We start from the raw sequence: 68183 nt of genomic DNA on the forward strand, positions 1-68183 counted from the left end.
CTCTACACCTCATCTCTTTCCTCAAACATTTTTAATAAGTGATTCAACTTAATCTGTGAAGCAACCCAGAAATATTTGAAACAAAAATATCACTTCAAGGCAATTATGTTTCCTACAAAATAATTAATCCATCAACACTCTTTTAGAATTAATTATAGTTACAAAGCCTTAAATATAGTTAAGAAAATGACGCTAAAATTTACTTATATTAAGTACCAAAAGATGTAACCAAACTTAATTCCTTATAGTCTTCAAGGTTGAACAAAGTCATCACCGACTTTCCATGTTAAACTCATTAGAAATTGCCGGTGTAATCACTGATGGATTAGTCGAGGATCACTTCAGAAATTCTTGAAATCATTGTGTGAGGCGGAGCGTGATGCTGTGTGGCCAACTGCCTGACGAGCGTCACAAGTATTACGGAATAGTCTTCCTAATTAACCTGGCCACACTCACCCGAAATATAACGTGGGGACTTTTTTATCAACCTGTAGGTAAATATACATCACTGAGTGGTCCTGATAACATCTTGATGAAGCTTAAATTAACCGGGTGTATTGGCAGTAGTCACATGGTGGGCTATACTATATATACCGGCACGGTCCTGACCCTCACATAACAGGGCCTCGCCTCGCCCTCCTCAGCCAGTGTCAGGTAACACAATCGCCAAACTGTTACTTATATCAGAGTCTCGTGACAGGTCTATGGTTATATAAAGTGTTGTATAGCTAACAGAGACCATGAGGAGAGGAGAGGATGGACATGAATAAAGAAACAGTTATCAGATCTCAGAGGAAGATCACCATCACTAATGTCAATAATGATGACGGAACTGACGCCGAGAAAGATGTTTATTTGTGACTAAACTGAAGATCTGTCTCTCTATCTCCAGGTCGTCAAACTCGTTTTATCTCAGGTTAATCAGTGTCAGCTTTTGAAGTTTAACTCCGCAGTTTTTCTTACTTGTAAAATTTCTTTTTCTGCGAGGGATAATTTGTGTTTTATGTAAGGAAGATGTTTTTCGGGTATAACTTTACGTCAAAAGATGTTACTTTTGCCGCCATTCCACATGAGTGAGTCCCCCACGACACAAATAAACACTGACTCAAAGTTATTTTTCTACGTTTTTTTATAAAATGTAAGATGCTATTAAAATAAATGCTCTTAATACTAGAGTAAACATCTCACCGCCCCGCCCTGAACACACGCCTTAATACTTTATCGATATAGACCTTAGTACTTGTAGAGGAGGAGAGCTGGTGACAGTGGAGACCCTGACTGTGAGGCAGAAGGGTGGCATGGTAATCACTCTCCCCTCCCCCTCCCCCCAACACCCATTCCCTAGTCGTAGTGGCGCACCTGTACTCCCCTCACTGCCCGTCACATACCTGGGGTCAAACATCACAAAGAGATACGTTATGCCCCTTGTCAGCTTGACACACCAGCCGCCAACACCTTACTGGCAGCGGCGGCGACACTCGACACATCTCTCTAAATATTACACTCTTAACGAAAATCATATTTATTTTGTCCTTAACATCCTCAGCGAATTGTTATTGACTAAGACGGAGACAATGGCGGGAATCTTGATGGAATTTGTGTTCAGTTAATGACGTCACGATACTAAATGAAGTAATACTTGGAGATATTTATCATACATAATACTCGGCAGGAAGGTTAAGAATGTGTTAAACCAACGGAATGAAACATTATCTTTTTCCAGACACACTGAGGTAATCCACAACACATCTTCACACATTTGAGCCATACACCATCCAGGAACCAGACATTTCCTTGTCCTCCCACATAGCAGATCTCTTCATTATTATACACAACATAGACAAAAATTAGGATATTATACACTAGGATATACGTGTTTAGTAACTCACCTCCATATATCATTCTCAGCCTTTACCAGCGAGACTCGAACCACTGTCCTTAACGAGGGAGGAGAGAACACTACCGCAGTATTACTATAGATCGATTAATTGAGCACCTGTGGCTCCCGTGGTGGTGCTCCCTCCTCTCACTCTATGAGCCGTTGCTTGTACTGGAGGTTAAGTATAACACATGTGGTAAAGGCGAGGCGATCTGTTGTCTGTTTAAATTTACACTTCCCAGAGCAAATATATCCAATTCTCCTTTCCCTAATTATTTTCTGTCACTCACATTTCTCCCATTTTCTACCCAACTTTCCCCTGCCCCTCTCTTCTTTCCCCTAGCCAAGCCATGATCCTCTTACCCCACCCACCCCCACACACATATTACTCAGTAAGATACACAGTTAAAAAAATCAGATAAGCAGACAGCGATGCTTACTCAGTGATAACACGAGATAAGAGACACCCATCACCCATCTGAGTGAGAGAGGCAACACTCCCAGTGTATTATAACCAATGAAGATCAGTATCAGTGTTGATTTTAACCCAAAAGATAACTTTTTTTTTACACAGATCGTTGAGAAATGTTTACCTAGCCGAGTTCTATCATAGAAGTGTATTAAATTTTGGCTTTTAATTCATTGTTGATGAAAACTGCTCAGGACATCTTATATCTCCTATAATACAAAATAAATACACGTGTCCCATAAAAGAAATAAACAGTTTCATTAAAAAATACAATAAAATCAATTTCTGACTCAAATTATTAATGATTTTACGACAAAAACATATTCATATACCTAAGTGTTTTTCCTATGACATTAAAAAGTATGAAGTCTTGATTCTGTTAGGATTATTTCTGCTTTAAAGTTAGTGATCAACTTCGCCTACACAAATGATGGGAAATATGTTGCGGTAAGATGAACGTCCAGTAGTGTTGTGATTTTGTAATGTTAAATATTAAGTTCAATTGAAAGGAAATTAATAAAGATAGGATTATAAATTTCATGTTCAAAGATAAGTCAGTCTGTGTACTTCCATGTGAGAGAAAACCAGACGAAGAAAACGTGATATTGATGTACAGAAAACGAGAGTCCATGTAGTCAGGGAAAACGCGAGCAGGTGTAGTTACAGAAAACGTGAATTTAAAAGTATAAAGAACACGAACTGACGTAGTTCAAAGAGAAAATGGGACACTGAGAATGTACCAGAAGAGCGAGAGAAAACGGGTGTGGTACTTGGCAAGCTGCTCCCTGACCACGCTTGTAATTCTGACTAAAATAACCGCCTGTGTTATGTAGCATCGGGGTGCCAAAGCTACCTGAAACTTTAAACCTCGAGGCACTATATCTGGGTGTACTTAGTTTGCCTCTCATGATTTACTTATCTTTATACGAATAAAATGTCGCCAGATCTTTTATTATCAGTTAAAATATGTTTTTATAATTGTCCATCCATCGCCAGACGAGACAAGTTTAATAATACCAGTTACTTTTATTAACCTCAGGGCGTCTCGAGTCTTATTTCCTCCATGTCATATAAAGAGGAAGCCGACTTGTGTTTAGCTGTCGAAAAAGATACATAAAAGACAAAGAAAACTGTTTACAGTATCTGTGTAAAATATATGTATTGTTTTCTTATTAGAGCGTTCAATAAGAGCAGACTCCCCTTCGTCAGAGTTTCCTGAAGCGGGTGAGGGCGTGACACATTTACCCGAGCACAGACCACTGGGTACATATACCACACACGAGTCATGTAACTATGTTTAGCTCTACTGGCACACACACACCTCTCTACCACATCTCTACCACACCCCAACCATCACTACCACACCCCAACCACCACTACCACACCCCAACCACCATTACCACACCCCTACCACCACTACCACACCCCTAACACCACTACCACACCCCAACCACCATTACCACACCCCTACCACCACTACCACCCTAACACCACTACCTACACCTACACACACCCCTACCACCAATACCACACCACTACCACCATACCACACCCTACCACCATACCACACCCTAACACCACTACCACACCCCAACCACCATTACCACACCCTACCACCACTACCACACCCTAACACCACTACCACACCCCTAACACCACTACCACACCCCTACCACCAATACCACACCCCTACCACCAATACCACACCCACCACCAATACCACACCCCTACTACCACTACCACACCTCTCACACCTCTCTACCACACCTCTCCACCACACCCCAACCACCACTACCACACCCCAACCATCACCACCACACCCCAACCATCACTACCACACCCACCACTACAGCCCTAGCACCACTACCACACCCCTAACACCACTACCACACCCTACCACCAATACCACATCCCTACTACCACCTCTCCACCCCAACCAACATTACCACACCCCAACTACCACAGCCCTAGCACTACCACACCCCTAACACCACTACCACACCCCCACCAATACCACACCCCTACCACCAATACCACCTCCTACCACCACCACCACACCCCTACACTACCACCTCTCTACCACCTCTACCACACCTCCACCACACCCAACCACCACTACCACACCATCACCACCACACCCAACCATCACTACCACACCCCATCCACCACTACCACAGCCCTAGCACCACTACCACACCCTAACACCACTACACACCTGCTCTACCACACCTACCACCACCCACTACCACACCACCACACCCACACCACCCCCACCACACCCTCTACCACCCACACCACCCCACCACCACTACCACACCTCTACCACCACTACCACACCTCTACCACCACACCACACTTCTCTACCCACACCTGTACCACACCTGTACCACTACCACACATTTCTACCACACCTCTCTACCACACCTCTACCACCAGTACCACACCCCTACCACACCGCTACCACTACTACCACACCCCTACCACCATTACCACACCCCTACCACCACTACCACACCCCTTCCACCACTACCACAGTTCTCTACCACACCCCTACCACACCTCTACCACTACTACCACATCTCTCTACCACACCTTTACCACACCTGTCTACCACGCTTATACCACCTCTACCACACCTCTCTACTTTTCCTTTACCACCACTACTGCACCTCTACCACACCTCTACCACCGTTACCAATACTACCAACATCTCTACAACCACTACCAACATCTCCACCACCACTATAAACATCTCTACCATAACTTCTACACCTCTACCACACCTCTACCACCACTATAAACATCTCTACCACTTCTAACACATCGCTACCACCGCTACCACACCACTACCACAACTCTACCACACGATTACCCCAATGCTACACCACTACCACAGCTACCACAACACTACCACTACCACTACATTATTACCGCCACCACACCACAACTACACCTCTGCCACAAGAACACTCCCACAATATCACACTAGAATCACCACCACACCATTTCACATCTACCTCCACCACACCTTCACACCGTTACCACACTACCTTGACAACGTGACATTACCACACTATTATACCACTACAACCAACACACTATTCACCATCATCACGTCACCACCACATCATCAACACACCACCACCACATCACCACCACATCACCACCACAACACCACCACCACGTCACCACGACCATACCACCACCACATCACCACCATCACGTCACCACAACCACATCAACAGATCACCACCACTACCACTACTACCACCACCACCACCACCACCACCATTACTACCACTACTACCACCAACCACAGCAACAACAGATCACCACCACTACCATTACCACCACCAACACCCCCACCACAACACCAGATCACCACCACTACAACAGATCACCACCACTACCACCACCAACACCACAACAACAACAGATCACCACCACTACCACCACCAACACACCACCACTACTACAACCACCAACACCACCACACCAACACCACAACAACAGATCACCACCACTACCACCACCACCCACCACCACCACTACTACCACCACCAACACCACCACCAACACCACAACAACAGATCACCACCACTACCACCACACCACCAACACCACCACCACCACCACTACTACCACCACCAACACCACCACCAACCACACAACAACAGATCACCACCACTACCACCACCAACACCACCACCACCACTACTACCACCACCAACACCACCACCAACACCACAACAACAGATCACCACCACTACAATCTCTATCAAGTCAGTCTGTACATTAGGGTCAGTTACCCCACCTAGTGAGTTAATTTATTTTAGATAACTGGACCATGTGACTAGACTCCCACACACATCACACTTCCTCATAATATTTATCTTTGTCTTATACGTTGTCGTTTGTGTTAAGACCTCGCAACAATACATCCTGATTAGGTTTGGTTAGGTTAAGTCAAATATCCACATTTTCGAGAGGAATGTTGTTAGCACGGCGAAAGGTGTAGAAGCTTGTACAAGATGAGAAGGAAAATGGCGGTTCATTCTGAATCAGACGATTAATATGAGGGATTAAATGGAGCTTTGATGTGAAACTCTCGGTCACATGTAAAAAATAAGCCGCATTCATTTAAACCCATAGCCATCATATCGGTAATACTAGACTGGTCAGCTGTTCTTCCGGTACAGCGATAAAAGAGTCGTTCAGGGGAGTGGGTGGGAGGCGATGTTGTTGTGAACATGCCCTTCACATTGTCCACTGTCTGCGTGAGTCAGCGCGGCTGGCAGCGGTGCCCTGAGCAGTTTTGGTGCAGACAAGACGGAGTTGGTGTCTGCCGCCCCTCCAACCTGCCCCACTTAAAGACGTGGCGCTAGTTTCGTTGTGGGCTGGTGGGCGGTGCTGGTGCGCGTGTGAGACCGCGGCTGCTGTGGTGGTAGCAGCATCTTGGAGACACAGTGAGGGTTGCAGCCGGCTCTGAACCCCGCGTCTCTCTTCCAGCTCTGACACTACTCCTTCCTCGACTCGATGGATAATTACCGGAGCACCAAAGTCAACCGCTACTGGAAGCGACCCAAACCCAAGGTGTACGACTGTAACGTGCGAGATGCAGAGCGTTTTTACCAAGATTCTTACAAACGTTATCTATCAGAAAAAGAGGAAGCAGCTGCCAGAGCTGCGAGGGCAAGGTCTATAGACACGGATAAGGTCGAGTTCTACCCTCATTTACGAGCAGGTCCTATCAGGCGTGAGGCTTCAGGCAGGTCTTCCGCTAGTCACAGTGAACTTCCTCCCCTTCCTCCCTCCCTGTCTGAAGGCCTAAGGTCCCGCCTTGATTCCGAGCGTTCTGCAACGGAAACCAGTTTTACCAATCGTATTGATGGTCTTCCTTCATATGATCCTTCACAGGATTCTCTGAACCTCGATGAACGACTGAACCGGCTCAAAAAACTGAGGGAAGAACTCGGTCTGCCTTCTGAGGCATCATCTGTTGCTTCCTCATTAAGAAGCGAGTCTGCTTCTCGCTCCGCTGCTGGTGGCCCCACCGACTTTGAGAGCTCCTACAAATCCGACCGAACCACTCGTTCACTTGCTAAAGCCGCTCCCGAAGAAACATCGACCTATAACTTCAAATCCGAGAAGTCCTCTCGGATGAATGGCACCGGCGGCTTAGGCGAAGATTATAAATTTAAGTCTGAGCGCAGCACTGGTGATTATAAGTTTAAATCAGACAGCACCACCGGCGACTACAAGTTGCCGACTAGGTCGGTGGACTTTGAACTCCCCAAAATAGAACGAAAGCCGCTGAATCTTTCCCCCAAATTAGATCGAAAGAAGAATGACTATTCTTTCTCCTCCTCATCAGAGAAGAAAGCGGATCGATTTTCTAGCCTGTCATCATCAACTGCCGCTTCCTCATCGGCCACTACAGCAGGTCGCAGCAGCCGCAAGGCTAAAGACAACCTGGAAATCGACGATGACGACACCTCCGTGGTAGATATGATGAAGAAGCTGCCTTCTTCTCAGGACATCCTCGAACGTATCAGCAAAATGGATCTGGATGACTGACTGGAGGACATAATTGACACCAAACTTTGATTGGTACAACGAGAGACAACATGAAGGTGAAGTAGTGAATTCTGCCAAGAAGAAAAGCTATCATGTTTGAGTCATAACACAACTTTTTCCGTTGAAATTAATGTTTGAGGTGAGGAAGTTTTCTCTCATGGTAAAAAGCTTCCGTGTTAGAGCTATATCAGTACATCACCATGAATCAAACCCCTACCGATATCTTGACCCAACCAATGAGCTCACCACTTGAGCATAACTACTCAACATCGACGAATATTTCGCCTCGTAGATGACAGTTACCGCGTCCTGTGAAGACCAACTACCATGATTGTGTCAACCAAAAAAATAAAAAAGTGAAGAGTGTGTCGTAAGTCACTAGTGTAACAGTGTAAATTGGAAGCTCGCAATGATTTTTCATTAAAGAAACGAAATCAATCTCCACCAAAGTTTGTCGCCAATTATGAATAGTGAAATAAACAGAGGAACTGATAAGTGTCCAGCCCTTCCCGTGTGGCCCCCGTCCTGTTCACTTTTTTCATATTACAGCTTAATATCTTTTTGTCTATTCAAAACAATGATAACTTTTCCTTGCAGTGATTAGCGAAAAAATCATTTGTAGTCCCCCTTTTACTCGTAAGATTCGTATCTAGCATTTGCACTACTTTTGTATTCACGATGAACTGTACATATTAAGTGACGCGTTGATTAAGGAAAACTGTGAACTCCTCCCATGGTTTGTGCTGGCGGCGTGACGCGTCCCCTACAATACACCTGCTCCCCTTTTCTTCGCCCCCCCTCCCCTACAGTCCCTCCCCTCTCTCCCTGGGGCGGTGGTGGTGTTGTTGCTTCATTGCTGCAACTCCAAGTTGACCGCAGACGTGTGTCTCTTACAGCTTCTCGTAACCATGGCTTCTCGCAACGTGTGTATGGTGGGCATGCACTTTGACCGCCCCGGTGCCCCCAGGGTGTACTCTCGCAACGCCAGTGTTTGGTCCGAGTATGAGATCGCCAGAAAGGAAAAATTCAACATCTCTACAGAAAGGAGGATCACTGTTGGAGAAGTTGAAGTAAAGTACATCCCTGAGAAGCCTCTGTCCGAGCGGCTGGCGGGTCTCTCCTCACTCCACATCTCCAAAGTCCGACGGATTATCTAAATGGCCACGTCCGCGTCCCTTACCCTCCCCGCCCGCTCGTCGGTGACACACGTCCAGTAGGTTAAGGTGTTGATATTGTTCTCTGTCCCTCTCGCATGATGACCCACGATCACACACACACACACACCATAAGGTTGTGTACATTTAAAGGTTCTAACAAGCTTGAAATACCTACACAAACGCTAAAGTCAATATCGATTTAACTGTTCCACATTGTCTAGTACACCTCGGCTGCTACTCTGAAGTGCCATTTGTTCTCACAATTAAGTATCTGCAGTATATGTACTTCTAGATAAGTTTTATGTCTATATGATAGTTTTGTGTATGTAATTAATAGTAAGAGAGAGAGAGAGAGAGAGAGAGAGAGAGAGAGTAAACACGTGTAGCCGGAGGGGTTGGCAGGGCGCCCCAGATCGCCGGCTCTCGGGGTTTATTTCGGTAAGTGTCAAACATCGCCCAATATGGTTCCTGGTTGGCCTAGCTCCTCGCTTCTCCCTGTCGTTTGAACCATGCCCACGCCTCTGTCATGCCCACGCCCCTGTCATGCCTTCTGTCTACCTTCGACCTGTCTACACCCATGTCCATTCTTGTCTGCCTCCAAACCAGTATACAGTTACACTTAACTTTCTGTCTCATGTCACCTGTCTCACCTTATGTATCTATCATGTCACCTGTATCCCCCTCTATGTCATGACACCTGTATCACTATCTATGTCATGACACTTACACCACCCTCTCTGTCATGATACCTACCTCGCCTTCTATATGTGTCATGTTACATGTTTCCTCATCTGTCTGTGTCATGTCATCTACTTCACCTGCACCTGGTAGTATCCCCCCCACACATCTGTTTTATCCCCTACACATACACACACCACTACACCTACACTTCTCTTGAGGCAACACTACCTTCTTGTATTACCTCTACACCTCTTAATGAGTCGACGAATTCTCTATATCTGACTCCCTTTATTGTTTCCTCACACCTGCGTTTGTCTCTTCACATCTGTAATATGTTTCCTCAACACCCATTTATGTCTCCACACAGTTACGTACTTCTCCTACACCTGTTCGTCTCCTACTCCTGTATTCTACCTGACTAGTGTTCTCCATGACTTGTGTTCTCCAAGACTTGTGTTCTCCAAGACTTGTGTTCTCCCTGACTTGTTTTCTCCAAGACTTGTGTTCTCCATGACTTGTGTTCTCCCTGACTTGTGTTCTCCATGACTTGTGTTCTCCATGACTTGTGTTCTCCAAGACTTGTGTTCTCCTGGCTGTAGTTTTCCTGTCAGACTCTCTAAATTCGGGAGCGTTGACCCATCTGGCAGCTGGCTAATACCGAGACCCATTATTAACGTTGACCAGCTGTGCCATCTGCTTCCTTGACCAACCTCTACGTGTTCCTCTACGACACTTCAGGAGAGACACTTAACACAAGACACTTCAGGAGAAACACTTAAACGACACTTCAGGAGAGACACTTAAACGACACTTCAGGAGAGACACTTAAACGACACTTCAGGAGAGACACTTAACACAAGACACTTCAGGAGAGACACTTAAACGACACTTCTGGGGAGACACTTAACACAAGACACTTCAGGAGAGACACTTAAACGACACTTCAGGAGAGACACTTAACAAACGACACTTTAGGAGAGACACTTAAACGACACTTCAGGAGAGACACTTAAACAACACTTCAGGAGAGACACTTAAACACGACACTTCAGGAGAGACACTTAACACGACACTTCAGGAGAGACACTTAAACGACACTTCAGACACTTCACGACACTTCAGGAGAGACACTTAAACGACACTTCAGGAGAGACACTTAACAAACGACACTTCAGGAGAGACACTTAAACGACACTTCAGGAGAGACACTTAAACGACACTTCAGGAGACACTTAACACACGACACTTCAGGAGAGACACTTAACACACGACACTTCAGGAGAGACACTTAACAAACGACACTTCAGAGAGACACTTAAACGACACTGGGGGAGACACTTAAGAAACTTCAGGAGAGACACTTAACACGACACTTTGACACTCAGACACTTCAGGAGAGACACTTAAACGACACTTCAGGAGAGACACTTAGGAGAGACACTTAACGACACTTCAGGAGAGACACTTAAACGACACTTCAGGAGAGACACTTAACACAAGACACTTCAGGAGAGACACTTAAACGACACTTCAGGAGAGACACTTAAACGACACTTCAGGAGAGACACTTAACACACGACACTTCAGGAGAGACACTTAAACGACACTTCAGGAGAGACACTTAACACACGACACTTCAGGAGAGACACTTAAACGACACTTCAGGAGAGACACTTAAACGACACATAATTCTGATTAATTTACATCATCAGAGGAACATATTAAGAGTATCAATATTTTCGTGAACAATATGACTTTAACATTACCATTAGCACCTTGCACACCTTTACCTGAGGATTTTATTAAGAGGTCCACTTGAGGTCCATTTGAGGTTCACTTAAGGTCCACTTGAGGTTCACTTGAAATCCATTGAGGTTCACTTGAAATCCACTTGAGGTCCATTTGAGGTTAACTTGAGGTCCACTTGAGGTTCACTTGAAATCCACTTGAGGTTCACTTGAAATCCACTTGAGGTTCACTTGAAATCCACTTGAGGTTCACTTGAAATCCATTTGAGGTCCACTTGAGGTCCATTTGAGGTCCATTTGAGGTTCACTTGAAATCCATTTGAGGTCCACTTGAGGTTCACTTGAATCCATTTAAGGTCCACTTGAGGTCCATTTGAGGTTAACTTGAGGTCCACTTGAGGTTCACTTGAATCCATTTAAGGTCCACTTGAGGTCCATTTGAGGTTAACTTGAGGTCCACTTGAGGTTCACTTGTGGTCCACTTCCAACTCATTTCCTCTATTTACTGAACATTAGCCTTTCATCTTCATCCTTAACTCTCTGTGAAGTATATCGCTATCATATTTTTTCATTCATTCAAAAGATAAAAACATTAATTTCGTTTGTTTCTCATTTGTTTTGAATTAATTTAAAGATTTTTGTTTTGCTTCTTTACGCCTTCAGATACTCATTTGTTTTTTGTTGGTTTGTTTTCTTCAGGGAACGTAACTACATCCTGCTGTGTGTTTACATCTGTTGTCGTAACATACTCTCGGCGTGGGCATGACAGAGGCGTGGGTATGACAGAGGCGTGGGTATGACAGAGGCGTGGGCATGACAGAGGCGTGGGCATGACAGAGGCGTGGGTATGACAGAGGCGTGGGTATGACAGAGGCGTGGGTATGACAGAGGTGTGGGGATGACAGAGGCGTGGGTATTATAGAGGTGTGGGCATGACAGAGGCGTGGGCATGACAGAGGCGTGAGCATGACAGAAGTGTGGGCATGACAGAGGTGTGGGCATGACAGAGGTGTGGGCATGACAGAGGTGTGGGTATTATAGAGGTGTGGGCATGACAGAGGCGTGAGCATGACAGAAGTGTGGGCAGGACAGAGGCGTGGGTCACTACAACACACGTAAGGAGTTCATATTTTGGTGGTTGATGAAACACTTACTGGTAATGTCAGCAAAGTATTTAGAATTTGACATAATTGTTTTATGCATACACGCATACATACATGCATGCATCATTTGTTTAATATCCTGACTACAATGTACAAGGTCCATCAGACATACTAACCAGATTTATTAAGCCATCATCACACGTCCATCATCCAGCCATTAATTCATCACAAAAATAATTTTCTTGGGAGTTTTATTAATTTTAAGATGATGATTAATTTTCTTTAGACTTAAGGTTATCATGTAAGAATATAAGCCTTTTTAATATTTAGGTTCATGGTCCTGAGTCAGTCTTACCCAAAGTCTGTTGCATATTGTTTTTATGTAATTATTTTATTGGTAGTTAATAATCATACAGGTATCAGTTTACATGAATAGCTGTTTATCTTAATGAGTAGAATCAAGTTTCAATTTGATATACAGTATTTACATGTATTTAGAGAACATCATATCATCAATTAACTTTATCTTGATTTACTGATAACGATAACTGTTTAAGAACCTCTCGTGGCAGTTCACCCTCTCTTCCTCTTACAGCCGCCAGCATGGATGAAAAGAAGAAGTGGAAGAGGAAGCTGCCTTATCGCATCTATGACTACAACTACAGGGTCGGCGAGAGCTACTACAACCCGCAAACCGACTACATCGAGAACCGTGAACTGCTGCGGTCCAAACAACAGCCTCCCGAAGCCGCCTCCTACGCTGAACGCTTCGCCAACAAGCCTTTTTATGGTAAGACTCGAGGCCTCCCTTATGAAACCAACGAGTCAGCCTTGTCTCAGCCCTTAGTGAACCGTCGCGCTTCAAGTGGTGGTCGGTCCTCCAGAGGGAGCGAACCTGATGACATCCCGCAGCCATCGAGGTCAGGACGCAACCGAGACCGAAAGCTGTCGTTCAGTTTTGACGAACCAGAACCCGAACCTCGCAGGCGATTCTCGCTAGTTGACGATCTAGACTTCAAAATACCAGTTAGGAGATACATCGACTCGGATTTTGGGTTCAAGACCTCCGTTGGTAAAGATGCAGTTAGTGGTGACGACTTCGGGATCAACCCTGCAGCAAAAAAGGGCCTCATGGATGATATCAAAAAACTTGAGAAAAAATTCCAGAAGGCTGACCTTATTGAGAGAGGAACAGGCTCACGAGCCAAGAAGTGGGAGGAAGTGGTGTACAACGAGGCCCTGGACGCCCCGGGCAAAAGGACTGTCAAACAGGATCAAGCGTCGTACACGATCCCTGGCACAGGTTCGACGGTCCGAAAGAGTTCTTACCAAGAGACCAGCAAGTTCGAATCTTCCAAACCTCCGAGAGCTCCCCCGAGGCCATCTCGTCTCCTAAGCTTAGAAGATGATGCTGACTTTAAGCTGCCGCCGAGGCCGAGACGTCGCAATGTCAGTCTTAGCGACGATGACTTCAGTTTCTCCTCCTCACGCTCCATTAAGAGCATCGTTGACGATGAAGACAAGAAGTTCCGCTCAGCCAAGAAAATGTTCGACCAGAGGAAGGCGCAGGAGTCAGAAGAGCTGACCGACAACATCAACAAAATGATCAAGAAGATGAGGAAACACAGCATCGGAGACGGTGACGCTTATAAGTACAGCAGGACTCTCCGCTCCTCCTCCCTTGACCCCTATGAGAGCGAGCCCAGGGTGAAGTCTCGATCGCACCAGTTCACGTACGGTTTCTCCAAGTAAAGCATCTCACTTTCTTCTCTCTTGAAACTTTTAGATAAATTGTTCTTATACTCCATCAGATCAACTTTTTCTTGTTATAATGCGTATGGCATCTACACTGATACTTCTCCTTTATATACTATTAGGCCCCTAATGTAACGAAAAATATATAGATATATATTTATATATTTAAGATTCATCTGAAGGTTGTTGAGCAGTTAACGCTTGTGTCACATCTTAATCTAAGACAGACTCAGTAATGCAGGTGTAAAAGACATATGTCTATGAGAGACCATACTTTATCTTCATGAGATAGTGGTTAATCATCCTGTGGACAATAGAGCTTGTAAATAGTAAGCTGCTGTATGATACAAGATAGTCTCATATTCTAGCTTCCTATTGGCGGGTTTTATTTGGTTTTCATTTTGCTCGTCTTGACGCGCTTAGGCAGCTTCCGGTGACGTCATCAGTGACGAGGAGATGTATTGGATCATAGCCCCTGTAAAATTATTGAAATTGTCCAATTATATCTAACTTTGCTGTGATGTCATCGACAATCTAATTGGACTAACACTCTATGGCTTGTATTCGTCTATGTTTAGATTTTTTTGTCAGTTTTGTCTCTATATTCCCTTGATGCTGATTGGTCACTCCACGTGACACCAAAATCACTTGGTAACCCAAAATTCTCCTATTGTGAAGCCATCCACTCTGAGATTATTGCTCTTGTTAACTAATTGTATATTTTAAAATATAAATAAAAGTACAACAATAAAGTATTGTTTTTTCTTCTTCCTCTCTAACACATATAACTGAGAGTGGGAATAACTTACTACTTCCTTAAGCAATAATAAACCAAAGACTGTATAAGGGAATTAACCTACACAGACACATCAAAAGAAGAAAACAAGTGAGCATCAAATGCTTTTCTCTGTATATGATAAGATCTATTGAGTCTGCTGGCGCTGAGTACATGAAGAACTGACATGAGTCTTCATATCTAAGATTGAGTACAAATCACTTTTGTGTTGGGCTATAGATATAAACCACACCTACAGGAACACATCTTCCTCTACTCTTTATGTGGCTTGTGTAACATGTTGAACAGGATACTTGAGTTTAGAAAGCAATAACCAGGATAAACAGACCAATGTTAACACTGAAAATATGGGGAAACATAGATAAATCCTTAGAAATTTTTTATATCTGCCAATATAATTTTGTTTTTCATAACTTAAGAATGAAACCAACGTAAACACAAAATGAAGGGATCAGTGTGGTGAGGGATGCTGGACCTCGGTGTGGCAGCGACATCTTGTGGCAGTTAAGGTAAGGGTCGATGTGACTACTGACGAAGATGGAATGTCTACGTGGTCATATGTTGTTGTTCCTTCTCCCGGAGGTAAACTGGCCCTCCAGACATTCTTGGTGGAGGTCCCACGGCTTCTCGCTGATGGGTTATAACCCTCAAGAGTCTGGCGGTATAGTTTTCCTAACTCAGTACTTGAAGCTGTGACTGTTGTAGAAACTGAACACGTAAAAGTCCTCCATATTTGGTGCGACATTATGAGTGACAATTCCTGCTATGGGTGAGTGTTGAGTGAACACCTTGGCACCAGAAGGAACCAGTAGTTAGCCATAAGACAGCGACACAAGACTCTATAATTAATGTCTAAAAATCTCATGAAAAAGGAGTAGTTTGATGATCGTCTCTTCACTCAGGAAACTGGTCCCACCGGCCAAAACCCTCTCAACAGTTCTCTCCGCACCAGGTGAAGGTCGAGCTCCCTCCCAAAAGTCAGATGCAGGTAACGGTGTCCACAAGACGGCTGAGAGAGAGAGTATTCACCACGACTCAGACAGCAAACACAAATACACGTTATAAACCTCACAAATTCTGCTGCTTTATTTTGGCTACTAACAGCACAGCACATCCCAGCGACTGACAGCACAGCACATCCCAGCGACTGACAGCACATCCCAGTCTTATACAGTACTGTATAATGTGCTGGTGGCTTGTTGATACGGGAAAAGTTGTGTAAGTGGTAATACAGAATACTTTATTCACATGCATAATAAAGATCTTATGGAAACACAAAAAATCATGGCATATCCCTACTACATTTTATGGCCTACCCAACATTTAATAGTCATCAAGAGAGAGAGAGAGAGAGAGAGAGAGAGAGATTCTATTGGTGTTTGGAGAAGCTGACGTTGTTCCCCCTTTGTGGTCCAGTTCGTGTACATCACCACGACCCCGTAGGATGATTCACATCCCTCAGGTAAGGCATCGTAAACATTGCTGTCCTGACGTCATAAGAACCACCTGTCTGAAATCTCTCTCTCTCTCTCTCTCTCTCTCTCTCTCTCCCGATAGTGTTTAGTGCTATAATTAGCCATTTATCAGTGTATATATTAACACATACACATATAAACCTATGCTTGTATGCCTGTATGTATAGATGCATATATATATGTGTATAGGTGAGGACAAGTTTGTGTATATGTATGATGACAAGTTTGTATATATATATATATATATATATATATATATATATATATATATATATATATATATATATATATATATATATATATATATATATATGCTGATAGGAAAGAAGAAAACACGAAGTTCAAGCGCTTTCAAATTCACATCTTCAGGGGTGAGTACAGTCTGTACTCACCCTGAAGATAATATATATATATATATATATATATATATATATATATATATATATATATATATATATATATATATATATATATATATATATATATATATATATATATTTGTGTGTGTGTAACATGTCTGTGTGTGTGTAGTGGTGTTATCCACGCTCATAAGCCTTGAACAAAGTAATCTGAGCAACTGTGAACAACATCAAGGTGAGAGAAGGTCATCACTGTATTACCCAGGACTTAACAGGTGACCATATTAACCCCTTGACTACGATGACTTAACCTTGAGTACGATTATTTAACCCCTTGAGTACGATGACATCCCTTTGAGTAAGATGACCTAACCCTTTGAGTACGATGACCTAACCCCTTGAGTACAATGACTTAACCCCTTGAGAACAATGACATCCCCTTGAGTAAGATGACTTAACCCTTTGAGTACGATGACCTAACCCCTCGAATACGATGACTTAACCCTTTGAGAACAATGACTTGAGTAAAACGGCTTCATACTTTCGGGAATAAGTTGTCATTTTCAGAGAGCTAAGTTATCGTATTCAAGTGGTTAGACGAGTCACCTGAGAGAGAGCTTTGCATAGGCGTTAGTTTATGCAGCTGTTCGCTTGGTATTATGAGAATATGATGATAAGTGTGGTGCTGGTAGTTTGGAGTTGTTGTTTTTGCTGGTATGGTGCTGGTATGGTGGCAGTATGTTGGTTAGTCTGCCAATGTTGTCACGGTAGTCTATTTGTGTTATGGTGGTAGTTTACTGGCATTGTGCTGGAATGGCGGTGGTGTGACACTGTTGATGGTGTAACGCCGGTGGTAGTGTGACGTTGGCGGGCTAGTGGTAGTGTGACGCTGCAGTGACGCTGGTGGTGGGGTGACGTTGGTGGGTTGGTGATAGTGTGACGCTGCTGTGACGCTGGCGGGCTGGTGGCGAGAATAATATAAACAACATTTTGAAAATTACCACGATAGACAAAAAGGAAAATTTAGCCTTTAAACAAACTACAACATTTCAAGTCAAGTTTTCATTGGCTGTTGCTGACTCTTATGTGTGATAAAATAATAATATTTTAACCCTTAAGAAAATCTGAGTAATTTCCTCCTTGTGAGAACGCGGTAAGAAACTTATGTTTTGCCTCAAATGTTGCCATATAAGTCAGTTTGTGAGCGATAGTTCAGCCACTCGGTGAGGCTCGCCAGGACGTTGAGTCATCGGGTGCTTTCGCCAGGTATGTGGGCCCAGATGTTTATTTTATCCCGTGACTTGTTCACAGCCTGCCAACATCAACACTTCCTCTGGCAGCACCTGGTATGTCCCTTTATGTTTATTGCCTCCACTTCTTAATGCTCCTGTAATTAACTACTTCGGTGTTGCGGCTCTGTTATGACTAAATGTTGCTGGATCAAACACCGTCTCGTCTCCTTAGCGGTGTTAAGGTGAGGTTAAGAGGTTCGCTAAACGTTACGTGAGATTCAGTAGTTTAGATAAGAGCAGCTGGTGATCCTCTTTACGACTAAGGGAGATAAACACATTGTGCACACTACTTATGGTGCACGAGTAGAGACCCAGAGTTTAACAAATAAATTAAAACACCGAGAAGTTGTGTTTGTCCTCACGATCTTGATATATCAGGATGGTGTCAGTTTTTTTTTTTTTTTATTGGGCACCCCCCTACATCCTTGTGTAAGGTGAAGCGCAGAAGCGTTTACAGCGCTCAACAGGGAAGCATGCTTAGTTCATGCTTGCCTTTATGTCTCACGAGTTAAGGGCGTAGAAGCCTGAAGAGTCAGTGGTTTATGTCATCAAGTTATTGGAAGCTCCAACAACTCCCTGAATACGAATTCGCGACTTACAACAGGTACCTACTTTACTGCTAGGTGAGCAGGGACATCTCGCTTGCGAGGCAAGAACGGTACCGCTTCTACCACTGGTCCCCCATGGTGTTAGTTCTTCTTGACATACCTTGATCATAACTCAGGTCACGGCTAGAGGTCACCACAGGCTACCACACTGTATCGTCAAGAATTATGATCCGAATATATAAATAACATAAAGATGAGCTTTACGGTGATGAGACTACAGTACTAATAGCTGCTATAGTTTGTCGGCTCTCTGTGTAAACTTGATTTTCTATTTAGCTTACAATTTAGTCTACCCTTCCATGTCAGTTTTCTCTGTTAAATCATTGCCATTCCCTGTACTGTACATACGACTAGGTCATTATTATCACTGCTACTTGTAAAGGTAATGAGAATTCAGCTTATCGGTAACTCTTATAAACTGGTTATTGGATCAGTTGTTCTAAAGAAATTTAAATTCCAGTAAAATTAGTATTAATCTACTTCACAACTCATTGACGCACTGGATGTGTAAAAATAATAATAATTAACGGTTTATTGGAAAAGCTCTGCAGCCCCAAAGCTGAAAATACACATGGAACATAAATGACTTGTTACATACATTGACATTGGTGATTTAACAAAAGCCTTCATTAGATAAAGGTAAAGGAACATACAGTGAACATACAGATTAATGTTTACAATGGAGGTCACTGTGTGTGTGTGTGTGTGTGTGTGTGTGTGTGTGTGTGTGTGTGTGTGTGTGAGATTGAAAACATCCAAAATACACATGAATGATTGTTTAACTATTCAGTGGTGGACACAAGACTGAAATATAAGCCGAGTTAACGTCTTTAGTGTCTGGCCAATACTGATACAAGTGAGAGTAACAGTAAATAGAAACACCAAAGGAAAGAGAACGAAAAAAATATTAACGAGCTTGTTTGGGCCGGGGTTTGATATCAAACGACCTCACTTGTTAACACTTGCCTGAACGAGTGTAGAGTAGTCGCTGGTACCTTTGATGAAGCTGGGTGAGATAATAGGTAGTCTCACGGCGTGTCACCTTTGATACAGTCGTTGAGTTGAGTCGTTGAGTCGTCCAAGCCCACCTGGGTTACACTTGTAATTATCTTAGCTTGTAAGTATACACAAGTGTACACAGGTTCTATCATCTTAATTTGTGGTTCCTTGGTTTAATGTAAACACACTTGGTGATTTTCTAGTTATATTGGATGCTCTGGTAGTTACAGAATTGTTTATTGACAGACTACTGAGCATTAGCTATTAGCTTGTAACTAGCTGGTAGAATTAGAGAGAGATACAGCCTTGGGAGCTATGCTCACACACGTCTCTTTGGTACGGTGTCTGGCTGTGAACTGGTGAACTGTGTGAAACTGTGAACTAGGCGAACCTCTCTCTGTCTGCTTGTAAGGGGGTATGTAATCTATACGTTAACACAGAGATAAGAGGCTACACTCCACAGGCCTACTCTCACGGAGGCCTGGGGACATATATTTATGGGTTGTAACCTGAATCTGTGTGAAACTACAAATGTTTATGTGTGCTGTCCACCCTAGGAGGTGTGACAGAGCAAATGCTTATGTAGCTTTATGCTCAATAGTCTGGGTGATAGAATGTATATAATGAATATATGTCCTTAGCCCATATTTATATAATACTGATTGATAGGGGCTAGAACAAGCCAATGAAAGTGAATATGGGTGAAAATGAAAGGAATGACTGAAAAAATATACTGGCAGACAAGCACGAATTGGAAACAGCTGAGGCAGAATGAGAGTAGTTTAAGATTGTGGTTCAAGGAGGTTACTTAGGACTGAGGTGTGGGTGTGTGGGGGTGTGGGAGGGGGGGGGTGAAAACAAGGGGTTAGAAAATAAAATAAAACAGTCCAAACAAATGAGTGATGGGTGGAGAGACTGGCTGGCTTAAAGAGGCGAGCATTGCTGGGTATAGCACATGATCATCAACTGTAAGGAAGACGAGATGACAGCCGGGGGAAGACAGTGCTCTTTATGCAAGGGTAAATAATGGTGAATGGTATTAAAAACGAAGAAATGAGAGAGAGAGCGAGAGCGTGTGAGTTGTTTTGGAAGACGTGAGTAAAGTGAGAAATTCGAGAGAGAAAATGAGGGGTAGTGGTGGAGTGGTTACGTGCTGCTTTGTCCTGGTTTCGCGTCCTGGCCCGGTACAGTCGTGAGAAGGGCATTATCCTGCAGTGTGACCTTACCAAACGTCACAAGTTTCCTCCGGGTGCTGCTGATGAGAAAGACGGAAAGAATTAAGTTAAAAATACGAAAAAATATATAAATGAATATGTAAGAAAGACCGTAAGCAAGCCTGAGGCCGGTAAGAAGATGTGGAAGTGAAGAGAACAGGATATAAGGAAAAAATAGATAATAGGGATTGGTAAAGTGAACTTAAGAAGGTAGATGGTAGCACCAGAGAGAGAGAGAAAGAGAGAGGGGAAAACCAGGAAGATATTGGATGGGTGGAATGAAGGAGATACTAGATAGGAGAGGGACACACACACACACACACACACACACACACACACACACACACGTCTCATAAATTGGTAAAGAAGGACGTTGAAGGTCAAAGAACCAGAGTGATCTATATCTAAAAATACATCAACAACTTGATCTATAAGTGATGAATAATGATAAAAAGCATCACTGTGTATATTTCAAGTTAATTTACATATTATTTTCATCAAAGTAAGTAATCCAACTTTTATTTTACATTAATAAACAAAAGAAAACATTTTACGTATATAAAAGAGTTAGGAATGAACACAATTTCAGTCTCTTTAATATGAATCATTAGAAAGAACGTAAAATGGGTAACTACGCTAACTGAGCCCAGCATTTTATACCGTAAATAAACACGCACAAATGTATAGTAGGTATATCCTATCATTTGAAATATTATCTTTCCCTCACTTAATCCTCTGTAAAAGGCTTACTACTTCTGGTTTTATCGACTCAGAAAATATGAAGGAAATAGGTCAAGGCGTTTATTCTCACCACTGATACTGTGACCCGGATGACCTAGCACACCGTGTTTTATGAACTTGACCTAAGCTGTCACGTCTAGATGGGATGCTTATAAAAAAAAAGGTCATCTGAAAGTTTAAGCTGTCTAGGAAAGCGTTAGGTAGTTTTGGCGCTAATAAATACACATATAAAATGCTATTTAAATTGACAATTAAATGAAATATCGACCATACAGCGATACCTGTAAAAAGTTTGTTCAGAGATAGTAACTTTGATCCCAGACGAAAAGACTAGAAAACCACTGGCGATGTCATGGTCACGTTGACTGCTGATCTATTTAACTAATGATTCTTATTAAACTCTACGCCCGCAAAACATGAGTGAGTTAGCGACCCCTGAGAAGACGTGTTTTTTCCCCATACACTCTACACTTGCGTTCCCTCCCAGAGTCCCGCCTTTGTGAAGACAGTTATCAATGCGTTGTTATTCCACTTTCTCCTGGGAAGCTCAATCTTGAATTAGTCTGTGTAAATTAACTCAAGTAATTCGCCAGACCTTTGTCAACTGAGGGTCATCTTTGAATGAGTAACAGTTAGTTTGTTTGTAATTATTGTCATTGCGTGAGTAGCGATCACTGGCAACTCAGGGGTATATATACCCCAAGACCAGCCAAGGAAAGCTTTCCTTGACGCTGCTTCCATGTTTCTCCAGATCCCATTGTGATTCTTGCCACCATTCAACAACGGCCTCGGATGTAGTAGATGACCAACAGGGATCATATACGAAACGATTGCACCGATGCGGCCTGATTAATGTGCCCCACCGCTTCGTTGGGCCAGACCCCAGACTCGCCATGTGTCTGGCTACCCCACATTAACAACGGTCGTGAGCCCTAGTGTTCTACCCTGGGTTGCTCCTTGGAAGTGTATGTCCACAGAGAGGGTTGTAACATGTATGTTAGGGATAATTAGATGGAAATAATTAGCCCATGTTGGGTAGTGGACCCCTGTATATGCTAGTTTAATTATTAACGAGTATGTTGAGTAAGTACTGAATCTGCAATAAGCCCAGGAGTTGAGCCTGGTAGTTATATGACTAATACAATATCTTTCGCCATTGATTGCATATTAATAAACTTGTTTTAGAGTACTTTAGGTGTATTCCTTTCTCCCACAGTATTTTACCTTTATTTCCATCCAAGTGACTTGATACCAGAATTACCATACCCATGTGCCTAGACCCTCGACCATGCTACCAAAAAGAAGGACCATGCTACCAAAAGAATGTCCATGCTACCAAAAGAATGTCCCTGCTACCAAAAGGATGGGTGACGGAACTGAGTAAGAGTGAGACTAAGAGAAGTAAGTGAGATGAGGGTGGTGTAGATACCGAGGGAACACGCGCCCTCACATTGGTGTGCAGCTGAGATGTAATTTATATGGTATCAAGGTCAGGAGGAATAAATGTGATACTGTGGGTAATTTTTGTGTTTAAGGGTGCATATGTAGTAACCATTTCTCCGTGCATTTACCTAATCATGTCACTGTAACTAATGAATATTTCAGACTGCTAATAATCTTGTAATGTAATTTTTCCCAGTGCACAGTATAGTTGTAATTCTGTGCAAATTTTTTTGAGGTTACAGAGATGTTGAAAACAGTTCACGGCAAATACTTTACTTGGAGTTTGGTTAGAACATTGGCCTCGAGAAAATTAGAAATCTGTTTTAAAGTAAAGTGTACAGTAAAATGTGAATACTTATAATATTCAAGTACTATATTGAAAAGTGTCTGAAAAACAGAGGTTAGCTACCTAATTTTTTTTGCAGTCTTTTGCGAAAATCTCATAAAAGTGTTGGTTGTATGCCAAGGTAAATTTTTTTTTGGGTGCCTTTCTGCACTGGTCCCATAGCAATTGTTGTGATCACTCGAGTTAATACTTTGTTATTTACAGACAATGAGGGACATTGAACATGTGCCGTGTTAAGAGTGTTGTGGACAGTGTTGATTTCTGAGTGTACCGGAAGGCCGTAATTATATTAAGGTTATGTAACTGAGTGTTATTTGTGATTGACATATTATGGAGGTAGTTGTTTAATTTCAATTGGAAGTGTTTTAGTTATAAGTTGATGTCAATTTTGACAAGTGAATTTATTTGTATAACATGTGTGGTGTTAGGTTCCCGAGTATATTGTATTGTTTGTATTGTTTCTACTAGTATGATTTTTAGTGCATAGAGCATTAGTTCTAGCAGTGTAGACTTACAGGCATTGTCATTAAGTGTGTTTTATGTTTATTTGAGATCTAATACATGTATAATTTCAGCAATTGCTTTGATGAGTTGAGGACTCTATGGTGATATGGACATCTGTAAAAGAACGCAATCTTTGAAAATTGATTGGTGAAAGTACATGTAAGAACCTCCCATTTGTGAGTACAACAGAGTAAATTGTGAAGTGATAACAATGTTGAAATCATTGAAATTGAAAAGACAGTGAATATTTGTTGAGTACCGAGGGGACAGTCTCGTAAAGTATTACAGTATTACCACTTTATTTTTGTGAGTGACTCGGTAATGGAAATGTCTGATTCTTTTTTTTAAGTTTGATTTGTTAGAGTACAGTGTAATTCCGGAAGAGTTAATACAGTGTTGCACCCTACAGAGATTGACAATAACAAGTACAACTGCCTTTGAGTGTGCACAATAAGTTTGTCTCGAAAAGTGACAACAGAGTACAGTGATGTTTTTCCTGTGTATTCATCAGTGAAGCAGTAAAGTACAAGTTCACATTTCAGTATTATCACTACGGGTAATGAGTAATAAGTTGAGTAGTAATTTGTGCAATAATTTTGAGCCAGTATTTCAAGTGTTTTCATGTATTAGGACAGTTAGGCAGTAATCCATTTGTTTTTGAAAATGTGCACTGTGCCCGTGTTGTGTAGTACAGTGAGTAGTTGTGACCTCCAGGTATGATGGCCGTCACAAGAGAACAATTCAGGGCAGTCAGCTCAGAACCTGTATCCAGTAAGTTGATGTGTAGACTTGAGAAATATGGAGGTGGAGACATGTTCATTCTCAGGAATGACACCCAGATTTCACCACCAGTTGCTTCATCAGGTGCATGGCCTGATGGACAAGGAAGTGTAGAAAAAAAGAGTGTGGAATGCCTCTCTTGCTAGTTATGTGAGAGACGAGCATCAGTGTTACCGAGATTTCTTTAAAGGGTTGTAGACTTTGACTGGAATGCATTGATTGTTGACGTGCATGGTGAAGAGTGATGTTTTGCATACTTGTGTTGCAATTGAGAAGTACAACTGGTAAGTGAGTACGTTGTTTGCCATGTGAGTTGTGGAATGTTTGAGAGTGTGTAGGTGTTTGTGATTTTTTTTTTCCTATTTTGATTTTTTTTCGATGGGGATTGTCAAGTGCAGTAGACACAGAGATTGGAAGATGGATTGGCAGTTATGCAATCATCTGATGGGTGTCTTTTACTAGTTGAGTAAAGATACCAGTTGAGAGTTCTCAAGTTTTGCCGGTAAAGCCCTAGCTAGGCTTATTGTGTATGTGTATAGGAGTAATGTTCGTGACTTTTAGGTGGAGCCAGGCCTCGACAATGGCGCTGATTTCACTACATGGCAATGCCATAAGTACAGATAGTTTTAGGTTTGGCTGTACTCCCATAAGGACCGTTAGGAGGTGCATGTATTCTAAGGAATCTCCGCTCGTTCGGGATCCTTCGAAGGTTGCTGCCTTTCGCGAGTAGGACATGGCTCTTTAGTTTAAAGCTAAGCATGTCATTCCTTCGACTTGATGGGATCTGTTCATCTACGTCCTAGCTTGAGAAGTCTAAGTTAAATCTCAGTGGTGTCGCGTAAGCATTTGATCAGTCTCCTCTTTGAACTGTGATATGAGAAACTGTATCTTCAGAGTTTGTATTGTGTAACAAATTTTTTATGTTTTTGTATGTAACCCCATTTTTATGTTTTTTATTTATTGCATTATTCTCCTATGTATGTTTAATTACCTGTATTTTGTTTCCCTATGCCATGTTGTCTATGATAATAGATTGGGTTTTTTTAGCTACCGTTTATCCCATGAATGTAACCATTGTTTATTTTTATTTTGTATGCTTTTGTACCAGATACCTGTAATAGTCCTGATGTGTTTTACGAGTGTATGTAGTGTGAAACCGTGACGAAAGGTAACAGTTGTTTAAAGAATCTGTGTAATTATATGTTTAGCGAACGTTACCGCTTAATAAGAATCTCGGGAAACGGGAGAGCTTTGTCATGGTCACGTTGACTGCTGGTCTATTTAACTAATGATTCTTATTAAACTCTACGCCCGCAAAACATGAGTGAGTTAGCGACCCCTGAGAAGACGTGTTTTTTCCCCATACACTCTACACTTGCGTTCCCTCCCAGAGTCCCGCCTTTGTGAAGACAGTTATCAATGCGTTGTTATTCCACTTTCTCCTGGGAAGCTCAATCTTGAATTAGTCTGTGTAAATTAACTCAAGTAATTCGCCAGACCTTTGTCAACTGAGGGTCATCTTTGAATGAGTAACAGTTAGTGTGTTTGTAATTATTGTCATTGCATGAGTAGCGATCACTGGCAACTCAGGGGTATATATACCCCAAGACGAGCCAAGGAAAGCGTTCCTTGACGCTGCTTCCATGTTTCTCCAGATCCCATTGTGATTCTTGCCACCATTCAACAACGGCCTCGGATGTAGTAGATGACCAACAGGGATCATATACGAAACGATTGCACCGATGTGGCCTGATTAATGTGCCCCACCGCTTCGTTGGGCCAGACCCCAGACTCGCCATGTGTCTGGCTACCCCACATTAACAACGGTCGTGAGCCCTAGTGTTCTACCCTGGGTTGCTCCTTGGAAGTGTATGTCCACAGAGAGGGTTGTAACATGTATGTTAGGGATAATTAGATGGAAATAATTATCCCATGTTGGGTAGTGGACCCCTGTATATGCTAGTTTAATTATTAACGAGTATGTTGAGTAAGTACTGAATCTGCAATAAGCCCAGGAGTTGAGCCTGGTAGTTATATGACTAATACAATATCTTTCCCCATTGATTGCATATTAATAAACTTGTTTTAGAGTACTTTAGGTGTATTCCTTTCTCCCACAGTATTTTACCTTTATTTCCATTCAAGTGACTTGATACCAGAATTACCATACCCATGTGCCTAGACCCTCGACCATGCTACCAAAAAGAAGGACCATGCTACCAAAAGAATGTCCATGCTACCAAAAGAATGTCCCTGCTACCAAAAGGATGGGTGACGGAACTGAGTAAGAGTGAGACTAAGAGAAGTAAGTAAGATGAGGGTGGTGTAGATACCGAGGGAACACGCGCCCTCACAGCGAGAGTAACACACACACACACACACAGGTCTCAGAGAAAAAAAATCGACAGATCAGCACATTTAGCAGCCATGACAAAAAATACATACACACACACTCTCACTCTCTCTCTCTCTCTCTCTCTCTCTCTCTCTCTCTCTTCGCACATAAAAAATATGGGGTTTGTTCGCTTTTTCCCTCCCCTCCCTCCCTTCCTTCCTGTATAAAACATCACTCCCTCACCTAAACGATCGAATTTTTCCACATCTCCCTCACCCTCAACACTCCCACCATTTTCTACAACTGTCTCTGTGTAATGATACGATCGTCATCCTGCAGGTGGCATTAGAAGACGTCTCAACTCTTGGGTCGTCTGTCTTCAGTTTTGCAGTCACGCCTCCTTTTACTTTTTACTTTTTTAATTTTATCCTTTTCGCCACTGATCGGCTTGTTAGCCGCTTGGGCGATCGGTCACGTCTCTTTTCATTTATCTTCTTCACCAAAAGATCGGCCCGCTAGCCGCCCTGGCGATCGGCCACGTCTCTGTCACGCACGGTTGGCAAATGCTGGGCATGCACCGGCTCCTGAATGTACCTGAACCCGCTCCAGTATTGGTCAAGTCTTGTCTTGAAAGAGCTCACACTCGGTGCCGTCAAAACACTCTCTGGTAGATTGTTCCAAGAGTTTACAACCCTCACTCCGAAAAAGTTTGCCCTCACGGTTTTCTGGACTTGCGGCTTCTTCAATCTTGATCTGTGACCCCTTGTGGGGCGAGCGTCCGCCAGCTCCAAGTAAGGACACCCAACTGAGTAGTGCCCCCTGAGATGCTAATACACCTCAAATAGGTCACCCCTTGCCCGTCTGTAGTATAAGCTAGGCAAGTTCAGGCGCTCCAATCTCTCAGGGTAGCTGAGGTGCCGAAGTGCAGGCACCAGTCTGGTGGCCATCGTTTGAACATTTTCAACCAACTGACAGTCCCTAGCATATCTCGGGGACCAGATGGGGTGACAGTGCTCCAGATGGGGAAGCACTTCACTCCTGAAGATCGTTACGAGGGACGGACCGTCTAGATATCTGAATGACCTTCTTGTAAGACCCAATAATTTATTTGCCTGATTTACCTTCTTCTCACAATGGCCCGAGAACTTCAGCTCATTGTCAACATACATACCTAGGTCCTTCTCACACACAGTCTCAACTAGTGCAATTTCTTCATCCCGTTGGGACATATGATACGCCTCCTTACCGTTGGTACGCCCCAGGTACATCCTCTTACACTTCGTGACATTGAATCTCAGCAGCCATTTCTTCGACCATTCCTGGAGCCCACAGAGGTCCTTCTGCAGCTCTTCACAGTCCGCTTGGTTCTAATTTCCCGAAATAACTTGGCGTCATTGGCAAACATTTGTATGGAGGAGTGTACAACGTCAGGCATGTCATTTATGAAACAAACAAATAACAGCAGGCCCAATACACTGCCCTGTGGTACCCCACTTGTTACAGGTACAGATGACGATTTCGTGCCATTAATCACCACACACTGCTTGCGGTCATGTAGAAAGTCTTCTATCCACGCTAGGACATTTCCCCGAATTCCGTACCCTTCCAGTTTGATTTTCAGCCTTTCGTGGGGTACACTGTCGAAAGCCTTGGTAAAATCTAGGTAAATATTGTCGATATTACCACCCCGTTCCAGAATATGGGTCCAAATATCCAATACCTTGAGCAATTGTGTTAAGCAAGAGCGCCCCGGCATAAAACCGTGTTGGCAATATTTTACAAGGTTGTTTCGTATTAGATGTTCCATTGCGGCATCTCTGATAATACTCTCAAGTACTTTACATATTATGCTGGTCAGGCTCACCGGTCTATAGTTGTTCGTGGAGTGACGATCGCCCTTCTTGAAGATAGGACCCACATAAGCCACTTTCCATTCACTGGGGACCATTTGTTCATCCAGGCATTTACAAAACAGGATCTTCAGGGGCTCTGCAAGATCGTTGCTCAACTCTCTTAGCACTCTAGGATGCACCATGTCAGGGCCGGGACTCTTATGGACCTTTAGCCTGGACAGTTTATTTCTAATACCCTCTTCTGTGAACACAATGTGGGTCAGTGCTGTGTCGAACCGTCTGTCCTCAAACGCAGGAAGGTTAGTTGCATCCTCTCTTGTGAACACTGAGGAAAAGAAGCTGTGCAATGCCTCAGCTTTATCCTGGTCAGAATCTGCGTAACTACCATCCACCAGCCTCAGGTCTGATATTCCTACTCGCGTTTTCAATTTCGACTTTGCATAGCCTCCATTTTCTATGATGCTGCAGCTGCCAAGACACTTGCAATATTTACCCAGGAAGAACAAGGTCTTCGCTGAAAAGGCGCCTGATATTTCCTGAGGGTAAGCAAAAAATTGATCACGTATTTATAGTTGTTACCTAAGCTCTACCGTCTAACGTAACTTGGGTTTTATTAAAGACACGTTCAGTTGGAGGTGTTGAGGTTTTGCCAAGTTGACATGCTGTAGATTTTTTCTCCTGCAGCTGTAGTAAGTAATGCAATGTTGCTTCCTACATGAAAAAAACGCACATGATATTTCTACCTTACCTCAGTTATGCAGAGGAGGATAATTCTGATTGTAATTAGCAAGATTTCCCTTTTATTTCGTCAATAAACCGGCTGGGTGTTAGTGTGACCTTGTTCGTCCTTACAAACACAAGGGAAATATTTAGCTAGAAATGGTATTTAGTTTTTAGGCTGATTGAGTTGTTGTTTGAGAATATGAACACATATCATCCCCCTGTTTGTCACTGATCCAGACGAACTGTTTAACTGATAATTTTAATGATTGATTACTGTCAGTTAGAACTAATTTCCTGGCAACTTGAAGTAAATTTCCTGATTATCGGCTGTGGAAGGTGGTGGTGAATGGTGGTGGTGAGAACGTGTCTCTTGACTCTTCTCCTAATAATGTTGTCAGGAATTACTTGACAATCACCACCCATCGTCTTTTGTTTTTTTTAGTTCAGTGATAATCTCTGAATTTATTTATATAATTATCTAAGTTTAAATGTTTTTATTTTACTCTAACACTTATATTTACATTTGTTTTATTATTACAATTTTTTTAGCCCCTCAATGGCTGAGAAGTGAGAGGAAGAAAAAGGCCTCAATAAGGGATTACAGGATATTGTTAGTTGTTAAGTATGGTGGCGGGCGGTCCTCTGAGACGATGTGTTACCTTGAGTCACTTTGAACCAGCTCGGTGTTGTGTCACGCGTCGGGGGAAGATCAGGGCGGCTGTTACTTCCCCCACTCATTTGTTGTTTATATTCATTGTAAATATATGCGTCCATAACTAGATTACAATCACTCACTCACTCACTCACACAGATAAATGACTCACAGTGGTACAGTTGTAACAATGACTCGTACATACAGTATTTTATTTTAGGTTAGTCTCATACATTTCCAACAGCGTCTCACCCGCGCCGCGCCACATAGTCACCGGAAATACTGGAGATGAACCCAAACTGCGTAGCCTAGAATTTTGCCCAGCTTTCACCTGATCCTCTAACATACTGACCTCCTAGCAAAGAAAAAAATAAACCACAAGTAATGCTAACAAATACTCGTTCCAACTGGCATCCTCTCACCTCCTCACTCCTGTCTCTCACCATCTACGTCTCTTCGTTGGTTGCTACCTGGGTCACGCCACCATGTTAAATTTACTCTTTATATTTTCATAACTTTCCTCTAATGGATCACCTGAGGATTAGCCCCGTTAGCTTATTTCACCTTAGGATTAAACACCTTGACATGACCTGGGGAGATGTGCTTACGTTAGCTTAAATTAGCCTTAAGGTTAGTTTGGGTTGGGTTAGGGTAGGTTAGAGGATTCTTAAGATTAGATTATGTTAGGTTAGCGTTAGGATGGTTAATATAAAGGTTAATCAAGGTGGGGGCTGTTCTTCAGGTGATTCCCTCCAGGATATTAATAACTCACTGCAGTGCGTCCGACGTTGATGTATGGTGTCTACACTGGAGGGCGCGGGTAATGCAACGTATGAAGAACTGTTTTTAGATGCTCATTTATCTAAGTCAAGTTGATAAATAAACAGCATACGCGTGCATGATTGGTTCATTAATTATAGGTAGGCGGGGCCGTCGGCATGGAAGTTAACAAGGAAGCTTCATTTTTATAAAGTATTTCACTAAATCTAAAACCTTCATCTCGGAGTCTTGTAAGTAAAACTGAGATACAATTAAACCTCTTCCTCGTCGCTAGGTAGTGAGAGAACACATTTCTGACACCGTGGGAAATGTCCGCCAAGTGTGTGTCGACGTTTAAGCTGGATCAGAGGTTAGATGTGTCCTCAACAGTTTGGGTAAATATATATCATACTGCCTTTGAGCATTATGGCGTAGGCTACCTTGGACACTTGGGGAAAATGATGAAAAGAGCTCAAGTATTTTTTCCCCTGCGGTGGGTCTCTCAGGTGGTGGGTCTCAAAGTGGTGGGTCTCTCAGGTGGTGGGTCTCAAAGTGGTGGGTCTCTCTGGTGGTGGGTCTCTAAGTGGTGGGTTTCTCAGATGGTGGGTCTCTCAGATGGTGGGTCTCTCAGATGGTGGGTCTCTCAGGTGATGGGTCTCTCAGGTGGTGGGTCCCTCAGGTGGTGGGTCCATCGGGTGGTGGGTCCCTCAGGTGGTGGGTCCCTCAGGTGGTGGGCCCCTCAGGTGATGGCCCCTCAGATGATGGGTCCCTCAGGTGGTGGGTCCCTCAGATGATGGTCCCTCAGGTGGTGGGTCCCTCGGTGGTGGGTCCCTCAGATGATGGGTCCCTCAGGTGGTGGGTCCCTCAGATGATGGGTCCCTCAGGTGGTGGAGTCCCTCATGGTGGGTCCTCGGGTGGTGGGTCCCTCAGATGATGGGTCTCTCAGGTGGTGGGCCCCTCAGGTGATGGGCCCCTCAGGTGATGGGCACCTCAGATGATGGGTCCCTCAGGTGATGGGTCCCTCAGGTGGTGGGTCCCTCGGGTGGTGGGTCCCTCAGGTGGTGGGTCCCTCAGGTGGTGGGTCCCTCAGGTGGTGGGTCCTTCAGGTTGTGGGAGTCTGAGGTGATGGTTACAGCAGGTGACCACAACACTCCGCTCCTTGTTATCAGCCAAGTGACTGTCGTTCACATCATCTGTAAGCATTAAGTGGGATCAGTGGTCATAGTCCTCGTCTCTACACATCTGGCTCCACACACCTGAACATATACCTGAGCACACACCTGTGACTATACACATGGTAAAATGGTTGGTGTTAAAAGAAAAATGACCACAAGCTCCACCGCTAAGACAACTAGATTTTAAGTCGACACGAATAAGCCAAAGCAAACATAAACAATACTACCCCTGGATTTTTACCCAGGATGAATAAGCATCATCTTTTCCCAGGATGAAAACAATATTAGTCTAATTATTTAACAGGCTGAAAAAAAACAATTTGTTTCCCAAAACAAACAGTAACATACACAAACTATTTCCTCTCATTGTTTTGGTAAATGGGTCTCTCATTATGTACTGTATACTGTGTGACGGCTCATTCAGGTACATTCCCCATTACCTACTTTACTGTGCTTCTTCTTTAAAACTTTTCCAAACATTAATACTAATACATATATATATATATATATATATATATATATATATATATATATATATATATATATATATATATATATATATATATATTTAGTCATGTGTGGATTATATTAACCATAGTATTTACTCAGCAGCTCCGTAAAGTGAGGAACAGTGATCAGTGGAGGGGAGTGAGAAAGTCAAGATAGCGCTGTGGAAACACTACGTACATAAATCCCCAGTAGGAAATTAGGAGTACAAAGCCATAGTTCAGTCTAAAGCACAAATAGTCAGTTCTTTAGTAAATAAGTTTTCCATTGCGTAAGTTTTTTTTTAAAGTTCAATTCCCTCATGATTTTTTCTTTAAGGCCAACAAGCTAAGACTTATTAAACTGTCGTAAAGCTAACGTAACGTGACCTAACCTAACCTAACCTATACCTGACTTAGCTTGTACTTAATAGCTACACTTGTTCCCGGAAATTCACCAGTAATGTTACTGCTTATTCTGTAGCAATAAGTAGATGGAGGGCTCAGTGCCAGTCAGAGAGTATTTGTGGCTTACCTTCTTCAGAGCCCTTGCACGCACACACACATACACACACACACACACACACACACACACAATAAGGATCTCCTAGGCAGTAGCACCCAGTAAACTTTGGACGCAGAGTAATGGTACAGCTGAGGGCGGGGAAGGTGTGGTGGTGGTGGGGAGGTGTGGTGGTGGTGGTGGTGGTGGTGGGGGAGGTGTGGTGGTGGTGGGGAGGTGTTGGTGTTGGTGGGGAGGTGTTGGTGTTGGCGGTGGTCACCACTTCAGTTAATCGAGCGACCTTACTCACGATAATGAGGGACCTGTTCTAGCTTCCAAATAGTAATAATAATAAATCTCTTATCGGTTATGGGTTTTAAACGTTTCAGAGACTAACTGATCCACAACATGATGATAAACGACCCGTTCCGTCACCACAAGACGTAAACAAAACAATACACGACGCACAGTGTAGAAAAGTAGCATTTGTTTTATCCTTAATTGGAGTTAAGTGTTTGTGCTAAATAAAAGATTGTTTATATAAGTTGACAATAATTAGCGTTGTTCTGGCATGTGTGTAAGGGTAATGAGTTAACTGAAACATTTATCATTCCTTAAGTATACCGAAGCCCTTGTGTACGGAGACGAGGTACTTAATATACAGCCTCTTCTCGCTCTGTGGAGGCATATTAGCTCACCCATACATCATGCTCACTCTCTCGTAACACCTCTCACTATCTCTCACCTGAAGCTCCACACCTCGTGAGACAAGCGAATAATGGAGAACATGTTCGGGTCTCTCCTGATGAATGTCGTGTCATATGTGTTAATAACACTTTGGAGGATAAAAGCAAATATTCCCGCCTGGACAAGGTTTCCGGCAAGGCAGCAGAGGGAGGAGGAGAGGTTGGTTGGCGGCCCCTCCTCCAGGAATAGCCTCAGGGTGACTCAGCCTCAGGTTCTTCTCTGGTGTGGTTGTAACTGCCTCTGACCACCTCTGTCGCTCCTCCTCTAGTGTCATCTCTCACATTTATTGTTTTTTGTTTTTTATCCTTCTTCACCCCGCCTTGAGGTGAGGTTGGCAGTAAAGCTAATGTTAGCAGCTGCATGACGGGCGAGGCTGTATGGCACCCGGGCGAGGTCAGGTGTTGTGAAGAGATAGTGTAGTTGTTGTTACATAGGAGTTGTTGTTGTGAGAATGGTGATGGTTGTGATCTGGACATGTTTTATAAGACAAACAGTAAGAGGAAGTAAGGACACTTAGTGAGAGGCAGCTGAAACATATATTGAGAGGCAGCTGAAACACATAACTAGAGGCAGCTGAAACACATAACTAGAGGCAGCTGAAACATATAACTAGAGGCAGCTGAAACACATAACTAGAGGCAGCTGAAACACATAACTAGAGGCAGCTGAAACACATAACTAGAGGCAGCTGAAACATATAACTAGAGGCAGCTGAAACATATAACTAGAGGCAGCTGAAACATATAACTAGAGGCAGCTGAAACACATAGAAGCAGCTGAAACATATAACTAGAGGCAGCTGAAACACATCACTAATTAACACAACACCCAGTAAGGCGTTACAAACATAACACCATGACGGAGTAACACGTCCGTCCAGCTGCGTTGATGAGCAGCCAGGCGCCTTCTTACCTGACCCGCACATTCCTCCCTCCCTTGACTGACTCACCCGGGGTACCGCAGTACACAGGTGACAGTGTGGCAAAGTGCGTCACTAATATCCATATCTTCGTTGTGACGCGCTTTCTTCCCAGCTCTACTGGCTCTGTACACACGTGCCTGACCTAACCTGACATGCTACACTGACGATAAAAAGTGTTAACAAGTCTGTACATATACTGACTGTTGTTTTGGTATTTTTAGTGAAATACATTAAAACAAATAATCAAAGCTCATCTCCATAATTACACTTAATTTCTTCCTCGTGTCAATTGTATCCATAATAACGTAAGAAGTATAAACTGAACACCTTGCAATATATATGGTTGAAATGTTTATCGATACATTTACGATAAATTGAAGAAATAATATAATAGTTGATACGTTAACGAAGTATGCAAAGGCAACTGGCTCAATGGTCTGCCAAGTGTTACTGTTTAAGGTACTTTACGTCGACACCAATACTGAGAAAATGACTAAAATGACCAACTACGTCTCGTATAGTTTAAGTGCTGATGCTTCACATACTTCTTACCTAATACAAGTTGACCACGTGTATATGTTACCAACCTCCTGCTGCCGTCCCCCCCTCCACCACCAGGGACCACTCCTCCACCATTAAGAACCCCTTCTCCACCATCAAAACCCCCTCCACCACCAGGGACCCCTCCTCCACCACCAGGGACCATCCTCCACCACCAGGGATCCCTTCTCCACCACCAAGGACCACTCCTCCACCATCAAAACCCCCCTCTACCACCAGGAACCACTCCTCCACCATCAAGAACCCCTTCTCCACCATCAAAACCCCCCTCCACCACCAGGGACCCCTCCTCCACCATCAGGGACCCCTTCTCCACCACCATCAGGGCCCCTCCACCAATGGGGTCCCTGGTGAGCCTCTCTCACCCATGGACCATATGAGAAGAGTAGTTGTTGTTATTATGGGAGGAGGGAAGAATTGTTTATTTACAATATCACAACATTTATGGACCGTGAACATTAGTGTCACAATGTTTATTAACTGAGATGGCTGCTGCCTTCTCCACCTGTTCACAACCTCATCACACTTACAATATCTCTTCTTATATCTAGTGACTTTCTCACTGTTTCTTTCAGATAATTGTTTAACGTATTCTTGGTTTTCACGGACTGTGTTATATAAAATTATATGGGTTAAAATTGCGTTTACGTTGTGTCCTCAATATTTCTTAAGAAGAACAGAAAAACGTCTCATTCCGTGCAACTTGTTATTATAGGTTACGTAGTATGTGCCTCTCTCTAAACGCATAAGCCAATTACTCATAATGTATTTACACGTAATTTTCTGCTATCCATAACTCACACATTCCTGTGACATCTTATACGCACGACGCACATTTAGCTCGCTCTTCGTGTGTCTATGAGACGGGGCTAAACATACACAGGTAACACTCACTGCTGTGGATTCTGGGGCCACAACGGAGAAGTGAGTGTGGTGGCCAGCCCAGCTATCACACCTGAGTTTGTAATTAATCTCATTACACTCCGGTCAACGTCCCTGACCTTATCCGCTTTATCCCCGGTACTGCTCTGTCAGTCCAAGGAGCTCCCGTTACCCGTGACATATAAATAGGAGGAAGATTATTAGGAAAAATGTAGCAGGTTATGGCAGGGAAGGGTGGATCGCGTGGCGCTCTCCCTGTGGACCACCCGAGGCCAAGAGAGATTCACCAGTTGGGTGCCAGACCTCCGTCCGCTAACACTCTCACACACGCACACGGCAAGAACCCGAGGTGAGCGAAATACTTATTCCACCATGAAGTAAAGACTGTGAACGGTCCTGGACTTTTGTAAATGATAAATAATTATTGTCAGGATTCTTATTGTGGACGACGGTGAGGACCCCAGCTGCCACACCCCAGGAGGGAAGCGACTCACCCCCGTAGTTGTCGCCGGTTTTGACGTTCTTAACTAACAGTGAGAGACGTGTAGGGTGTCGGTATATCCAGCCATACCAGGTGTTTATTTAAATTATTTTAAGTATGAATTATGTAAAAAAAATATCTACGATATATACTGTACAGTACAGGCGGTGTGTTTGAGTGACCCAGACGCCGACACCTGCTGTTCTACTTCTATTCTTGTAAAACTAACTAACAACTCTCTCAGTGAAAGTTATCTAAGATCTAATTTATATTAAGTTATTATGTGTTAGGTGACAGTGATTCATTTATATATATATATATATATATATATATATATATATATATATATATATATATATATATATATATATATATATATATATATATATATATATATAGTGTATACACAAGACAACAATAGTGACAGAGTGACAACAATGACTACACAAGGTAGTGACAACGTGACCACACATGTGGTGAAACGGTCAACTGTAATAAAGCAGTAGAGAGCCCTGGTGTTGAGTGATATAATGGATAGTAACACAGTTACAGGTGACGGTTGAGTGACAACACATATCGTGACGTAGTGACCAGTGGTGACGGTGACAGGTGGTGACATGTGCTGAGAGTGACAGGCGGAGACAGTGACAGGTGGTGACATGTGGGGAGAGTAACAGGTGGTGACTTGCGGTGAGAGTGACAGGTGGTGACGGTGATAGGTGTTGACATGTGCTGAGAGTGACAGGTGGTGGTACAGTGACAGGTGTTGACATGTGCTGAGAGTGACAGGTGGTGGTACAGTGACAGGTGGTGACATGTGGTGAGAGTGACAGGCGGTGATACAGTGACAGGTGGTGGTACAGAGACAGGTGTTGACATGTGGAGAGAGTAACAGGTGGTGGTACAGAGACAGGTGTTGACATGTGAAGAGAGTAACAGGTGGTGGTACAGAGACAGGTGGTGACATGTGGTGAGAGGACAGGTGGTGGTACAGGACAGGTGGTGACATGTGGTGAGAGGACAGGTGGTGGCACAGTGACAGGTCAGACATGTGGTGAGAGGATTGGTGGTACAGTGACAGGTGTTGACATGTGGTGAGAGTGACAGGTGGTGGTACAGTGACAGGTGTTGACATGTGATGAGAGTAACAGGTGGTGGTACAGTGACAGGTGGTGACATGTGGTAGAGTGACAGGTGGTGACATGTGGAGAGTAACAGGTGGTGGTACAGTGACAGGTGGTGACATGTGGTGAGAGTGACAGGTGGTGGTACAGTGACAGGTGTTGACATGTGGTGAGAGGACAGGTGGTGACATGTGGAGAGAGTAACAGGTGGTGGTACAGTGACAGGTGGTGACATGTGGTGAGAGTGACAGGTGGTGGTACAGTGACAGGTGGTGACATGTGGTGAGAGTGACAGGTGGTGGTACAGTGACAGGTGGTGACATGTGGTGAGAGTGACAGGTGGTGGTACAGTGACAGGTGGTGACATATGGTGAGAGTGACAGGTGGTGGTACAGTGACAGGTGGTGACATGTGGTGAGGAGTGACAGGTGGTGGTACAGTGACAGGTGGTGACATGTGCTGAGAGTGACAGGTGGTGGTACAGTGACAGGTGTTGACATGTGAAGAGAGTAACAGGTGGTGGTACAGTGACAGTGGTGACATGTGGTGAGAGTGACAGGTGGTGACATGTGGAGAGTAACAGGTGGTGGCACAGTGACAGGTGGTGACATGTGGTGAGTGACAGGCGGTGATGCAGTGACGCGGTGGTACAGTGACAGGACATGTGAAGAAGTAACAGGTGGTGGTACAGTGACAGGTGGTGACATGTGGTGAGAGTGACAGGTGGTGGTACAGTGACAGGTGGTGACATGTGGTGAGAGTGACAGGTGGTGGTACAGTGACAGGTGGTGACATGTGGTGAGAGTGACAGGTGGTGGTACAGTGACAGGTGGTGACATGTGGTGAGAGTGACAGGTGGTGGTACAGTGACAAGCGTTGGAACAATGACAACATTATTGATAAAAGTGACAGAGGCTAAGTAATGAAGCAAGTGGTGGTCTAGTGACAATATGGACTGTAACAGTAACAGGTGGTGACAGTAACAGGTGGTGACAGTAACAGGTGGTAACAGTAACAGATGGTGACAGTAACAGATGGTGACAGTAACAGGTGGTGACAGTAACAGGTGGTGACAGTAACAGGTGGTGGCAGTAACAGATGGTAGTACAGCAACAGGTGGTGACTGTAACAGGTGGTAGTACAGCAACAGGTGGTGACAGTAACAGGTGGTAGTACAATAACAGGTGGTGACAGTAACAGGTGGTAGTACAATAACAGGTGGTGACAGTAACAGGTGGTAGTACAATAACAGGTGGTGACATTAACAGATGGTAGTACAGCAACAGATGGTGACAGTAACAGATGGTAGTACAGCAACAGGTGGTGACAGTAACAGATGGTAGTACAGCAACAGGTGGGGACAGTAACAGATGGTAGTACAGCAACAGGTGATGACAGTAACAGGTGGTAGTACAGCAACAGGTGATGACAGTAACAGATGGTAGTACAGCAACAGGTGATGACAGTAACAGGTGGTAGTACAGCAACAGATGGTGACAGTAACAGATGGTAGTACAGCAACAGATGGTGACAGTAACAGATGGTAGTACAGCAACAGGTGGGGACAGTAACAGATGGTAGTACAGCAACAGGTGATGACAGTAACAGGTGGTAGTACAGCAACAGGTGATGACAGTAACAGATGGTAGTACAGCAACAGATGGTGACAGTAACAGATGGTAGTACAGCAACAGATGGTGACAGTAACAGATGGTAGTACAGCAACAGGTGGGGACAGTAACAGATGGTAGTACAGCAACAGGTGATGACAGTAACAGGTGGTAGTACAGCAACAGGTGATGACAGTAACAGATGGTAGTACAGCAACAGGTGATGACAGTAACAGATGGTAGTACAGCAACAGGTGGGGACAGTGGTAGTACAGCAACAGGTGGGGGGACAGTAACAGGTGGTAGTACAGCAACAGGTGGGGACAGTAACAGGTGGTAGTACAGCAACAGGTGGTGACAGTAACAGGTGGTAGTACAGCAACAGGTGGTGACAGTAACAGGTGGTGACAGTAACAGGTGATGACAGTAACAGATGGTAGTACAATAACAGGTGGTGACAGTAACAGGTGGTAGTACAGCAACAGGTGGTGACAGTAACAGATGGTAGTACAGCAACAGGTGGTGACAGTAACAGGTGATGACAGTAACAGGTGGTGACAGTAACAGGTGGTAGTACAGCAACAGGTGGTGACAGTAACAGATGGTAGTACAGCAACAGGTGATGACAGTAACAGGTGGTGACAGTAACAGATGGTAGTAGAGCAACAGGTGGTGATAACAGGTGGTAGTACAGCAACAGGTGATGACAGTAACAGGTGGTAGTACAGCAACAGGTGGTGACAGCAACAGGTGATGACAGTAACAGGTGGTGACAGCAACAGGTGATGACAGTAACAGATGGTAGTACAGCAACAGGTGGTGACAGTAACAGATGGTAGTACAGTAACAGGTGGTGACAGTAACAGGTGGTGACAGCAACAGGTGGTGACAGTAACAGATGGTAGTACAGCAACAGGTGGTGACAGTAACAGGTGGTGACAGCAACAGGTGATGACAGTAACAGGTGGTAGTACAGCAACAGGTGGGGACAGTAACAGGTGGTAGTACAGCAACAGGTGATGACAGTAACAGGTGGTAGTACAGCAACAGGTGATGACAGTAACAGGTGGTAGTACAGCAACAGGTGATGACAGTAACAGGTGGTAGTACAGCAACAGGTGGTGACAGTAACAGATGGTAGTACAGCAACAGGTGGTGAGTGACAACACAGATAATAACAAACAACAACACCAAAGAGAACTACTACCAACATTGTCTAGCATCACCACAAGAGCTTCATCACTTACTGTGTCTCTGTTGACGTGTGGTGATGATGATAACGATGATAACGATGATGTGTGTGTGTCTGTGTGTGATGATGATGATAACGATGATGTGTGTGTGTCTGTGTGTGTAAGGAGTCACAGTGTTTACAGAGGGTGTCAAGGAACTGGCAGCGACATCCAGTAGCCTAAGGTTGACTGTCTTGCCTTATATGACCCGCTATTTAAATGGTGCCCGGAAGGGTCAGTGGCTGTCTTAGTACTCCTCACGACCATGTAACTATAGTTTTCACTGAAGTGACTTTGTAATTCCAGAAATAACTAGTTTTCTCAAACAGTGTTGTTGTTGAAACTAGTTTTAACATAAATGTTTAGGTAAAGCTTGGTTTAATACTATGTTCGTCTTGGATTTCCCGTTTTCCCAAGTATCCATAGGTGTAACTAGCTTTGCCTAGTTAAGATCATAAGAAGAACATAAGAAAATAAGGAGTCTGCAATAGGCCGGTAGGCCTGTGCATGGCAGCTCCTGTCGAGAGTTCTACCACTCTCTATCATCCATGAATTTATTAACCTCCTTTAAAAACTTTCCATCTTTCCACCACTTACTAAAAAGTTACTAATCTTGTTCCACTCGTCCACCACCCTATTTGTGAACCAGTTTCTTCCTATCTCCCTCCTAAACCTAAACTTATCCAACTTAAATCCTTTGCTACGAGTCCTATCATGCTCGGATATTATAAGAAATTTATCTATATCTCCTTTATTGATTCCTTTCACCCACTTAAATTCTTCTATCATATCTCCCCGCACTCTTCGTCTTTCTAGGGAATGCAAGTTTAGTTTCTTTAACCTATCTTGATATGGAAGGTTTCTAAGTCCCGGAATCATTTTCGTCATTCTTCGTTGCACCGACTCCAGTGAATTGATATCCATTCTATAATAGGGGCACCAGAACAGAACAGCGTAATCGAAGTGCGGCCTCACTTGCGCAAGATATAGTTGCATTAAGACCTCTGCACTCTTATTACTTACACTTCTAGATATAAAACCTAATACTCCGTTTGCCATATTTCGAACATTAACGCACTGTTTTCTAGGCCGTAGGTCCGGGCTTACAAGTACCCCTAAGTCTCTTTCATCAAGTCGACTTCTCTAGGTTGATGTAGTTAAGGCTGTATACATTATAAGTATTTGTTCTTGCAATATTAAGTACGCTGCACTTGCTGGTGTTGAATTTCATTTGCCATTTTGCTGACCACTCCTGCAGTTTATTTAAATCCTCCAAGTTGATACAGCCTTTGTGGCTTCTATTTTTAACTAGTTAAAACCGGTTTTCACTTATTTTGGGATTGAACTGTAATAAAAAAAAAAAAAAATATATATATATATATATATATATATATATATATATATATATATATATATATATATATATATATATATATATATATATATATATATATATATATATATATATATATATATATATATATATATATATATATATATATATATATATATATATATATATATATATATATATATATATATATATATATATATATATATATATATATATATGCAAGTAAATCACTGTAGGTGCGCGTAGTAGGTATCTAAAAGAAAGAAGTTCCCAAGCGCTGTAATTACACGAAAGCAACATTATATATATATATATATATATATATATATATATATATATATATATATATATATATATATATATATATATATATATATATATATATATATATATATATATATATATATATATATATATGGGAAGGTCTTCTTGTAGTTGTTTCAGTATTCTTTATCTTACTACAAAAACACCATTTAAAAAATTTTCTGTGCAGTACTTACCAAACATCATCATTAACTCTAACACGCTGGATAGCTTCAAACATAGGTTGGATGGATATATGAGCAATAGGGGTTGGGTGTAAACGGTACTGCCCAGTATGGGCCAATAGGCCCGCTGCAGTTTCCTCCATTCTTATGTTCTTATGTTGTACTTCTCACACTCATATAGTCTGAGTCAGGGTGTTCAATACACAATCGTTCCCTCACTGTCTCCCTGCTAACACTATTACCCGCAGATATTGAAATAGCTGCTTAAATAAATGATTACGTTGATACACTCATGATACCGGCGTAGGTGGTAAATTAAAGGGAGAGAAAGTAGTAATAATAAGACCAAAGTATGTGTTGGAGATGAACCTGTAAACTGAAGCATTCTTCCTCACTCGGTCACTGCAGCAAGCTACCTTCTAAAGGCCGTCCGCCAACTTTTATTGTTGTCACCCACCACCTCCACCCCTACACCACCTCCCACCACCACCTCCACCCCTACACTACCACCCACAACCTCCACCCTTACACCACCACCTCCACCCCTACACTACCACCCACAACCTCCACCCTTACACCACCACCTCCACCCCTACACACCACCACCCACCACCACCTCCACCTTACATCACCACCTCCACCCCTACACCACCTCCACCCCTATACCACCACCCACCACCACCTCCACCCCTACACCACCACCACCTACACCACCACCCACCACCACCTCCACCCCTACACCACCACCTCCATGCCTACACCACCACCCCCACCCCTACACCACCACCTCCATCCCTACACCACCACCCAACTTCCCCAACACCAGTCGTCTCATCTTGTTAGCTCTGCTTGTGAGATAACTAAAGAGGACACGAGCTACAAGTGTTCCATATTGCCTGCCAACCCTGTGTCCTTGTCTCCACCACCTGCAGTCTCCCCTCATACCCAGTTGTTTTTTTATGGCACCTTCCCTCACATGATGATGGTCCATGAAGTCAGTGTCACCGGCGCCACCTGGTGTATCCTCCACAACCTTGGTCCCCCAGAATTATATCGCCAGCTGTTCTCCTCCCTCTCCACACGACCCCCTCTATCTCTATCCTTCTTTTTATTTCTGTCTTATTTGTTCTTTTCTTTTTTCAGTACCTTGTTAGTTCCTTCTATTTCAGTAACGCCTTCATCAGTATTCAGTACTTCATTACGTCATTCCGGTCTTGTGTTAGTTCATCTGTTAGTCAGTTCATCCAGTCTCTTTTATAACCTGTTAGTCAGTTTCTCCCAGACACGAGCAACCACACTGAGAAAAGGATCTCTTCACAGAACCACTGGACAAAAACACTTATATAAGAACGACAGCCTCTCACCGCCGCTGCCACGTCCCTCTCTGCTTATCAGGATCGCGAGTCGTAACTAATTTGTCACAACCTTTGTTACCCAGGGCCGGATTCAGGAGTGGGCAAAGTGGGCAGCTACCCAGGGGCCTCCACAATCTGGGGGCCTCCACATATTACAATATTTTATTAATTTGTTTATTCATTTGAATTATATTTATTTTCATTCTTTAAAATTCATGTTTATCTATTCCATCACTTAAAACTATGTTCAGCAAGAAGCGTGATAGAAATTAGGATAGCTACTCCTTGAAATTCATATATACCTGGTTTTCCTATGAACTGTATATTTTTAATGAATGCTATTGTTTGAGTTGCTAATAATATATTTAGAATTCCACAAACATGTATTGATTAAAAATGAACTACATGGAATAACGAAATTGAGATTAAAAAAAATATATATTTTTTTCATTATCACTTCCATTACGAATGCCATCAGGGTGCTGTGTTTGTTGACAGTCGGTCGGAGGGAGTTGGGTCGTGTAGCATCTGCACATCGGTTGTCATGTGTCTGTCGATTAAATGAGGGGGGGGGGGACCTCCACAAAGAGGCTACCCAGGGCCTCCACAGGTCTAAATCCGGCACTGTTGTTACCTGCAGTACGTTCCTATATTCTTCCCTGGTGTATATAACCACACCTCAGGGCCCCCACTTACCGGAAGTGTGTCGGCTAAACACGGCCTAATAAGCAATGTTTACTGCCGGTTTCAATAATGGTTCCGCTCCGGGTCTGCCAGCCAGTGCCCACCAGCACCCTCTATGTTTAGCCTCGCGACAACTACACGTTCTCACACCTACTGTACTTCAGCTTCTGCTTCTTGTACTCCCTTTACTCTTTGCTCAAGCTGTTGTATTTTTGTTGGTGTATTAGTTTCACTTTTTTTTTTAAACAAATAACTATATTTGTTTGTTTTTATAACCACAGCTTAATAGAAATTAATTCGCATAAGGCAAACAAAAATATGGTCCATTTAAGACATCGTTGTGTGCCAATAAGTAGTGGAAGTTATAAATAAATTAAAAGAACATAATTTTTGTGGTTGTTACAAGACGTCGTGAGAACCCATCAAGCTAACGCTCCCGACTTGGTGGATTCTCACATCATTTTTCTCACGAGTGAACGTTCTTTCTGTTAGTCATTAGCTAAGATCTGTTGACAGTAACCCGTGCAGGGGTCAGAGACCAGCAAGTTTATTTTCTTCATGTTGAAAGTGATGGTGATGTGGGTAGGGTGTGGTGCTGGTTTGGGTGGGATGTGGCGGTATAGGTGATGTCGTGGTGTGGTGTGGGTGGGATGTGGCGGTATAGGTGTTGTCGTGGTGTGGTGTGGGTGGGATGTTCCTCTCACTGCGTCAGCACACCACACATTCGAATTTCCATATCCCACGACAAGAGAAACTCTTCCTGCACATATTTCTACCCCTCCCACGTGACTTCCCCATGTGACCTCCTCGGGTCAAGTACAAGGAATGCTCACACCGCTGTGAACACTTCTGCGCTTCACCTTACACAAGGATGTAGGGGGATGCCCAATAAATAATAAAAAAAAATAAAATAAAAAGAAAGACCTCCGCCCTTAACTCATGAGACATAAAGGCAAGCATGCCTTCCTGTTGGGCGCTGTAAAAGCTTCTGCGCTTCACCTTACACAAGGATGTAGGCGGGTGCCCAATAAATAATAATAAAAAAAAGATCTCCGTCAATATAAGTTCTAATCTTCAACTTAAAAGGAAAGATTCAGCTGAATATAAGCAGGATCTTGGCACAGTGAGAATGTGTGCCACTGTTGTCACTTTCATCTTCTCTTGCAACATTCTTGACAAAAACCAAATCCTGAAGCCTTGCACAAGTATGTGATCAAGGCCTCACGAGATAATTACTTCATCCATCAACGTTTATTTCAACTCGTTATTATTCTAGTAACAATAATGTTAACAGCTGGTTATTGCCGTATAAGAACTATCCGAGATGTGGCATGTAGACTCAAGTGTGTAAACGCCCTCTAGCGGGAAAGGTAAAATTAAAGAAGAGACAAGAGAACATAAAATATATAATGTGATAACGTCAGTCATTGATGTGAGCTTCAATGAATTCCATTATACCAGTCCAATAATTTGAGTTTTGTCCCCTGGCTACTACCCAGTCCATTAGATCTCAATTAACTCCATTATTTTTTGTGGGGAGCTGCTGCACTATGTGTGTGTCATACAGTGCATCACTAAACTCATTCTAAAGAGATTACATGCCCAGAAAAAATTACTTTCATGTTTTTATCTAATCCAAACACGACTCGACTCGAGGAATATTGAGACATACGATGATTCACACATATTTACATTCGGTTCTTTAGCTTCCAATCCGTGTACTAAATCCGGCCGTGAACTCTTGAAGGACAAACTTGTAGTATGGACCAACAATATTGTGTGAGAAGAACAATTAAACCCATAATTTTAAAAGGTAAGAAAAGATCAGAGTCCTGCTATAATTTACATGTTCCAGTACAGTAGTTGGCGACATAAAAAGGACACTTTACATCCTACTGAAATACTGTTGGTTTGTTCTGTGTGGTGAGTAGAGACAGGGACACTAGTAGCGCCTCTCTCCGTCACACAAACAACTGTAACTCTTCTCACGACCACTGAACATTCCGTCAGTCTCCACCGCCGGCTGAGTGAGTCGATGTGATTCACTTAGATCGATCATAAACCGGTTCACCTGCAGTTCATTTGGTGTAAAGGTAAAGTACTTCAATTTGGGGTTTTATATATAAAGTGGTTTTTTTATTATGGTTTCTCTAATTCAAACACAACTTGATCAAGTGGCGTGACAGCTACCTGGTCTTAGATTACAGTAGAGAAGTTATAGTTTTTCGGGTTTGTTTTGTTTATCAATACTGGAAATTCTCTCTCTCTCTCTCTCTCTCTCTCTCTCTCTCTCTCTCTCTCTCTCTCTCTCTCTCTCTCTCTCTCTCTGGCATCTTGTGTGGCTCTACAGGTCGGCGGCAGGAGTGAGAGGTGTAGGTGTAGCCGCAGGTGGTACTTGGCACAGCGTCTCACCATGATGAGCTATAAAAAGTCAGGTTGCCGTGAGGCGAAGCGATGTGTTACCCTCCCTCACCTCCCTCACCCCCTCCCTCCTTTACCACCTCCCTCACTTCCCTCACCCTTCCTCCTCCCTCACCACTTCCCTCCCTCCCTCACCACCTCTCACCCTGTTCTTTAAGTCCAGTAGCCATTAGTTGTGTCATTCTTACCCCCAAAGTTTTGACCGTGAGCTGTGACCTTGTTCTTTGACCTACAGTTTATTCATCTCTATCAATTGTACGTTTTTCTTAACTTAATTACTAGCTGCCCTGCCAAGTTGTATCTGTATTTCGGGTTCCCCATCCTTCTTTGGTGTAACTAGTTTGGCCTAGGTCATACTAGGTGTACCACACAGCCAATGTGGCTTCTGGTTTTGACTAGTTTAAACTAAACTGTTTCTGACTCGTGTGTGTGTATGTGTGTGTGTGTCTGTTGGGCTCAGAAAGCGAAAAGCGACCACAAAGTGTTGTGGTTGTTTGTAAAATAACCACAAGCGAGATTTTGCTCTAGTTTAGGTTAGGTTAGGTTAAGTTAGGTTAGGTTAGGTTAGGTTAGGTTAGGTTAGGTTAGGTTAGGTTGGTTTGGATTGCGTTAGTTTTAAACCCAAGCGCAAAATTTCGCTTTCTGGTTATTTTGAAAACAACCACAACGCGTAGTGGTCGTTTTTCGATTTCTGAGCCCAACACACACACACACACATTATATATATATATATATATATATATATATATATATATATATATATATATATATATATATATATATATATATATATATATATATATATATATATATATATATATACACGAGAGAGTGTGAATATTAATACTTATTAAAGGAGAAGATACCGAGTACAATTAACACAGCTTTCGGTGTGCTAAATATACTAAGAAAGATTCCTTTTACTAAATCTGGCATCATGACTTAAAACTTCCTAGTTTCTCAGTGTTGGGTGTCCGCCAGTGGCACCAGATGACGTCACATGTATATTTTCCATGACCCTACACTGTCAACAGTCTGGCAGTGTCGAAATGTTTCTCCCAATAAACTAAACTTTCTCACATTCCCGAGATCAGAATTCTCAAATGATCAAACAATATCGTCACAACCTACTGTACGAGTAATGTGGATCTGCTGAAGCTATTTGTGATGAATCTCGATTATCACACGACTAACAAACAATGAAGAGCAGAAGCTGGTCATAAGCTGCGTTGTGGTCCAGAGGAGCATTATGGAGGCTGTGTGGTGAGTTGACCGGGGGCACAGTATTAAGAAACATCTCAGTGGTTCAGTAACTCAGCAAAGACATTCATTTAGCTGTTTAAAGAAAGTTGAGAATTCGTGCCCCTGAACACCTTCACCTGTCGGCACTCTCCTGGAGGACACCCGGCATATTCATCACCTGCCTAGCCACCTGATGCTGCCCGAGGAATTTAACACTGTAGCTGTGCCAGAAGATGATGGCAGAGTGCAGCTGAGCCAGTAGGTGAAGTGTGTCACAGGCGACCACACCCACCCACCCGCCCACTCGTCTTTATATAGCTTCTTGCTGCCACGACACAAAAGGTTTTATGTTGGCGAGGTGACAGATGACACGTCCCCGCAGGTGTACCACGTAACCTTAATATTATTACACTGACGAGACACACCAGGAATGAGGATGAAACTAATGCTGTAATCTTATAGAATAATCCTTCCTCACATGTTACTATGGGAAGCAAACTTTAAATTCTGCCTCGACGATAATGGGGAAGGCATAAGGACACTGGCAGGAGGTGGAGGAGAAATAAAGAATGTTAAAGTTTACTGCAGGAAAAAGTTACTGTGGTAGAAGAACGGACGAATTTACTATCAACTGGGACAATGGCCAAGTGATCTGATGTACCATTAAGAGGTTCTGAGCATTTATTTTTTGTCAGTCATTTGTACAGTCACTCAAAAAATCATCTGTACTTGGGGTGACAGTTGAATTTCAGATTGAACACTGCGACTCCTGTTGTTTCGGTAGGGTTGCCAAAATCCTACGCCCATTTGTGTCTTATTTTTTCAAAAAAAATTTAAGATAGCTTTTTGAGTGACTGTACATACGTCAGTCTGATTTACTTACGTCAGCAAGCGCCTGACTTAACTCCCGTCCTGCCCACACGACGTGCGTCAGCCTCCAGTCGCGCACCACCAACCCATATTATGTGTAATGCGTCCCTCCAGCATCTGTCGCGTGACGCTTCCCTACAGCATCTATCGTGTGACAAGACTTTGCAAAAAGAAGAAAACTGTCAGACACTACAGCTCATATGTCACTCCGGGATATAATCAAGGTTCTGGCTGTCAGCAGATGGATAGAGTCTGCCAAGACCGTTGTCACTGTCATGGTCGTGCGTGTGTCATTTTATGTATTGTGTGATCCAGCAACCAGATAGAGCCAGTCGTATGTCTGTGTGTGTGTTGGTATTGCCTCTTGACCAGGTGTGTTATCGTCTTGACCCGGTGTGTTATCGTCTTGACCAGGTGTGTTATCGTCTTGACCAGGTGTGTTATCGTCTTGACCAGGTTTGTTATCGTCTTGGCCACGTGCCACCGAACATGGAGGCCATCAGTTGTTTACTAATTTAATCAAATTGTTCATATTGAATATTGTAAATTGTTACAAGTAAAACGTTTTAAGCTTTCAGAATAATAGCTCGTCTTGTTCGTTGTTCTTACTTGTATAAAAAACGTTTCTCTATCCTCAGGAAAGTGTTACAAAAGTTTACCACCTTTAAGTTTATTCTGTTGTCTTATGGGTTTAGACAAGCTACAGTAGATTAGAAGGCAGCAAATGACGGTGTTTATCCTGGGTAAAGTGTTGTGGTGGGAGCCTCGGGTGTAGTATTGGTGGTGCGCCAAGAACCTTATTGGGTGTGTGACGCGGCGGCCTCCAGGTGTTGGGAGGCAGACCTACAACCTTGCCTGTTGGGCCAAGGAATATTCAAAGCTTCATTGTTTATGTTTCAGGATGTATAAATGTACATGTGACAGCGCGTACATAGCTCAGTGACAACACTATTTTGGAGTGAAAATCTTCCATTTTGGTGCTATACGTTGCTGTCTCTACCGCCAGTTTGAATGACTAGGTGACTCCATTGGAATCAATATAAATGGAATATTTGTTGAATGACAGACTGACACAAGGATACAGTCTGCCTTCAACCTTAGATAAACAAAAACAAAGTATCACTAATGTTGATCTTGTGTCCTCAGGTGGCCGTAATAATGCCCCGCTACGCCTACCAGAAGCCCCGGTCAAGGGTGTATAGCTACAACTATGGCTACATGAACAACTACTACAAGCCTCTTACCCACTACTTCGACAAGGAAATGAAGGCGGTCGAAGAGCAGCCTGGTCACCAGTCTCTGGCCGAGGTCAGTTACTCTACATAGGGTGACTCATATAACTTGACAACATCTGATTCTAGTTAAACCTTTATCGGACTCGTTCCCTTGTGATGCCTAGTTAATTTTCTATTGTACAAAATATATTAGATTGGATGCTGTGTTTGCTTGGGTCTAAACGGGTAAGTGAGATCGGATGAGTACAGTGTTCATGTTCACACCGACAGTCAGGGCCGTCACACAGGACCCACTTTTTTTCCTAACAATTTTGTGGGTGGTGAAACTTTTAACTGCTGCTAGAAATTAAACAAGGTTATATTTCACTCATCATATTAATGCCTGACTCGACTCACAAGGGGTTTATTCATAATTTTCTCCCCATCCAGTTACTTATTGAGACTAACGGTTGATTGACTGGGAGGACGAAGCTGCAGTATATTTCTCTCTCTTATCAGTTAACTCATCTATAATGTACAGAAGCCCCCGTCAGAGACAGCATAATATACAGTGTTTCTGACAGCATCATGATAAGAGTAATAACATTTAATAAGACTGGTGTTAACTTATATAAACTATGATTTGATTCTTGTCATCATTGGTACTTAAATATGAACTTATAGATTTGATGAATTTTATCATCCAAATAAACAAAGTAAACTATAATAAAACTCACTTAAAGAATCAGGTCGTTTTTACGTATATATATACATATATATATATATATATATATATATATATATATATATATATATATATATATATATATATATATATATATATATATATATTTCATTAGCCCAATAAAGCACGCAGACTTCTACATACAATCAACACCCTTTGGTGGATTTTGATAGTTTAGTATATACAAAACTTCTATTTAGGAACTCTTCCAACCCTTGAGCTGTTTGGGACCACAAGGGGTTGTTCTTCGCTATTCATTTTTCTAAATGCTTTACTGCATTGCAAAGGGTTTTTCTTATTTTTTAATATCCCAAAATGTCTTCTTTTTTTAATAGCTGGAAGTTATGTTTACTTCAGCTGAAGGTGTACTGTAGTGTAAATGTGAGTTACTATTTTTAAATCCGGTTTACGATATAAAAACTGACCATGTAAGTATTACTAAAAAAAAATCTAAGTAAACCAAAAGCACAGTCATTACACCGTGGGTAGAAGCTCTCCACCGTGAGTAAACTAACTTTGTCATCACCAACCAAGTGAGAGGAGCCATCAGTCACCAGCTGAGGGGCCACTGTTTGGGCTGCTCTTATAACGTCTACGCCTCCCTCCCCTCCCCTCCCCTCCCCTCCATAAAGTACTGTTTTTGTTTTTCTCATAACTGTGGTATGAGCTTACAACACAGCATTACATTAGAGCCTTTGTATTCAAGTATGTTCAGTTTTAACACTGATAGGTATATGTTGTGTCGACACCTCACACCACAGGTGTACAAAAAGTATTAGTATCAAAGTCCTGCCCCTTGCTTGCCCCTTTCAACTCATGGGTATTGGCTTGGTAATTATGGTATCAGGGCCTAGTCTCCTTGACCCAGTGTGTACTGCCCCTGGCGTTTCCCTGCTGTGCTCTTAAGCGTGTGTTCATATGATAGTTGTAGAAAAGTGAGTCTCTTATAGACACAGTGGTAGCGAGATACAGTCAAACTCTCCCTTCTAGTGATATTGGCAGTGTGTGTGTCGTTCTGATGCCTCTGTGTGAGATTAAAACGGAGTTCCAGGAGTGTTCCGTTCACAGAGCCTAAACGACCGACTTCACTTCACTTAATTTGCATTATAGTGATTTTATTGTATTTTGAGGCACCATCGTCTTTATGCCTCTGTTGTCAAAACCTGTAGCGTTGACTGCCACATACCCAGTAATTCTAGGTTAGTTGCGTCTGGAATATAATGATTGCTCCACGATGGAGTGAGTGCCTTCTGTCCGGTTGCATGATTCATATTTTTTTCCATCCTTGGTTCCTGGAATGGTTTGTATCTCTGGAATAAACCTTACAGCTCCATAGTCTTAGAATGGTGTGAGACAAGTCCCTGCAACACGTGGTTCCTACACTGGTCTGGATGATGTCACAAGAAACAGTCTTTAGATTTAGATCAATAGTCTTATTGTTTTCCGCTTGACCCCAACAGGATAAGGGAACAAAGTTTTTTATGTCACCAGAGAAAAATTTATGTTCATTTGATATTTCTTTTAATTGGCTCAAAAATACTTTGCAATTATCTTTTGTTTTCTGAATTATAAAGATATAAAATCATACATCAGATTATTTACTGCAATTTTTTATATTAGAAATTCTGGCCATGAAATTCGCACATGCTTTATCCATTAATTCTTCATCTATTTTATTGTACGTAATTTAAATTTACATTGTGTAAACCACTTTGAACCATATAGACAAATGTAGTTTGCTAACAGTTAGGAAAATCTTTGGTTCCGCCAGTATTATCATGTACTGTACAAGTCCCTGATCCTGATAGCTTGATGATTGTTGCATCTTAGATGATTAAGACACTACTGCTGTGATGCTCCTTCCATGTACCACCTTGTGTCCTGCACGAGCACATGTCTCACGCCCGGCCTGCCCTTTCCTCTGTCCCCAGCGCCTCAAAACTTTCCCCATGGACGGCACCATCTTCAGAGAGCGGGCGACCAGCGCTCCTCCCTCACCCTCCAGATACCCCGACGAAGTTACCTACGAAGTCCTAACTCCCAAGGCAGCCGAGTCTCCTGAGAAGACTGCCAGGTCCCCACCGATGTTGGTGAAGACGGTCCATCACCCACACTACCTGCGTGTTGAGGATGAGGTAATGCCTCACAACAGGGGGTCCTTCTGGCCCCAGGGACAGCAGTTCTCCCACCTGGTGTCTTCCTACGGTCTCTTGTATGGTGTCCTGGTCTGAGGCCGCTCCCACAGTAATTAAGTTATCCAGTATATTTTGCACGCAGGTACCAGTATGTTTGGCAGTATACTACGGTGTACGCAGTGTTCCAGACTTACTCAGCGCAGTTGTATTTTCTCTGTATTTAGTAGACCCACTTGTAGTTCTGCCCACAAGGGAACACATCTAACAGCTTATATCAGGGATTATTGCCCAGGTCCTCATCATCTTGTAGATAATCTTCTGGTAGAGTAAATTATAGTATAACACCTAGAATCCATATTTCAGTATATTGACTGCGCATGTGCATGAAAGTCTTAACATCCGAAAAATGCACGAATATCTATCACTGGTCAGTGACTCTTCAGTAAATGTTATTTCTACCAAAATGACATATTTATGCCACAAAATTATATAACATAAAAAATGCAATCCAAGCAGTAGTGAAGTTACACTAGAATATGTACAGTCTCTTCCACATCCAACTGGTATAGTCAGCCCCCTTCTCCCTCTCGCTAGTGAATGTTTCGGATCCACGAGTCGATATTCCCGGGTTTCACACCACATGGAGAGGAAGGATTGACAACGTTAACTGTACCAGTTGGAAGTGGAAGAGGCTGTACATTATATCATCTTTGTTGTTTAGAGTATTGTTTATAACCAACTAGATATTATGATTCATTCAAAAATCAATAGACAATATCTCAAGATTCAGTGATCATAGGGCCTCGAAGTATTAGTGTTGTGAAGTATTAGGGTGTAGGTCCCACTAAGTCACACATTTAGCTCCCTTGTGCCCAACATTACACGTAAGAACGTACTCCCACTGTCGGGTACTTCGCATGTTAATTACTGGCTTTCTTGACAGCTAAGGACACTGGACCCCATCTGGTACCGGCACCCGTGGGACTGGGACTGCATCTGGATTCCACCCCACGAGACGCTAGTGGTTCCTCATTTCGGCGTAGGATCAGACATCGATCTCATTATGCGATATCTGCGAATGAAACCTCGCAGATATTTATATTTTTATGATTAAAAGCTCTCCTGACGTTGGAGAAATACAGCTGTGTACAGGGAGAATCTTTATTCTGCAACACCCACTGAAAAAAATCATCCAAGTGTACTTTAATGTCGTCTAAGGCGAGTGTTAACGCGTGCATGGTCTTGTCGGCAGGTGAAACCGGGATACCAGCCCATCTGGATGAAACACCCGTACCGCCTACCCGTCGAGGACATCAGGGTCCCTCCCCACGAGAGCTCCATCTGGCCAGAGAGTGTCCCTCACTTCAATCTCGTATCCTCTTATGATCTCATGGTCGACTTTCTGGGAATACGAAAGCCCTGTTGTTGTTAAATATCTTCTTTATTGGTGCCCAAGCCGCCATGGCCTTATAAACAACATCCACGCGCTTTTTCAATATTACAAGTATTACAAGTATCATAATCTTCAACATAGTTAAGAAGGAGATTCTCCAGAAGTAGCAGCGTTCGTCAAGTCAAGCAGGAGCTGTGACGCAGTGCCTCAACAAGAACGACAACTCCACTCATCTCTTTCATGCACCTGTCCGTCCGTTTGTGTTTCCTTCTTGTCATCGACGCCACATGTCCTCTCCCTGTTCGCACAATAAGACAGGACATTTCAAGGACGTTTTAGCTTTTCTTGTGTAGTCTATAATGGAAAGTCAACCTTTCAAACTATATTTGTATTTTGGCCATTGTTTTAATGATATTGTAAAAAAAAAAGTGTAATACTAATTTATCTTCAGTGTTTTTTTCGTATTATAAGCTTCTTTACGAGTGGATTTTATTTGTTGTCATTACTCAAGTCCAACATACTGTCCAAGTGTGCCTGCAGGCTTATCATCCTCACTAACACACACACGCCAGCTTCATCTAAATAAATTATATGTAACTCTTGTATTTAGTTCTTCATTATCCTTCATTGATTTGGTTCTTCAGTGATAGCGTATGTTAACTGCATCTGACACATTCCCTAAATTTAAAGTGTATGCATGCGGTGTAGACACTTTCCTAATGTGTACCTAATCACAGTAGTTGGAATTACGGGTTGAGACTTAGAAGGCACACCCATAGGGTACTTCTCTGTGTGTGTGCATCAAGTTACCATGTGTGAAAGTGCTGGAACTCTGCTGACTTGTTACAGCTCCTGCACACCATTAACTTGGTCTTGGATATGTTATAATGTTAATATACCGGTAGACAACACCTGAAAGGCAAATTATTATAGTTTGAAATTTACATAACTTTTTGAAAACTATAGCATTAATGATGAGTAAAAGATACTTGTGAAAATTTTCACAACTCATTTTGAATAAAATGCAATTGTTTTGGAAGTGTAGAGATAACAGACTTTAATCCAGTATATTTCTCGTTCGTAAGGTTAGGCAAAAACAGTAGGATAGAATCGAAACACAGCGTTACAAATTTGACTTATATTATAAAATATACAACTGGGAGTTAGTTGAATGAAGTCAGGATTTGGTTGAAGTGAGTCTTGTGGCTGGCAGCGGTATCACGGGAACATGTGAGACAGACGGGTTCATGATAAGAGCACAGTTTCAGTATCTTGGGCGACCTTCCAACTGGTCAAATAGGGCCACTGGGAATACCACAGTCATTCCATTGGTTCAAGTGCGTTAATTTCTGTTAATATTACAATAAAGTTGTTTTTAGTTTCTTTACGAGTCCATAGCAATAGTTAAAATATAAAACACTATTGGAAGTTTGGAACACTCGGAAAATATAGCATTAATAGACAAAATATATATCGATGAAACTTATTGCAAATCAAATAACCGTTTAATGAAGTTTGAGGCTCAGAATCACCAGAAGTAAGAAAAACTGTATGGCTTTCGCCAGGCGAGATCTACTGGTGATCTGCTCTCCTACTGCATCCATCTGTTATATATGTTTATGTTTATGTGCTGCCTTTATTGATCATATATACATTATATATTACGTTACTTCTTACCAAAGTCAGAAAGTGTTTAGGCTTGTGTAATCACGAAATATGTTAGGCAAGTTGTTACAACAACAGAGAATAAACGCTCCAGGTAGACGTAGCATGTGGCTTCTCATTCTCCCACCAAATAATGTAAGATACTACACTGGCGACGAGGATGGGATTCACAAAGTGTTTGTGAAGTCCTTGAAAAGAGGATAGTGACCACTGAAGGGAAGGCTAGTCTAAACCTGGAGAATAATAGTGAAGAAAGCAAACATGGCATACATCAGACGAGTTGGAGAGTTTGTTGCAGTCAGGGAGGACTTCACATCATATTGCGAGAGAATGGACTTCTTCTTTCTGGCAAATGAATTAATGGACGACGGTGGTGATGCTCAGAAGAAGAAGGCCCTTGAAGAGAAAAGGAAAGCAATCTATTTGACAGAGGTAGGAGCTGATGTTTATTCTACTCTGGTCAATTTGCTGGTTCCAAACAAACCCAAGGACATCTCACTGATTCAGATTACCAAGACTTTGAAGCAACATTTTGATCCTGCTCCACATGAGATCGCTGAAATTTTCAAATTTGGCGCAAGAGATAGAGGGAAAGATGAATCAGTTAGTGATTATATAGTTGCTTTGAAGAAGTTATCCATTCACTGTAACTTTGGACAGTTCTTAAACCGAGCTCTAAGAGACAGTTTTGTGACAGGTCTGAATTATGAAAAAATACAAAATAACGTAATGAACACCACCATCTTATCTTTTGAAAACGCATGTCAGATAGCTACAGGCAAGGAAATAGCAGAGAAAAACACCAGAGAATTTGTTGCCAATGCTGGTAGTGAAACAGTTGGCTCAGTGTGTAAAGTAACTGTAGCTAGAAAGAAGAATTTTGCCACAAAACAAGGAACACATGCTGATTTAAAATGTAAAAGATGCCTAGGGAAACATGAAAGCTCTCAGTGTAGGTTCAAGAATTCAAGATGTTACAATTGTCAGTGTATTGGACATATTCCTCCTGCCTGTATGAAAGAAATTACAGCCCCTGCCAGAAGTGATAAAAGTAGAGTATATGTCGTTGAAGGTGAAGAGAAGGAAATGAAAAACAGTATTCATGAGAGTGTTAGCTATTTTGGACCTGACTGTTACGTTTTAAATGCAAGGAAGTGGTTTTCTTATCGTAGAACTCAGACACCTTCACACTGGTTACTCACCCAGGAGATTATGGTATATCACTACGTAGAATTTCACTCTGCTTCCGGCATTCAATGCGTTGTGTACTTTATAAATGATGATTTAATGAATTCCATTAACTTCCAACATCCATCTAAGTTATTGGTTATACTTGTCATAACCAATCAGTCATTACCTTTGATAATAATAATAATAGAGGGGTCACAGATACGGGCAGATAATTGCACTTACGTTTAATTGGCACAATTCCATACACTGGACTTATAATTTGCATGGATAGGTCAGTCACTCACATTCTCGCCACAGTACTGTAAGTTATAAGGGAGAGTTTGTCAACCTGGGGAATTAATCGTTTAGATCTATTAGGCCGGCCTGGAGTGCTCTTGTAGCAAACAGGCCCTCACCATTGATCACTTCCTTTACAGGATGTGTTAACTTGTCGCTGGACTTAACAACAACTCGGGGATTTGCACACACAGACTCGTAGCACTGGTAGGACTGTATGGCCCCTGTTCTAAATCCGCGGAGCAGGAGGTCTTCTATAACCCAAGGACTAAAGCCTACCGGCTAAAATGTGGTTTTGAGGCGTGAGATGACCCCTATCGGCTGGCCGGGTACCTTATCTCTACCTAAACAAACATTTGGGATGGGTTGTGCGGGAGGCCCAGCGCAACCCATGACACTGATAATGATGAGAGTGCCCATGTGTTTACTATTTACACCAGTCATGAAGAGAAAGCTAAACATAGGTATAATGTGGACTTGTGTATTAATGACACACCTGTAACCATGGAAGTGGATACTGCAGCTGATTTCTCCATAATGAATAGAGATATGTACGAGAAACTATTTGCGCATGTGCCTTTAGAAGACTTGTGGGGTATGAGATGTTGGTTCACACTCAGGATGGGATGGAAAAAGGAAACATACAATGTGCTCTCTGTATACATATTGTATTGGATGTACAGTGCAGCTTGGTGCTGGGAAGTGGCAGCGTGGTTACAAGCGTGATGTAGAGAGAGCTGGTTGGTGAGGGTGCTCAGAGAAGGACCAGCTTGTGGGTCGCCATGGTCGCTGGCGGGAGCGAGGGCCGCCAGACAGGAGGAGGAGGTGTTGCTTGAGGACTGGCTGTAGGTAGAAAGAGAGGTAGGTCACCACGAGGTCAGGTGTTATATAGCGGGGGTAGGCGTGGCTTAATAGTTGACCTCAGTCATGCAAGGCGGCGCTGGTTGCTGACCTAGACCACGAGGCATACACTGGGGAATTCGCCGGGTCAGCTACTCAGCGACAAACAGCGTTTGTAGGGGAGGAATCCACTACACTACTCCCCCTTCCCTCCAGGCCGTGTAGGAGACTTGTTGTCTGCAGGGTTGCATGGCACATGTGAGGCAGAACGGGCGGTGCAGGAGACGTGTTGTCGGCTGGGTTGTATGCCACATGTGAGACATAACGGCGAGGGCGAGGATGAGCCAGCCGCTAGTGGAGACAACTTTGTCTAGATACACAAGATCTGTGGGAGGAGAGAGGGAGAAGGAGGGTTGTGGAGGCAATGAATGTTGTGCTTCCCTCGCGACAGGTACAGAGTCCTCAGATGAGCCTGCTGGGGTGTGTGGGCCTGGGCAGGAGCAGGGGCTGTGCATCAGGAAGAGGGTCCATGACAGCAGCAGGGTGCATGACAGCAGCAGGGTCCACGACAGCAGAAGGGTGCAGGACAGTAGCAGGGGGTACCTGAGGGAGAAAAGAGGGGTGTGTGGGTCTGCACTCAGGTGCATGGGCCGCGTTGGGAGCAGGGGCTGCCAGGCAAGAGCGGAGGAGGGTCCAGGATAGTGGCAGGGAGTACTGCTGGGCCGGGGGCGGCGTCTGAGGCAGGACGGGTGTGTTGGGGTCGGTAGGACGTGGTGCTTGGGGCAAGAAGAGGAGCTGGTGTCTGCTTAGAGAAGCAGTGCTGCTCTTGGGTGTCTAACCTGCGGTGTAGAGACAGTAGCTGTAGAGGGTGATCAGTTTCTCCTCCATCCTGTAAAAGTGCGATTCTCCGAGGGTCACTGAAGGTTCCAAGTGTTCCCTGAAGAAGGCAGTGATGGGTAGGGAAACACCGGGTAACACTGAAGTCCATTTATTAACGGATAGGAGAAATACAAGTGGCGACTAGTGTGTGCCTTGCACGAGGCACGGAGTCAGACTGAGACTGCCTTGCCATATGGCAGCCTCGGGGCAATGTTGCCACATAACACGTGCAGTGTTGCCACGTAATTACATATATAAATGCTACTCGGCACAGTAGCTTATTTACAAGGTTGCTACTCGGCACAGTAGCATAGATACATAACCTACATCTCCCTCCCTCCCTCACGCTCATAGTCTTTGTCTTGAGCGGACTTCTTAGTCCTAAGTCGCTCCGAGCGTCGAGGTGCACTGTGGGACGGATCCTCGTGAGGTGTAGGGGACTCGTCCTCGGTCAGGGGGCCAGCAGCAGGGGGTGGGACTGGCCGGAGGAAGCGGCGGTTCCTCCACCAGACACGGCCACTCGGCATCCTGACCTTGTAGTCCCGCGACCGGCCGACGCCCATCACTATGCCCACCTTGTCCCAACGTGTCGTCTTCGGGTCCTGGACACGGACAAGGGCACCAATCTCCAGTGGCTGAAGAGGGCGGGCATGGTCGTCATACCGAGCCTTGGCGTCCTGGGCACGTGAAGCGGCGCGGCGGTCGCAGCTCTCGGCTCTGGTCTGCCACTCCTTCGCAAAGGCCTTGGCGTGTGCAGGAACGCAAGAGCGGAGAGGGTGACCATACAGGATCTGCGCAGGGGAGCGTCCTGTGTGGGTGGGAGTGCTATGTAACTCCAGGAGTCCTTTGTCAAACGCCTCACAGTCTATGTTGCCTGAAGGGGGCCACCTTGAGGATGAGGTGCTTGACTGTCTTGACCGCAGCCTCAGCATGGCCGTTTGACTGTGGGTAGTGGGGTGTTGACACGATGTGGCGGACTCCCCAACGCTCCAGGAATCCTGTGAAGTCCCGGCTGGTGAACTGTGGCCCACCGTCCGTCCGCAGACGTACGGGGACGCCCAGGTCACGAAAGAGGTGCCGGAAGTGGCGAATGGTGACCGCGGACGTCGTGTCCGAGCCACAGATTACCACCACAGGCCAGCCAGAGAGTCGGTCGGCGACAACTAGGAAATGTTTCCCAGCTGTGCTGAAGAAATCAGCCGACACGGACTCGAAGGGCCTGGTGGGTTCGTCGTCGCACAAGAGGGGCTCCTGCTGTTGACTGGGCTGCATGATCTGGCACAGCTCACAGGCACGGACCGTATTGACGATATTCGCGTCAATGCCGGGCCAGTACACAGCCTGCCTTGCGCGGCGCTTGGTGGCTTCTGCTCCACGATGGCTGTCGTGTAAACGGGCCAGAACGCGATGACGGAGAGCTGCAGGGACGACCACACGGGCACCATACAGGACGAGGTCCCCATCTGCGTAGAGGTCCTCACATATCTTCCAATACGGGCGTAGGGCGTTGTAGAGGTCAAAACGGTCGCGAGGGAACCCAGTCCTCACACTCTCCAAGAGCTGAGTGTAGGAGGGGTCGTCGCGTGCCGCGGTCCATAGTTCCTCAAGGGCCAGATCGCTGTCGGGTGGCGACACTGAGGCCTGGGTGCTGGCGAAGGACTGTACGGCCTGCAAAGTGACGATATTGCTGACGGAGAAACCGGCCTCGGTGCTGAGCATCTCGTCTTCAGGTGTAGGGCGGCTGACTGGGGAGCGGGAGAGGGCATCCAGGATGCACAACTCCTTACCTGCATGCCAAGCCGCGGTGAAGACAAAGGCCAAAATCTTCTCCTTCAGGCGCTGGAGGCGGGGATTCTCGATGGCGTCCACCAAATAGTGATTAAGAATGGGGACCAAGGGCCTGTGGTCTGTGATGAGGTCGAAGTGCTGTCGGCCAATCAAGTAAAATTTGCACTCCGATAAGGCCCATACCACTGCCAGCAGCTCCAGCTCGATGGTAGCGTAGCGAGACTCAGCATTGGTGAGGAAGCGAGAACCGCACTGTACGAGCCGGTACTTTCCTCCACCGTGATCCTGGAGAAGGGCGTAACCAACCCCGTACAGGCGCGAGGCGTCTGTCTGGAGGACGGTGGGGAGCGCTGGGTCGAAAGTAGCGAGGATAGGTGGACTTGACAGGGCCTCCTTCACCTTATGAAAGGCGAGGTCGTGGTCAGGGGTCCACGTGAAAGTCCTCTTGGGGCTCATCAGGGGACGGAGAGGCCTGGCAGCGGCGGAGACGTCAGGAGAAAATTCTGCCAGCTGGTTCACCAGGCCCATGAAAGACCTGAGATCCGTAAGGTTGGCAGGTTTTGTAATGTCCGTTATGGTGCTAACTTTCTCCGGGTCCGCAGCAATGCCATCCCTTGAGAGTCGGTAGCTGCAGAAAGACACAGCAGGTGCGGCCAAGACGAACTTCTCGGCATTCAGAGTGATGCCGTGCGTCCTACACCTGGTCAGTACCTCGTCGATGCGGCGAAGATGCGTCAGGTAGTCCTCATCGTAGAGGAGGACGTCATCCACTACCTTCACGCAGTTCGTCACGCCTTGAAGTGCCAAATCACCACGGAGACAGAAGGCGTCCCCCGTAGCAGCGAATCCCATAGGGCCACGGCAGTAGCGAAAGCGTCCGTAAGGCGTGATGAAAGTGGTCAGTGGCTGATCCTCCTTCTTCAGTGGGATCTGCCAGTAACCACAGAGGGCGTCCATCGTCGAGAAGTGCCGTACCTTCGGGTCCACACTCCGTATAGCTGCAAAAGGTGTGGGTGAAGGGTGGGCGGGACGGGACACCTGGTTGTTAAGCTTAGACAAGTCGGTAGTAATCCGCACTCCACCGTTAGTCTTAGCCACAGCGACTAGAGGGTGGCACCAAGGGGACAGGTCGTCACCAACGGGTACGATGACACCCTGGGCCACCATGGAATCCAGTTCCTTCTTGACTGAATCCCTGAAGACAAGAGGAATCAACCGGGGAGTGTGTATGGCAAACGGTTGTGCATCTTCCCGCAGGTGTATCCTCATAGGCGGACCCGCCATAGCCTTCAGTGGCGCGGTCTGTAGGGCCTCCTTCGTCACCAGCACATCCGAGTACTCCTTCAGGAAGTAGGCCCTTGGGGCTGAAGGAGACGTCTCACTGTGAAGAGGAAGCAGCCGTGACTTGGGTGGAGGCGTGGAAGAACGTGCGGCAGCCTTCACGTTGTTGGCCGCCGTCTTACCCTTCTTGAACTGTGAGATAGCTCTCACAGCAGGTGGGGCCCGTAAGGCAGAGGTGGCGGACTTGGTGGCCTCTTATGACCAACATTCAGTCACTACCACCTGGAGTGTGGAGGAAGCGTCCAGGGGAATGAGTCGCTGCACCAACTCTTTTTGCCTGACACCTGTCAAGATCCCGTGCTTGATCCAGGCTTCCTCACATTCCCAGCTGTGCGCCTTGCAGACGTCGATCTCCTCCGACAAACTCTTCAAACGTACAAAAAAGTCGTCAAAGGATTCATTCTCCACCTGCTTGCAGCTGGTGAAGGCGCTGCGACGCAAGGCCTCGTTATTTCGACCTTTAACGGATGTGCTCCTGTAAAAGGTCGAGCACATCCGTCACTGAAGATGTAGAATCGGGAGGCACTTGCAATGTGTGCTCCAAAACTCTCTGGGTCTCCAGCGACAAACACATCCGCAGTTGGATGAGCTGTTTGTTTGGAGGCATGCTATCGAGGTCCACCATCGTGGAGTAATCTGTCCACCGCCGCCTCCACTCACAAAAAAGCTGAAACGTGACGTCTGGTGAGAGGGCGGGTGGGGGTTGAACGGATGCCTTGGGAGCTGTTGGAGTAGCAAGACTACCTGGAGGACGCTGGTGTGGTGGAGGAGGGAGGGTACTGGCGCCTTGGTGAGCGAGTAAGGGACGGTGGGTTAGCGCCAGGGTCGCCAATATTGCATCAAAGCGCGCCTTTTCCTCCTCTCTTCGTGTCTCCTCCCTCTGAAGTTCCATCTCAATGCGTCTCTCGTCCCTGTAGTCCATCCACCTCAGAATTGTGGCAATGTCCTTCGCTGGAGGTGAAGGATGAGGGGCGGTGGGCGCAGAAGCTCCATCTGTGCCCGGTAGAGGAGAAGGTGGTGGGGAGTCGTGTCTCCCATCTTGACGTTGTCCCTTCTCACCGCCCATCTTAGTATGCTTGAACTGCGCTGTTTAGTATATAAAGTGGCGCCTAATCAGCTCGAACCACATATATATGACATAAACAGCGCAGAAATAACGCATAGAGTCCACCGTTCTGTCCGTGAGTGCGTGCGTGCGTGTGTGTGTGTGTGTGTTTGAGATAGCGGATGCGGTGGCCTTAGGCTGGAGCTGACGCGGAGGCAAGAACGTCAGTGTCTCCCCGGATGTCACGCAACAAGGGTGTACGCCTGCGTGCTCCGTGGGTACGACAAAAAACAGGCCAATGCTCAACTCTCAGCTCTAGATACGCTAATACACTGACACTAACACTGCCACCATCACTAAAACGCACTGTGACGGCGCAACACTGCACGTCACAGCGAAACACAACGCAACACAACACAACACAATAGTCGACACTCACATCACATCACCGGCAGATGTAACCGTTGGCATTGTTCACGACACTTGTAAATCCGCAAATCCTACTCACTGCGCCATGAAGGTTCCAAGTGTTCCCTGAAGAAGGCAGTGATGGGTAGGGAAACACCGGGTAACACTGAAGTCCATTTATTAACGGATAGGAGAAATACAAGTGGTGACTAGCCTGTGCCTTGCACGAGGCACGGAGTCAGACTGAGACTGCCTTGCCATATGGCAGCCTCGGGGCAATGTTGCCACATAACACGTGCAGTGTTGCCACGTAATTACATATATAAATGCTACTCGGCACAGTAGCTTATTTACAAGGTTGCTACTCGGCACAGTAGCATAGATACATAACCTACAGCCATCATTTGTGGGATACGGGATATTGGTTCACACTCAGGATGGGATAGAGAAAGGAAACTCACAATGTGCTCTCTGTATACATATTGTATTGGATGTACAGTGCAGCTTGGTGCTGGGAAGTGGCAGCGTGGTTACAAGAGTGATGTAGAGAGAGCTGGTTGGTGAGGGTGCTCAGAGAAGGACCAGCTTGTGGGTCGCCATGGTCGCTGGCGGGAGCGAGGGCCGCCAGGCAGGAGGAGGAGGAGGTGTTGCTTGAGGACTGGCTGTAGGTAGAAAGAGAGGTAGGTCACCACGAGGTCAGGTCTTATATAGCGGGGGTAGGCGTGGCTTAATAGTTGACCTCAGTCATGTAAGGCGGCGCTGGTTGCTGACCTAGACCACGAGGCATACACTGGGGAATTCGCGGGGTCGGCTACTCAGCGACAAACAGCGTTTGTAGGGGAGGAATCCACTACAGACTCAGGTGTCACGTTGAGAACTTATACTGGAGAGATTTTGAACACAGAAGGTAAATTAGAGTGTGAGGTAAAGTACAAAAATCAGAATTTAAAGTTGCCATTAATTATAGCTAATTATGTGAATACCAACTTTGTTAGGCAAGAACTGGTTGTGTGAACTTGAGATGGACTGGAAGGGGATATTTAGTGTTAGAATGTGTAAAAGTGTTCCAGGTCTTGAGAAATTGCATGAAAAATACAAGATTTTATTTGTAAAGGGACAGGATGATATAAAGGGTTATGAAGCTCATATCACCATTGACAAAGATGTTACACCCATATATGCTAAGTCCAGACCTGTTCCTTATGCATTGAAAGGTGAGGTTGAGAAGGAATTAGACAGACTTGTGAGTGAGGGAATTATTGTGAAAACCGCCAAGAGCAATTGGGCTGCTCCAATAGTAATTGTACCTATAGCTGATAAATCTGTTAGACTATGTGGTGATTATAAAGTTACCATTAATCAAGCTGTTGAGGATGAGCAATATCCCTTACCCACATCTCAAGATTTGTTTGTTGCACTAACAGGTGGAACCATTTTCACTAAGTTAGACTTGTCTCAACCATATGCTCAGGTCTCTGTTGATACTGAAAGTCAACAATACCTTACCATCAACACTCATAAAGGATTGTATAAGTTCAAAAGGTTGCCTTATGGTGTTAAAAGTGCACCAAAGTTATTTCAGTGCATCATAGACAAAATTCTTGTGGGTCTTCCCAATGTGTTATGTTTTCAGGATGATGTCCTTATTGTTGACAGTGGCATTCAAAATCATGTCAAAACCCTAGCCACAGTATTCGAAAGATTGTTGGCACACAATGTCAGGTTCAACAAGAGCAAATGTTCATTCCTAGCTAAAGAAGTAACTTATCTTAGCTATAAAGTGAATGCAGAAGGGCTGAGACCTGTAGAAGATAAAGTAGGGGCCATAGTAAATTTACCTGCTCCAAAAAATGTCAGTGAATTGAAAGCTTTCCTAGGTATGATACAGTATTATTCAAGGTTCTTGAGTGGACTTTCATCAGTTTTAGCCCCTCTGCATGAACTGTTAAAGAAAGGGATACCATGGAAGTGCTTTGTCTAGTACTGATGTTTTGGTCCACTATGATACCAGTAGAACACTGAAGCTTGCTTGTGATGCATCGAGCTATGGATTAGGTGCTGTCATAAGTCACGTAATGGATAACGGTGAAGAAAGACCCATTGCATATGCCTCGAGAACTCTTACCCAAAGCGAGAAAAATTATGCACAAATAGAGAAAGAGGCTTTGTCTATCATATTTGGAGTAAAGAAATTTCACCGGTATTTATATGCGAGGAATTTTGTCTTAATAACTGATCACAAGCCTCTCTTGGCAATTTTCGGTCCTAAATCACCTGTTCCTACACTTGCTGCAGCAAGAATGCAGAGATGGGATGTGATATTATCTGCATATGACTATGAGATACAGTACAGACCTTAGGATGATCATTCCAATGCAGATGCTTTGTCAAGGTTGCCATGTAGTGGATCAAATGATGGAGTAGAGCCTAAGGTTTATGCTGTAACCATGATAGCAGAAGATTTTCCAGTCACCTCCGGAATGATTGCTCATGAAACTAGGAAAGATGTTGTATTAGGAAGAGTCCTGGAGTATACACTAAATGGATGGCCAGAGATTTGTCCATCCTTAGACTTTCAACCGTATCATTTAAGGAGATGTCAATTATCAGTAGAACAGGGATGTGTGATGTGGGGTATGAGAGTGTTAATTCCACAGTGTTTTAGAGGGCAAATTTTGAATGAACTGCATTTTGAACATCCAGGTATATGTGCTATGAAAGCACTGGCCAGAAGTTTTGTGTGGTGGCCTAAACTGGATGGTGAAATAGAAATGATGGTACGTGAGTGCTCTGTTTGTCAGAATGTTAGGAGTATACCACCCAGCACACCTTTGAAAACCTGGAAATAGCCTACCCGTCCCTTCCAAAGAGTACACATTGACTTCTGTGATAAGGGAACAGACAAATGGATACCAGAATAGGTAGTTTCTGACAATGGTCCTCCATTCCAATCATCAGAGTTTAAAAACTTCATGAGGCTCAACGGTGTAAAGCATGTACTGACCCCACCCTATCATCCTGCCTCTAATGGTGCAGTTGAGAGATCAGTTAGAATTGTAAAGGAAGCACTTTCCAAGCAGGTAATTCAAGGAACTAGGAAAATCAATGAAACACAGAGTAGCAAACTTCTTACTCAAATACAGAACCACGCCACAAAGTGTGACAGGATGTACTCCTGCAGAGTTAATGGTGAAGAGACAGTTGAGAACAAGATTAAGTTTAGTTAAGCCAAGTCTGTTTGAAGTTGTGGAGAGGAAACAAGCTCAACAAAGAATGTATCATGATAAGCGTTCCAGTGGAAGAGCGTTCAAGGTAAATGATAGGGTGAGAGTTAGGAACATGGCTAAAGGTTATGGTACTGTACATGCAAAGTGGATAACTGGTGTCATTGACAATGTATGTGGATCTAGGACATATTTAGTGAAATGTGGTAACTCTTTGAGATATGTTAATGTGGATCACATCATTCAGGCACATGACGAGATGAATGTAGCACCAGAACATGATGATAAACTTGACACAGTTTCAGATGATCATCATGATGATGATGTCAAAGATGATGTTTCCCAGCATCCACTTACTGTGTCAACTGACTGTAGTGATGATACGGCTGTCACTGATAATGATAGTCCTAGAAGATCAAACAGAGTTAGGAGACCTGTAATTAAATTAGACCTCTAATTATCTGAATTGTGAACAGGTCTTTCAAAACTGTTTAGTTAGGAAGTTATATTTGTTGTGTTCTATTCTCTTCTTCCCTGCCATATGTAATTCTGTAAGTTTTGTTTATTTAGGATTTGTAGCAGCCATGCTCTCTTTTGAAAGGGAGAAATAGTGTTATATATGTGTATGTTTATATGCTGCCTTTATTGATTATATA

At 43.8% G+C, this 68183-nt stretch overlaps 2 protein-coding genes across 5 annotated transcripts in view; both read left to right on the top strand.

Moving 5' to 3' along the window:
• Nucleotides 1-15121, top strand: part of LOC121870985 — a 62612-nt gene extending 47491 nt beyond the window's left edge. The window contains exons 2-3 of one of the 4 annotated variants that reach the window (XR_006089808.1): nt 6858-7981; nt 13210-13382. Coding sequence is in view for 3 of the 4 variants with exons in the window: in XM_042372989.1 (XP_042228923.1) it covers nt 13218-14366 (1149 nt within the window). In the remaining variant the exon portion in view is untranslated. Of the gene's footprint in view, nt 1-6857; nt 7982-8821; nt 9149-13209 lie in introns of those variants that run through there. The other 3 variants (XM_042372987.1, XM_042372986.1, XM_042372989.1) reach the window with 3 other exon arrangements.
• Nucleotides 15122-46877: 31756 nt separating this feature from the next.
• On the top strand, nt 46878-55473 carry LOC121870986. The gene is made up of 4 exons (XM_042372990.1): nt 46878-46943; nt 50530-50691; nt 53274-53477; nt 54730-55473. Exons 2-4 carry the CDS (start codon nt 50542-50544, stop codon nt 54907-54909), a joined length of 534 nt encoding a protein of 177 aa, XP_042228924.1. The 5' UTR covers nt 46878-46943; nt 50530-50541; the 3' UTR covers nt 54910-55473.
• The last annotated feature ends 12710 nt before the right edge of the window (nt 55474-68183 follow it).

Source organism: Homarus americanus, unplaced genomic scaffold, assembly GCF_018991925.1.
Source record: "Homarus americanus isolate GMGI-L3 unplaced genomic scaffold, GMGI_Hamer_2.0 scaffold52512, whole genome shotgun sequence".
Taxonomy (NCBI): Eukaryota; Metazoa; Arthropoda; class Malacostraca; order Decapoda; family Nephropidae; genus Homarus; species Homarus americanus.

Excerpts from the sequence above, each read along its gene's own strand:
- LOC121870986 (XM_042372990.1), top strand. The coding sequence starts at position 50,542 with ATGCCCCGCTACGCCTACCAGAAGCCCCGGTCAAGGGTGTATAGCTAC. Across the intron at positions 50,692-53,273 it reads GTCACCAGTCTCTGGCCGAG|CGCCTCAAAACTTTCCCCAT; the intron begins GTCAGTTACTCT and ends CTCTGTCCCCAG. Across the intron at positions 53,478-54,729 it reads ACCTGCGTGTTGAGGATGAG|GTGAAACCGGGATACCAGCC; the intron begins GTAATGCCTCAC and ends TCTTGTCGGCAG.